Source organism: Coffea eugenioides, chromosome 7 (assembly GCF_003713205.1).
Source record: "Coffea eugenioides isolate CCC68of chromosome 7, Ceug_1.0, whole genome shotgun sequence".
In the NCBI taxonomy this organism is placed as follows: domain Eukaryota; kingdom Viridiplantae; phylum Streptophyta; class Magnoliopsida; order Gentianales; family Rubiaceae; genus Coffea; species Coffea eugenioides.
The window spans coordinates 19192028-19264116 of NC_040041.1; the positions used below are offsets into that span (position 1 = coordinate 19192028).

A 72089-nucleotide genomic window follows, 5' to 3' on the forward strand; every position below is an offset into this window, starting at 1 on the left:
TTTTTTTTTTTTTTTACAATATTCTAAGTAATTAGCCTCATTTTTGAATCTTATATCCACTTTATGAACTTTTGAAAAGTTGCACACCATTTCTGAGTATTGATTCTTCCGACTTCCATATCCGAAATTCTCCCAAATATTTAAGATGATGGGCAATATTTTTTTAAGGGGTTTTTTTATTTCTTCAGTTTTTATGTTTTCAGCTGGAAAATCTATGTTGGGATAACATTTTATATTTAGTCACGTTGTTTTTTCATAATTTTTTTATAATAATTATTAGTTTACTAAGCAAGCTCTTGCTGCAAAGATGATTTTAGCAATTCAGCCTTGATGATGGCTTTTATGCTATCTAATTGCCATAGTTTTTTCCACCCTCCACTAGTAGTCTAAAAGGATAATCAATTCCTTTTGACAAGAGAATTAAAATTAAAAGTTTATTTTATTGCTATGTTGGCAGGATTTGTCTGCTGAGTTTGTGTTTGAATTTTTTAAGAAGTGTTACGTAAATAATTATAGTTGCAATGGGTATAGTTTATCGGAGTTAAATGTCTTGATTTTTAGGTGTTCTTAAACTCCTAATTAAGCCGGTGTTCGCAAGGATAATGATGGTATTCATGAAAAATACTTTAAGATATTAGTGTGAGCAATTTTGAATATGGTATTTACGTGTTAAATTTTATGGACCATTGAGGCCTTAATAATGAATCCCATGAAGACGGATGCAAGGTAAATATGCTATGTGTCTATATTAAAAAAGAAAGTTCAGAAATAGATATGAAACTATCCACAATAGAGTTGCGGTCTTGTAGTTAGAGAAATCTTTAAGGGTAATGTTTTTATACATTGTAAATATATACTGGTGCGATATTTTTTATGTACTGTCAGTGTTCAACATGGACAGATGTACAAACTTTTTGTTTCTGTGAGTACTATAATAAGTAGTGCCTCTTCAAACAAAATAATAATAATAATAATAATAAAAGGAAAAGGCTTCAAATTCTTTTTTAATTTAAGTGTTCTTCGAATTTAAAAAACAAAAAACGCAAAACGTCCAACCATACATCTATGTACCTTGGACTCGTCCTTTTGTACCTAAATTAATTCCATCCTATTGTCCTCAAAAGGAAATTCAAAGGCAATACGTGGTTAGAATTTCATTTGGGTAAGTTGCAAAACAAATAATCCATTTTCCTAATGGGTTATTACTTTATATCTACTAGTAGTATCTTATCATTTTTGCATTATTTTAATAATCTTATAGTCTTTCTTTTAATAAACTGATCCTCTACGCTGTCCTCTTTGTTATTGCTTTGTAAGCTAGTTGCACTCTTATTTAGAGAAGACATTTTAATACCGCACAAGTATACATTAACAATGTATAAACAAAAATTTCCTCTTTTTTATTTCCCACTTTTTCTCTACTTCATTTATCTAATAAATCTCATGCTCCTAATTTTTCATAAAAAAATCTCGTCATGCAAAGCAAACACCAGACTATCTCTTTCCTATCGCATCCACCACAGTCACAAAATCATTTAAGTATGCTAATTTAGCATACTTGGCAATCATAGTACTGGTTTTATAATTGACCTCCTATAAATTATATCTTGGATTAGTTCTATTGTTTCTTTTTTTTAGTATGGATTAAAAATGTAAATTAATGTATACTCAATCTTTTTTGCTAAATAATTTCCTCATGTGTCATTTCGTTAATACTAGCTTTAGTGATGTATTTGTTACTCTTAGAATGATTAATAATATATTTATTGATAAAGATGTACATTAAATGTGGGCATGGTAGTAGATTGGTAAACTAATTACACGTTAAATTGTAATCCACTTTCTAATTGAAAAATATAATTAACTTTTAACTTCTTTAGAATACCTTTATTTAATGTACTTTGTTATCAGTGAGTCTAAGCTATCTTATTCAATAATTACTTTAATTCATGCCTTAAATGGTACAGCTTCCATCAATATTATTATTGTAATTAATATAAAGATATAATAATTGATCATACTCCTAATATTAATGTAAGGATATTAATAAAATTACTCTTTCAATAATTACTTTAGTATTATAACTATTTTACAATCTTTGTAGATATTATTGAAAATGAACAGTACGTATTATAAATCATTTACTGCTTTAGTATCTTCATTTGCCTCCAATCGGCATCGTTTCTATGCGGTGTAAAAATGTCCATTACCTGGAAATGCAACTTGGCCGACAGTTGGCAAAAGTTCCCTCGTTTAGGCCCCAGGGTAGGGACCTGAGGTCACCACCAGAATCCTGCAGGTTGCAACAAGAAAAGAACGAGTCTGGTCCCAGAGTGAATGGAAGATGCAATCATGAAGATAAAATATTTCTGGATACATTTTTTAATTAATTATATATATATACATATATATATATATATTAAATCAGGGAAGTTGTCCAACTGGAGCCAGAATATGATAGAAGCAAACACCAGAATATGTCTTTCCTGTTGCATCCGTCTCGCTAGCATAGGCTAACTTCTATATAGACTAAAAAAATGTAAGCTACCGTATACTTAGTGCAATAATTTTTTCTTACTAATTTCCTCATATTTCCTTTGGCTAATACACTAGTTTTGGTGTTGTATTGATTACTCCCCTACCGGCTACCGCCTAAAGTCTCCAACAAGGAAAGAAGAAAGAGTCCCGCCCACAATATTTGACTAAGTTTAGTCAAGGTACAAATCCGAAGGGATAAAATACAGTAACGGAGTGGTTGGATAGCAAATTATTTTCAGCAGTGAGACCTATTTATGCAGTTTTTTTTTTTGGTTACTGCGATCTTGAGAATATTCGTCTAAATATAGAATCCTCATGGTTGACAACAAACAGACAATAATTAGAGTATAAACACCTGTATTCTTACTTGTTGAAGTATAGACAGGGCAAAATTGGTTTCAAAATAAGATTCTCCAATTTTGTAGCCTAAGACCACAAAATAAGCGTTAGACATTGTGTGTTATCTGATTGTTATGACTTTTTCCGCCCTCCTCTATAGTAGTCAAAGAGCAATCAATACCTTTTTACAAGAGAATCACACTTAAAATACATCATATTGATGAAAAATGTTACCTTAATATGTCTAGAGTTTTAGGTGCCCTCAAACTTCTAATTGAGTTGGCATTGGCAAGGATAATGATGGTATTGATGAAAAAATAGTTCACGATATTAATAATATAATATGAGAAGTTTTGACAAAAGCTTATATTAGGCGTTTTCATTCAGGTAAAATTATAACTATTTACAGTTTTTCTAGGTATCGAAAATGAACAGCAAGTATTATGAAACAGTTACTGCTTTATTATCTGGATTTGCCTCGAATTGGTATCGTTTACTTGGAAACGCATTCCGGCCGAAAGTAGACAAAAGCTGAACCCTTTAGGCCCCAGGAAAGGGCCCCGATTGTGGCCACAGGCCAGGCCAGGAAAATTAAGAGTCTAGCCGACGACATTTGACTATTTTCATATCATGAGAAAGTTGTAAACCTTGAACTAATGTTTATTCAACATACAAATTTGATCTCAGAGTGAATAGAAGATACAATAATGGAGATATCCTGCAGCAGTAGCCGTAGTTGCTTTGAGCTCGCTCTAGAATATATTCGCTGCTTGCATGGTACCACCACAGGGTGCGGTTATCTTATCTGGAAGCTGCAGAGGGGGGTAAGACTATTACAAGGCTTTGATCTGTATCTGACAAAGTGTAGGAGGAGGAACCATGAAACCTGTTTGGAACAAGATGAGAAGGAGAAGGATGTTACGTCTTCAAGAATTCAAGATCTGATTACCAGGAGAATGCAAGATCTTGAATTTGCTTGCAGCGGATGCTTGGATCATTCAAGATCGCTTCATTCGACTCGTGTTAAAAGTGAGCTCACCATATTCCTGGAAGCAATCAAGTTGTTTTTCGAAACAGATATCAAAGATCTGCTGCACTGTTACTGGCTGCGAGATCCAGAGCTAGTTATTGATTTCATTGATTCTGTTTCCGAGATTCTGGAGGAAATTTTCTTATCCCATTTCAAACGCCTTGACGAGGAGCTAATGTTCTTGAAGAGTTTCATTTGCTTTGCTATACTTCGCGGTGTCAAGGGTCAGCAACTGACAGATCTCTTGATTCACGCTGAAGTGATGGCTATCAATGCATTACACTTGGTTTCTAGATGGTGCTTTCACACAGATAATGAACTACAGAATGAAACAGAACTTCAAATATCTCGACTAATACGTGAGAAGATTAATCCCGGTGATCCCAAGGTCCTAGAAACTTACATCCATGTCTTGACTGCTTCAAAGTTATCAAGATCGTCAGACACTTCAGCTCTGGAGAAGAGTAAGCAAACAGTAGCTGACTTTATGGATTATCTCGTTCAGAATACTGCGGAGCTATTACAACCTTGTACCGGCACTCCAGTCCCGATTATGAATCAAATGCTCAAAATTGTTGAGGGGTTAAGATTCCTGACAATCCTTCTTAGGCATCAGGAGAAGTTCAAAGAGCTATGCCATGAAATGAAGAATCTTATTGGAATTGTGGCCTGTGATGCAGCGATTGTAATCTTCTCCCTTTTTGTGAATCAAATCGATGAAGGCTTGGCCAAGGAAACCGATCTTGTTCTTTTTCATTTGCTCAAAGTGCTCAAGCTTATAAGGGCAGAATTTACACAGGTCTATCCACTAACATCAGTATCGAGATTTGGTTTTCCTAGGATCAGAGAGTTGGGCTCTATGGATTTTCTTCTAAGAAATCTACAGGAACTAGCAAGGTCTGATGAAATTAATGGTTCAAATGCTTTTCCAGTGGATAAAATCCAGACGATCCAAGAGGATTTTGAATTTTTAAGATCTTTCCTGAAGAAAATCAAGGAGCAACGCAACCAGAACGAAAAACTTCAAGCTTTCTGGAGTCGTGTTATGGAGGTTGCATATAAAGCAGAGGTAGTGATCGATTGGACACTTGTTGGTGATGGATGTGAATATTTTTGGATGATGTTGCTCGAGATATCAATGTTATGAAGATTGAGGCTCAAGCGATCTATGATAGCATAAGCTATGTTGGTGAAACCACCAAGGGAGTTACCAAGACTTTCACTCACGTGCCATCACAAGTTACTGCCGCCACGTGCAATAAAGATCTGGTGCCTCTCGACGACGAGGTGGAAAATATCACTAAAAGTCTTACAAGAGGAGGATCAAGGCAGTTGGATGTTGTTTGCATCGTGGGTATGCCTGGGCTTGGTAAGACCATGGTTCAAAGTCGCGGTCGCGGTCGCGGCTTGGAACGTTCCACATCGGTTTCGGCATATCGGTCACGGTCTCGGTGAGACGCAAATTTTAAAGAATTTAATATTCTAAAAATTGTTAATAATATAAAAAAAGTATGCTAAACAAAAATAATAAAAAATAGCCAAAGAAATGGCCAAATCAATCCGTCGCGGTGTAACTCGGCTGATTTCTCGTCTTGACTCGGGATAACTCGAAGTGACTCAGTGTGACTCGGCCGAATCAATCCGTCGCGGTGACGTCTCGGCCGATTTCTCGGCGAGATGACTATCTCGGTCTCGATTCGTCGCGGTCTCGTCTCGGACTAGTCCGAGACGGTGACGACTCGGCCGAGTCGTCTCGGTCTCGGCCGAGTCTTCGAACCATGGGTAAGACCACATTAGCTAATAGAGTTTACAATTCTCCATCAGTAATGTCGCATTTCCACATTCGTGCTTGGTGCATTGTTTCTCAAGCATATAGCATGCACAACATGTTAGTTCAGATATTGGGTAGTATTGAATCAGGGAAACTTGAGCAATATCAAAAGGTGGATGAAGATGATTTGGCTGTAAAGCTAAAACAAGTTTTGTTGAGAAATAAGTATCTCTTGGTTTTGGATGATTTGTGGGACGCTAAGGCTTGGAATTTGTTGGAGAGATCATTGCCCGATGACGACAATGGAAGCAGGATTCTCATCACGAGCAGATTGCAGAATTTGTCTCTACAATTCAAACCTGATAGCAAGATTCAACATCTCCGCCACCTTACCGACGAAGAGAGTTGGAATTTGCTGCAGAAAAAGCTATTTGGCAAAGAAGGTTGTCCACCAAGACTAAGTCGAGTTGCATCTCAAATAGCAAAATCTTGTAGGGGCTTACCTCTCACGATTGTCCTTGTTGCTGGAATTCTTGCTAATACTGCAGAAGACTACTGGGAAGAAGTTACAAAGAGTCTAACTTCCAGTATTGTCCTTGATGACAAATACTGCATGAAGACACTTGAGCTGAGTTACAGTCATTTACCAGATGATTTGAAGCCATGCCTTCTTTACTTTGGTGCATTTAAAGAAGACGAAGATGTTCCTGTCCAAAGGTTGTTATGGCTCTGGATCTCTGAAGGATTCATGCGAAAGACTGAAGGAAAGAGATTAGAGAATGTGGCAGATGACTACTTGAGGAACCTGGTTGATAGAAGTTTAGTTATGGTTTCCAAACAAAGAAGTACGGGTGGTGCCAAAGCCTGCCGAGTTCATGATTTGGTACACGAGTTTTGTGTGAAAAAAGCCAAAGAAGAAAACTTTCTGCATGTTTTGCATAGTTGGAATGATCTTACTGGCCCAAGCAGCCTCCTCCGAGTTTGTGATCAAAATGCCATGAATTTGATGATTTGGGAGGTAGCTCTAAAATTTCCCAATGTACGCAGTTTGTTATTGTTTAAGGAGGATGATTTGGGGTTTTGGTTTCCTAAACTTCTAAGAGTGTTGGATTTGGGGGAATTGGAGTTTGTTGCATTTTTTCCTATGGAAGTACTTCTGCTTGCTCATTTGAGATACTTGGCTCTTTGTACTAGAGGAGTAAATTTCATCCCAGCTGCAATAGCAAACCTCTCGAGGTTACAAACTTTTCTGCTACGAGGAAACACCTCTGATTGTTTGTTACCGAAGACTATCTGGAATATTAAGACATTGAGACATTTATGGACTACAAATGCCGCTGTTGGTTTCATTTTTCCTGTTGAAAATCTTGAAGTATCCCCAGGCTTAATTCATTTAGACACTTTAAGCCTTGCCATTGATCCCTCCTCTCAAAGCTTGCAAAAGATACTGAAAAAGTTACCAAACATCCGCAGGCTAAGATGTAAGATGACGGAATCAAGAGAAGAACCTACCAGAATTGGCGACGGGATTCTCGTGTTTGATTGGTTGAGTAAACTAGAATCACTTAATCTGCTTTTCTTTGACGGATATGGATTTCAATTTCCATTGAATTTGAAGAAGTTGACTCTCTTTTGCAATCAGCAACTGTGGAGTGAAATCTCAACAATTGGAAAGTTGCCCAAACTTGAAGTGCTTAAATTACTCGAAGACTCCGTCTCTGGGGAAGAATGGGAAATGAAAGAAGAGGGGTTCCCTAAGCTCCGAGTCTTGAAATTGTCACACTTGTGGAACTTTCGCAGCTGGACTGCATCTTCTGATAATTTTCCCCGTCTTGAGAAATTGGTTGTGCGCGATTGTCCGATGTTGGAAGAGGTGCCTTCTTGTTTAGGGGAATGTCCGACTCTTGAAATGATTGAGGTGAGAGAGTGTCGCAAGTCTGTTGCAAGTTCAGTGAAGCAAATTCAACAAGAACAGAGAGATATGGGAAATGAGTCTCTAAAGATCTCAATTGAAGATTGGGGTGATGAATGGAGTTCCAGCGAAGAAGAAGAAGAATCAGAGTCCAGATCCTTAGAAACAGAGTCAATCTCCTCACAAGGAGTCTAATTCAAGTTTCTTGAAAGCAATTTCTGGAGCTTCCCCCATTTTTGTTGTTGACTAGATGCTTATCGTCACTTTTCCTTCTTTGTATCTCGGTCAGAGTAGTACAGAAACTTTTTAATTGCTTCTCTTTTTCCTCGACAAAGAACCATACACTCAATTAATTAATATGTTAAAACATCTATTTTTTTTTGCAACAAATGAAGATGCAAGTTCATTTCTTTTCTCGCTGAGTAATTTGGATTTGATTATGTGGGATAACTAAGATGGGAAAGGAAAAAAAATTCACCTATGTGAAGTTCTGTGCAGTATTTAGTAAATGATGCTTTCGAAATTATGCTCGAGGAAATTGGTTTTTTTTCTTCTATAGGTTTGATTTTTTTTTGATATCTTTATGCTGACTTTGTCCACAACCCAACCGATAACCCATCCTATTGCTGCTTTAAATACATACATACATACATATATATATATATATATATATATATATATACCCACAGACAATATCATAATACTCCATTTGGGAAAGTTTGTGCTTTTCCGTTTCTATTTATTGCTATGAACAAAATAGTAGATTTGTTTTACATTAAGGAAAAAATATAACATAAACCTGTTTGGTGCATGATGCCATTTTAAACATAAAAAGGTAATTATATTTAGTTGGGCAGTACCATTTGTTGCCTAAAAGAATGATTGGGCTATTAAGCTCGACCCAAATAGTAATATCAAATCAAATGGTTAATATGTTTAATACTTATACATGTTCAAAACAAATAATTTTTTTTTGTTAAATAACATTTTTTAATATGTTTTAAAATTTTTTTTGTTAAATAACATATTTACCTTAAATCACTATTCTTTTAATTAAACAATATCTAATCAAAAAGTTAGTAAATATATATATGCTAAATTCATAAATTTGGTTTTTTTTTGCTCATATATTATGTAGAAAATTTTTAAATATTAAAAATATGTATAATTCAAGTCAACCTGTTCTTGGTCCGAAAGCATATTTCAACAACAAAAAAAAAAAGGTAGAGATGAGACAGGGGCGGAGCTACGTGTAATTAACTTTTAAAAATATCCTTCAAGTAGTATGGAATTTCATCTAAGCTCCAAGACTTGCCCCCCTTCCCTGCGGGAAATAATAGAAATGGGGGCAAACAGATAAACCAAATCTAAGTTGAAAATCAAGTGTTTTATTCTTTATATAACATTAACAAAGTCAAATTTATTGTATTTGATTTTCCAAACGTCAGAAGAGAGCGATTATCTTTCCTAATTTTTAGAATTATCTTTCTAAAATCTAGGAGAAAAACAAGGAATAACTAAAATGTGAGAAGGAAAAAAAAGGAATCTTTTAGAATTATCTTTCCAATATTTCGGAGAAAACAAGGAATAAATAAAAAGTGGGGAGTAAAAAAAAGGAACCTATTAAACTTCTGACTCTGGTTAAAGCTATCGATAAATAGAAAACTTTATAATTAGTCAATCATCTAAAAATATTTACTGAACATCTCATTAGAACAACAGAACTTCTTCGAGAATATCTCCATCAAACAATCTATGTGGTGGATTCTGAAGCAACAAGTGCAATATTCTATGTATCAATTTCTTTCACAATCAAACAGGTTAGTAATATCTCACACTCGGTTTTTGTGTAATATTTCCATATTTTTTGAGACAATACAGGTGCTATTGTCGTTAGTTTTATTGTATTTCGTGAGGCTTTAAATTTTTGTGTTGACCTACTATTTATCTTTGAAAAAGAAAACATATTTTAATTATGTGTAACTTTTAATATTCAATCAAACAGTACATGAATTATATTTTTATGATTTGTATGAATCATATTATTTATGGGTACTCATCGACGACAATGATGAGTTTTTATGTATTAATCCTAAAGTAGTAGTTCTATTGTTATTGCAAGAATTGGATAAAATATTGTACTTAGTGTTATTATTTTTTTAAGTTCATAACTTTGCCAATTATCTTTAATATATTGCATGCTCTATTATTTAATTTTATTGTTAATAATTATTTTAAAAACAATTAATGTACAAAATTTGCTCCCTAACCCAAATCCAAACTCCGCTACTCAGATGAGAATCGTACAAATGTAAGCCTTTGATGAGTCGAGTTTGGAACATAAAGTAAGATTCTTTCCTAGTATTAGCTTTAGGCCCGCCTAAGCCCAACTAGGACCAAATTAATGGTAAATGAGCCGGGCTAGGCCACAATAAGTGGCAACTGACTGACTAGGATTACGTGTGGTAAGATGAGATTATAAATGATGGTTGAGTAAAGATGGCTCGGGCTGTCCTGTTAGGGCTTCAGCTAGGGCGCTACTTAGGGATTTCTTAGTTGTTTGTTGAATCCGATTGCTTGGTCTTAATCAATTGTTTAAAGGGGGTTTGGAGGGCCCCCGCGGTGATTCGGCCAGTTGTTCGTGCTGTTTGGCTGGTTACCTTTGCTGGCCATCAGTTTGGTCATTGCTACCGAGAGGGGAACATGGTGGCGGATTCGCTCACAACGTTTGGGGTGGAGTGTGGCTTTCGTTCTATTTTCACTTCAGCGTCTCAGTTGCCCCTGCGCTCCAGGGGGCTCTTATCTTTGGATGTGCAGAATTTCTATAGTTTTCGTTTTTCTCTTAGGATGTAGGGATCTGGTTGGTTCCTTGGCGTTGTGCTCTGGTTTTGATGAATAAAAAGGTTTGTTTTCTTTAAAATATATATATATATATATTTATTTATTGATAAAAATGTACATTAAATGTGGGCATGGTAGTAGATTGGTAAACTAACTACCCTCTTGCAAAGGGAACAAGTTCATAATCTAGGACGATCACAAAAAAAAAAAAGACCTTATCTTATAGAATAGAGGGAATAACTATTTATTGCTTTAGTATTATAATAACTCCCTGCGTTCCACTTTAATAGTTATACTTTCTATTTTTATGCGTTTTAAATTGTAATCCACTTTCTAACTGATGAATATAATTAACTTTTAACTTCTTTAGAATACCTTTATATAATGTACTTTGTTATCAGTGAGTCTAATCTATCTTATTCAATAATTACTCTAATTCATGCCTTAAATAGTACAACTTTCATTAATATTATTGTTGTAATTAATATAAAAATATAATGATTGATCATACTCCTAATATTAACGTAAGGACATTAATAAAGTTACTCTTTCAATAATTGTTTTAGTATTATAACTATTTTGCAATCTTTGTAGATATTATTGAAAATGAACAGCACGTATTATAAATCATTTACTGCTTTAGTGTCTGGATTTGCCTCGAATTCGTTTCTATGCGGTGTAAAAATGTCCATTACCTGGGAATGCAACTTGGCCGACAGTTGGCAAAAGTTCCCTCCCCAGGGTAGGGACCTGAGGTTGCAACAAGAAAAGAACAAGTCTGGTCCCAGAGTGAATGGAAGATACAATCATGAAGATAAAATATTTCTTGATACATTTTCAATATTTTTTAATTATATATATATTTTATATATTAAATCAGGCAAGTTGCCCAACTGGAGCCAGCACGGGTACCTCCTTGGAATAATGATAAAATATGATAGAAGCAAACACCAGAATATGTCTTTCGTGTTGCATCCGTCTCGCTTGTATAGGCTAACTTCTAGTTTTCTATATGGACTAAAAAATGTAAGCTAACTTATAATTAGTGCAATCATTTTTGCTTACTAATTTCCTCATATTTCCTTTGGCTAATACTAGTTTTGGTGTTGTATTGAATCTATTGATTACTCCCCTACCGCCTAAAGTCTCCACCATTAGAAGAAGAAGCTGCAACAAGGAAAGAAGAAAGAGTCTCGCCCACAATATTTGACTAAGTTTAGTCAAGGTGCAAATCCGAAGGGGTAAAATATATTAAGGGAGTGTTTTTTTATGGTAAATTATTTTAAATAATATTTTACTTGTATTATAAATATATTTTTTAATTTATATTTTTATATTTTTAATTATTTTTTATTTCGTATAGATCAAATCACAAAAATTACTATAGTAATTATTTCAAATAATATTTCAAATAATACTTTATAATCATAAAACTTTCTCATTATTTGAAAATCCCTATAGAACCCCATTGTATTTTGGACTAATTTAAAAAATATTTTATCTTCGTTTTTCAATCACTTCCTTGATGCATTTTTCAATCACTTTTTTATTTTACATATATTAAATCATAATAGTGTACGGTGTATGTTTTATAAAAAAAAAATTCAAAAAACTTAGACCAAAACCTGGCAATCAACCAATGGGTTTATGCAGTCACGAAGAAATAATCGTGCAAGGAAAAAGAATAACAGAAAATGCACCTCTTTAGATTCTTGTTAGTCTCCCAAATTTTGGACGTATGAAAAATTTTGGCTATAGACTTTTTTTCTGTGGGATTTGTTAAAGAAGGACATTCCAAAATATTCGTTTTAAACTGATCCAAAATTATTGAATTTCTGAAACGTCTGATCGATTTAGTGAAGTAAATAGATTCCGAAGGGTAGGAACTAGGATCTGTCAGGTGAGTTTTGCGAGGAGTTTTAAGAATTGTTACCTTAATATGTCTAGAGTTTTAGGTGCTCTCAAACGTCTAGTTGAGTTGGCATTGGCAAGGATAATGATATAGTATTGATGGAAAAATAGTTCAAGATATTAATATAATATGAGCAGTTTTGACTGTTGTGTTTGCATTCTGGTAAAAATTATTTACAGTTTTTGCAGGTATCGAAAATGAACAGCAAGTATTATGAAACATTTACTGCTTTAGCATCTAGACTTGGAAACGCACTTCGGCCGAAATTAGACAAAAGCTAACCCCTTTAGGCCCCAGGAAAGGGCCCCTATTGTATCCACAGGCCAGGCCAGAAAATTAGGAGTCTTGCCGACAACATTTGACAATTTTCATATCATGAGAAAGTTGTAAACCTTGAACTAATGTTTTATTCAAGATACAAATTTGATCTCAGAGTGAATAGAAGATACAATAATGGAGATATCCTGCAGCAGTAGCCGTAGTTGCTTCGAGCTCGCTCTAGACTATCTTCGCTGCTTGCATGATACCACCAAAGGGTGCGGGTATCGTATCTCGAAGCTGGAGATGGGGGTGAGACTATTACAAAGCTTTGATCTGTATCTGACAAAGTGTAGGAGGCGGAGGAGGAACCATGAAACCTGTTTGGACCAAGATGAGGAGGAGAAGGATGTTACGTCTTCCAGAATTCAAGATCTGATTATCAGGAGAATGCAAAATCTTGAATTTGCTTGCAGCGGATCGCCTGATTCGACTCGCATTGCAAGTGAGCTCACCATGTTTCTGAAAGCAATCAAGTTGTTTTTCGAAACAGATATCAACGAATCATGCATCAACTATCTGCTGGACTGTTATTGGCTGCGAGATCCAGAGCTAGTTATTGATTTCATCGATTCTGTTTCCGAGAATCTGAAGGAAATTAACAATTTCAATTTCAAACGCCTTGACGAGCAGCTAATGTTCTTGAAGAGTTTCATTCGCTTTGCTATGCTTCGCGGTGTCGAGGGTCAGCAATTGATAGATCTCTTGATTCATACTGAAGTGGCGTCTATCAACGCATTACGCCTGGCTTCTATATGGTTGTCTGAGGGTATCAGATATAATGATCCTGAAGCAAAAGTTCAAATTTCACGGCTAATAAGTGAGAAGATTAATCCCACTGAGCCCCAAGTCCTAGAAACTTACATCCATGTCTTGACTGCTTCAAAGTTATCAATATCATCAGACACTTCAGCTCTGGAGAAGAGTAAGCAAACAGTAGCTGACTTTATGGATCGTCTCGTTCAGAATACTGCGGAGCTACTACAACCTTGTACCAGTACTCCAGTCCCGATTATGAATCAAATGCTCAAAATTGTTCAGGGGCTAAGATTCCTGACAATCCTTCTTGGTGATCAGGAGAAGTTCAAAGAGCTATGGCATGAAATGAAGAATATTATTGGAGTTGTGGCCTGTGATGCAGCGGTTGTAATTTTCTCTCTTTCTGTGAATCAAATCGAAGAAGGCTTGGCCAAGGAAACCGATCTTGCTCTTTTTCATTTGCTCAAAGTGCTCAAGCTTATCAGGGCAGAATTTACACAGGTCTATCCACTAACATCAGTATCGGGATTTGGTTTTCCTAGGACCAATGAATTGGGCTCTATTGATTTTTTCCTAACAAATCTGAAGGAACTGGCAAGGCATGATGAAATTAATGATTCAATCGCTTCCCCAGTGGATAAAATCCAGACAATCCAGAAAGATTTTGAATTTTTAAGATCTTTCTTGGAGAAAATCAAGGAGCAGCGCAATCAGAACGAAAAACTTCAAGTTTTCTGGAGTCATGTTATGGAGATTGCATATAAAGCAGAGTTTGTGATTGACTCGACACTTGTTGGTGATAGACGTGAATATTGTTTGGATGATGTTGCCAGAGACATCAATGTTCTGAAGATTGAGGCTCAAGAGATCTATGATAGCATAAGCTATGTTGGTGAAACCACCAAGGGAGTTACCAAGACTTTCACTCGCGTGCCGTCACAAGTTACTGTCGCCACGTACAATGAAGATCTGGTGCCTCTCGACGACGAGGTGAAAACTATCACTGATAGTCTTACAAGAGGAGGATCAAGGCAGTTGGATGTTGTTTCCATCGTGGGTATGCCTGGGATTGGTAAGACCACATTAGCCAATATAGTTTACAATTCTCCATCAGTAATGTTGCATTTCAATCTTCGTGCTTGGTGCACTGTTTCTCAAGCATATGGTATGCACAACATGTTAGTTCAGCTATTGGGTAGTATTGATTCTGAGAAACTTGAACAATATGAAAAGATGGATGAAAATGATTTGGCTGTAAAGCTAAAACAAGTTTTGTTGAGAAATAAGTATCTCTTGGTTTTGGATGATTTGTGGGACACTAAGGCTTGGTATTTGTTGGAGAGATCATTGCTCAATGATGCCAATGGAAGCAGGATTCTCATCACGAGCAGATTGCAGAATTTGTCTCTGCAATTCGAACCTCATAGCAGGGTTCACCATCTCCGCCGGCTTACCGACGAAGAGAGTTGGAATTTGCTGCAAAAAAAGCTATTTGGCAAAGAAGGTTGTCCTCCAAGACTAAGTGGAGTTGCATCTCAAATAGCAAAATCTTGTAGGGGCTTACCTCTCACAATTGTCCTTGTTGCTGGAATTCTTGCTAGTACTGCAAAGGACTGCTGGGAAGAAGTTGCAAAGAGTCTAACTTCCAGTATTGTCCTTGATGAAGAATACTGCATGAAGACGCTTGAGTTGAGTTACAATCATTTACCGGATGATTTGAAGCCATGCCTTCTTTACTTTGGTGCATTTCAAGAAGATAAAAATGTTCCTGTCCGAAAGTTGTTATGGCTCTGGATCTCTGAAGGCTTCATGCGGAAGACTGAAGAAAAGAGCTTAAAGGATGTGGCAGATGACTATTTGAAGGATCTGGTTGATAGAAGTTTAGTCATGGTTTCCGAACAAAGAACTATGGGTGGTGTCAAAGCCTGCCGACTTCACGATTTGGTACATGAGTTTTGTGTGAAAAAAGCCAAAGAAGAAAACTTTCTACATGTTTTGCATAGTCAGAATGGTCCTTTTGTTCTTACTAGCCCAAGCAACCTCCACCGAGTTTGTAATCCAATGAATGGGGAGTTAATGCTAGAATTTTCCAATGTACGCAGTTTGTTATTGTTTAAGGGGGATGATTTGGGGTTTTGGTTACCTGAACTTCTAAGAGTGTTGGATTTGGGGGAATTGGAGTTTGTTGCACATTTTCCAATGGAAGTATTTTCGCTTGCTCACTTGAGATACTTGGCTCTTCGTACTAGAAAAGTAAATTTCATCCCAGCTGCAATAGCTAACCTCTCAAGGTTACAAACTTTTCTGCTACGAGGAAACAAAGCTGATTGTTTGTTACCCAATACTATCTGGAACATTAAGACATTGAGGCATCTATGGACTCCAGATTCCACTTTGGGTTTTATTTTTCCTGTTGAAAATCTTGAAGTATCCCCAGGTTTAGATCATTTAGACAGTTTAAGCCTTGCCATTGATCCCTCCTCTCAAAGCTTGCAAAAGATACTGACAAAGTTACCAAACATCCGCAGGCTAAGATGTACGATGACGGAATCAAGAGAAGAACCTACGGGAACTGGCGATGGGATTTTCGTGTTTGACTGTTTGAGTCAACTAGAATCACTTACTCTGTGTTTCTGTCATGGATATAGATTTAAATTCCCATTGAATTTGAAGAAGTTGACACTCCTAGCGACTGATCCGCCATGGAGTGAAATCTCAACAATTGGAAAGTTGCCCAAGCTTGAAGTGCTTAAATTACTCTCTTATTATTACAGCTCCCCTGGCGAAGAATGGGAAATGAAAGAAGAGGAGTTCCCTAAGCTCCGAGTCTTGAAATTGTCACACTTGCGGGACTTTCGCAGCTGGACTGCATCTTCTGATAATTTTCCCCGTCTTGAGAAATTGGTTGTGCACGATTGTGAGAATTTGGAAGAGGTGCCTTCCTGTTTAGGGGAATGTCTGACTCTTGAAATGATTGAGGTGAAACGATGTCGCCAGTCTGTTGTAAGTTCAGTGAAGCAAATTCAACAAGAACAGATAGATATGGGAAATGAAGTGCTAAAGATCTTAATCGAAAAGTGTGTTGATACTTGATGCACGGAATTCCGGAAAAGAAGAAGAAGCCTTTTTTTTTTTTTTTTTTTTTTTGCATTTACCTTTTCTAAAGCTAACATCTTTACTAATCAAAGTATATTTTTAGGCAAAACGACTTTGTACATTCCAACTTATCTTTTTTCTTTCATGATTTTTTTCAACCATGTTTTGGTGAAAATAATTACATTTTTATATTCCATTTTATGTTTTGGTGAATATTACGGAAGCAACTTTTAGAAGATTACATAAAATAGGGACACTCACTAGTGTGATTATTGTTGTTTCTCAGATATAATTGTCTATGTTGATATTTGAAAAAGGGTAAAAAGAACGAGTGATATTAAAGAAAAAAACAGGCGCAACTTTTTCAAAATTCATATAAAGTGCAAATTCCAATACGCTGATTGAATACAGGTCGACATAATGCAAAGAAGAAATAAAAAAAAAATCACTTTACATCCTGAATGCATCATTACCACTTAAAGTTCAGTAGAACCATGAGCATCTTGGCATCCATGTGCATGAACTTTACTTGTGATGAGGCTTTCACATCTGATATTAACTTTGGCAACTTGATCTTCTTTGTGCACTTCCTTTGCTGGAGGGGGTTTCTGGAGAATTAAGCAATTACGGAAATAGGGAGAATCAATAAAACCAATGTAATGGGGATGAAAACTACAACTTAATGCTTGAATCTAATCCCTACTGACTGTTTTTAGGTCTAGTTATACAGATTGATAAAACCATATAATGCAATCAAAATTTTTGGATTAAAGAAAAAATAAAGATAGAAAAGATGAAAAATGGTATTGATTAATTTTTTTAATTTGTCGATGTGTCTTGATTGCTAAACTGAAAGCATTATATGGACAGAAATTGGAAACGAATGGAATTTTAAGGGGGAACGGGTCACTTGGTTAGTAAGATATATTAAGGATAGTAATTAATACAAATTCAATAACTTAAAAAGAGTTAACTACTTGGTTGGTCTAGTAGTCTGGGGAGAACTTTTAAAATCTCTTCAAAAAAATAAAAAGAAATCGAAGTAGTTGTGGTTGTAATCACAGAAAACAAATTGATCCACTAGAGGGCGGGATTGGTTGGGTGGTACAGGGGAAAGTAATGTAAGTCATAGATCTTGAGTTCGAGACCTCTCACTACCAAAAAAAAAAAAAAAAAAACCACTGATGATATATTCAATAAAACATCTTAACAACTTCAAGAGGTTAGCATGATATTCTTAAAAAGCCAACCTTGAATTACGACTATAATTTAAGGTTAATATAGTAAATTCACAATAAAGGTTAAAAAAGTCATTTTACACAAACTCCTACACTACACTACTGTTATACAAGGTGCAAATGAAAACTAAAGAAACAGGCAATGAGGCAAACGTTAGAAGTTAGAACGTGACAACTCGAGGGACCAAATTAGCAATTGTACTTTAACCCCTAAGAAATTAACCCAGAGCGAGAATGTGACATAGTAAAACCATATTTTTACTGTTAACTTTACCATTTACCTTTTTGTTCATATGTTTACATAAACCCTAAACCTTAAACCTCTCTTCTCAAACTCCATTGCCTAATTTCGGGTAAGTTGCCTTTCTATATCTTGATTTACTTACCTTTTATGCAGATTTGTGGCTCACCTTCGTCAATTTTTTTTCTTTTGTCTTTTTGGGGTATTTTTTTAGGCAAAAATTTAAAATCTTATTGTGGGTATAATAGAATTGGAGGGAGAAAAGTTGAATTTTTTTGCTAAAATTGATGACAAAAGTTGGTTTGTCTAGGATTTGCCTTTAGCTGAACAAAACATTAGCTTTGCTTATGGTGGGAAATCTATCGATTTTGTTGGCTCTTTTCTTGGGATGTGCTTTTTTCGATTTTAGGGTTCTTAAGTCTTGGGAAAAATAAAGATGCAAGTTCATTTATTTTCTCGTTAGTTTTATTGTATTTCGTGAGGCTTTAAATTTTTGTATTGACCCACTATTTATCTTTGAAAAAGAAAACATATTTTAATTATGTGTAACTTTTAATATTCAATCAAACAGTACATGAATTATATTTTTATGATTTGTATGAATCATATTATTTATGGGTACTCATCGACGACGATGATGAGTTTTTATGTATTAATCCTAAAGTAGTAATTCTATTGTTATTGCAAGAATTGGATAAAATATTGTACTTAGTGTTATTATTTTTTTAAGTTCATAACTTTGCCAATTACCTTTAATAGATTGCATGCTCTATTATTTAACTTTATCGTTAATAATTCTTTTAAAAACAATTAATGCACAAAATTTGCTCCCCAACCCAAGTCCAAACAAACTAAAAACAATTAATGCACAAAATTTGCTCCCCAACCCAAGTCCAAACAAACTCCGCTACGGATAAGAATCGTACAAATGTTATATCTTTAATGGGTCGAGTTTGGGCCATAAAATAAGATTCTTCCCTTGTATTGGCTGTAGGCCCGTCAAAGCCCAACTAGGACCAAATTAATGGTAAATGAGCCGGGCTAGGCCACAATAAACGGCACCTGACGGACTTAGGATTACATGTGGTAAGGTGAAATTATAAATGGTAGTTGAGTAAAGATATCATGAAACGATTTACAACCTTAATTTTTTTTATTTTTAATTTTTACGGAACAAGAAAAGAAAGGTCATTTTCAATCGAGAATAAGTGAAGTATCACTGTTGATACTCTTAAAAAAAAGAAAAAAAAGAGTCATCTTCAATCAAAGCAATAATAATTACTTCTATCTTGTGCACAATATTATGAAATTGATTATCAAAGAAAAGGGAAGGGATAAGGAAAAATAGAGGTGCTGCAACAGAAATTTGGCATGTTATTTCTTGTATTCTCATATTTTTTTAGTCAAGTATATAAGTACATTATTGAATGGGAAAAAAAAGTTGACATAACAGAAATTTGGTAGGTTGTTTCTTGTTATTCTCATATTGTTTTAGTCAAGTATATAAGTACATTATTAGAAGAAAGGACAAATTGGGCAAGATGTTCGGAAAACTTTAGAGTTTTTTTTTTTTTAAATTGTTGGCAATCCCGTTACAGGGTTGGGATGCAAATCCATTATTTTATTAATAGCAAAATAATTTTACAAAGCTCGAGGGGTGCCAAATCTGACCTCAGAATAACAAATAAAATAATAAATAAGAAGTACTACTCTCTTACAATTTGTGAGCATACATGTGGATCTACCCTTCAGTCTAAATGTAGGGATGACCTAATAATAGAAGCAAGTTGTTGTATAAAATTGAATTGAACATCTGATTGAAGGAAGCTGTTATAAATGATAAACTTTAGAGGCTTGAAGTTGGATTACTAATTCAAGTATTTAAGTACGTTATTGAAAGAAGGTACATTGCGAACGTAATTCAAATGCTACTATGGCATTGCTATTCAAATAGTCCCAAAAAAAAAAAAAGATAATTGCTTAGATGTTGGTATTAACAAAATTATTTTTAGATATTTAGAATCCAGATTTACCCAAAGTTGATGAATACATAATGGTAAGTCACTCGATGCAAACAGATTAAAGTTACTTCCATGATGCTTATCAAATTCACCAAAATTAGTTACTGTTATCAGCATCACTAATTATTTTGTAGTATTAGCAAGTCCAATTCAAACTTTGCGGGACACCCCTAAAAAAAAAATCCAATTCAAACCTTAGAGAATGATTAATTAATGAAAATCCTAATTTAAACCAAAAGATGGGGGTTGTATTGAAAATCTAAAATTATAACAAAGAACAAAAATTTAAGATTAAAAAACTACAACTACCAAAAATTCCGATTCAAGATGAAATCTGTTCTTCAATTCGTCAACTAGTCATAGACACCAAAATCACTATTTTGCATCAACAAATTGGCCAAAAATTACTTACGGATGAAGTAAATCATAATCTTCCTTGTGTTCATTAATTGAAACCCAACGCCTGAATTAAATTCTTGTTATCAATCCTAATCAAATTGATAGTATCACTAAGTCAGGAAGAAGCTGAAGTTGAATGACAATTTGACCAGTTAAATCATTTGATTCATGCTAGTATATTAAAACAAACAAAACTGAAAAGAGCTTAAAAAGCAGGGATGCATGCAGGATTCTAGTTTAAGGGGGACGCACAGTCAAGTAGGGAACCCAAAAAAAATCATGAAAAATGAAAGTTCAATAGACGATGATTAACAAAAAAAAAATTTAATTAAAAGAAATGTGTATAAAGCACTATACTTCTCTCAATATATGTGATCAATGATGGGCAAGAAATTCATCATTGATCTTAATGTTTAATTAGTTATAATTAACTTATAACTGGAGAAAGTGTAAGGGAGAAAAAATTGGACTGGCCTTTAAAAACGGTGGATATTTGAAATGAGTTGAAAAAGTTAAAATTCTTGCCATGATTGAATTTTCATTTATTTGTCATTTTTTGTTTCTATTTGTATAATTTTTTCTAACATTAACTAATAAAAAGAAACTAAGAGTTTGTTTGTTTTAGAAAACTTACATAAAAAGGTAATGTTTCTTAAGGTAAATATTTGATAGGTATCGTGTATTAACAATAAAGTCTTGATAAGGGTATAGTATATGGAAACTAGATTTGGTTTATTACAGGACACTTTAAACATACATAATGAAACTAGAGTTAATCTTTTGTCGGACACTTTTAAAAAAGAAATCAAAGGAAATAACCTGACAAGTCATCATGTCGACACCAATAACAACCCCAAATTTGTGTTTACAGCAATGAAATTCCTGAGCAAGAAGGAAATTCCGTGGTGTCTGCTGATCTTGTCTCTAGCCTTTTTTTTCCTATTTCACTTACACTCTATTCACACACCAATGTATCTTGGCTTTTTGACTCCTTTTTTCCCCTAGGTTTGAAAATGGGAGATTAAAAAGTACTTCTTGTTTCTTTATTTCGTTATTGCATTTACGATTGGTGACTTATTTTAGTATTACGTTTGAATTGGTGACTTATGGCGTTTGCCTCATTTTAAAAAAGGCACATTGAAATTGGTTTCAGGTACACGGTACTATAGTGGAAATAGGAATGTGTGAATATCCAACCTCTGCATTGTATTTTTGCTATAAAAAAGAATCATTTTTCCTTCATTGATTAGCTATATGCACTTTAATAAATAGTAATGTGCAATTCAATGAAAATTAATGTGTACTTCGAGGAACACAAGGATGAAATGAAAAATTGTTAAAAGGTATTGATGTGAGGAAAATGAGACCTCACAGCATTCAAAATTTTAATGCAACACACATCTAATTGGCTTACTCGACTTTACTTTGGAGCCAAATAAACATTTCTTCGCATGCATGCATGTGTGTATGCATGGGTACATTTTGTACAAGTACTCTTCATACAGTTTTTTATTAATTTGTATTAGTTATTAAAAAAATTTTCATAAATGGTGTCATAGAGAAGATAGTATGTGACAAATTGAATTTGTCCAAACTTATTTATTAAAAGAGAATTATATTTCCTTCATTTATTAGTAATCAAGGGTGAAATAAAGAAATTACTAAAAGGTTTTCATGTAAAGACAATGAGATATTGCGATATTACAATTTTTTTAATAGCACAACTAATTGACAAACACGACTTCAATTTGAGGCCAAAAACAATTTTCCTATACAAATGTGGTACTTTACGTACAAGTTAGGGTACTTTTTATCAAAGCATAAATACTTTTTTATAGTTGTTAATTAATTTATATTGGTGATTAAATAATTTGAGGCCAACTAATAGAGAAATAGAGAAATCACTAAAAGCTTTTTATGTAAGGATGATGAAACTTCACATCGTTGCAATTTTTTCTTGTAGCACAACCAATTGAATAACTCAACTTCAATTTGAGGCCAAATAAACACTTTTCCTATACAAAGTGAGGTATTTTACGTACAAGTTAGGGTCCTTTTTTATACAAGTACTTTTCTCTCTATTGTTAATTTTTAACTAATGATCAAATAAAATTCAAGTTCATGGCTGATTATTAGCTCCTAACTATATATTTTTCAAATAATAAATTTGCAAGAAACAAAGCTCATAATGATTAAGCTCATGTAAGTTTGTTGGCATGAAAAATCACGCACAACGGAAGCAATTTTACTACATATGAAATATATAGAAAGAGGAGGAGAATAAATACACAACTACAACTCAATAATTTATTAACCTAATAGTCAACAATAACAATACCAAATCGAAACTTTTTGCTCAAGACAACTCACAAATCTGAGGTTTTTTCTCAAATCTACTCTCAAGACTCAATTCATCTATTTAAAACTATACTTTCTCAACTCTTTTCAAGAAAACAATGCTGCATGCTTCGCAATTTATAGAGGCATCCTACCGACTCAAATTTTCAAAGGAAAAGGAAACTTGCTAAACTAATTACTACCAGGACTAGTATTACTAAGGTTTAACCGACTAGGACATGCAAAAGGAAATCAACTAGGACTCCAACCGACTAAAAACAAATAGAAAAATTCCTTGAAGATATTTAGTCTGCTAACACCAATCAAGATTGGAACTTCGAAGCAATCCTATGCGGGTTAACTTCGAAGTAATTTGGTAATATAATTAAGTTTGGTTTAATTTTCTTCAAAGTTGCTATTATAAATCGGATCATAAGTAGCAGTAAGAGGAATGTTGTCGACATTCCCATGCAAGTTGAAGTAGCTTACTCTATTTTTCATTGAAGTACACATTTATGTTCATTAGAGTGCACATATTGTCCAATTTTGGCCATATTGAAATATGCTTCCCTGCCGCTCAGAATTTGCACATCTTCAACAAAATTCAGCCCTTATCAAAAAATCAAGAAAAAAAAATTGCTATAACTAGAACTTGCTTATGAAAGCAACCCACACCAATTAAAAGATTACAACTACTGATATTTGAATGAGAACAAATTCCTAGGTAAAAGAAACAGAATTTCCTGTGTTTGTCTGGAAAGCAGTCTTGAGTTCTGCTAGAACTTAAGTTTCCATTTAGGAAAGTTCAAAAATTGGATAATTTTGTACAACAATTATTGACCTCTTTAATTCCCTTGTAAGTACTTCTAGTGTATCACCAATTTTTCCAGAAATGGACGACAGGGTTGTGATATCAAACTTGGGCAATAGATAATTGTCAATTTGGTGAGAGATAATAAGTATTGACTGATTTTCTCCCTTATCTAGTTCTTGGGAAAATCAAGGCCTTGTTTGCTTTGTAATTTTTCATAAAAAATATTTTTATTTTTTGTGAATATATTTTCCAATCATTTTTTTATATTACATATATCAAATCGACACAATATATATTTTTTTTATAAAAATTCCAAAAATAGCAATGCAAATGAACCTTAGATTTTTAAGGAATGTAAGATGGAAGAGTTGATGGTGGTGGTAGGTTAAAGGCTGGTCACTGAGGGAAATGGAGATGGAATCCACAATTAGATAGAAGTTCAGCGAGTTTTTGCACCTGGACATTTTGGTAATTTAAGCCAAATCTTATTACATTTAATATTGGTTGAATAGTTGCACTCCATTTTTGAATCTCATACCCACTTTATGAACTTTTGAAAAGCTGAGTATTGATTCTTCCGGCTTCCATATCCGAAATTCTTCCAAATATTTAAGATGATGGGCAACATTTTTTTAAGGGGTGTTTTATTTCTTCAGTTTTTATGTTTTCAGCTGGAAAATTCAATGTTGGGATAGAATCTTATATTTAGTCACGTTGTTTTTTCATAAAATTTTTTTATAATAATTATTAGTTTACTAAGCAAGCTCTTGTTGCAAAGATGATTTTAGCAATTCAGCCTTGATGATCTCTTGTTGCAAAGATGATTTTAGCTAATTCAGCCTTGATGATGGCTTTTATGCTATCTAACTGTCATAGTTTTTTCTGCCCTCCACTGTTAGTTTAAAAGGATAAGCAATTCCTTTTGACAAGAGAATTACACTTAACAGTTTATTTTATTGCTAAGTTGGCAGGATTTGTCTGGTGAGTTCATGTTTAATTTTTTAAGAAATGTTACGTGAATAATCGTAGTCGCAATGGGTACATTTTATCGGAGTTATATGTCTTGATTTTTAGGTGTTCTTAAACTCCTAGTTAAGTTGGTGTTCACAAGGATAACAATGGTATTCATGAAAAAATACTTTAAAATAGTAGTGTAAGCAAGTTTGAATATGGTGTTTACATGTTAAATTTTATGGACCATTGAGGCCTTGATAATGAATCCCTTGAAGACCGATGCAAGGTAATATGCTATGTGTCTTTATTAAAAATGAAAGTTCAAAAATAGACATGAAACAATCCACAATAGAGTTCATGTATTGCAGTTGGAGAAATCTTTAAAAGTAATGTTTTTATATACTGTCAATATATACACGTGCAATATTTTTTTTATGTGCTATCAATGTTCAACATGGACAGATGTACAAACTTTTGTTTCTGTGAGTACGATAATAAGTAGTGCCTCTTCAAACAAAAAATAATAATAAAAGGACAAAGGCTTCAAATTCTTTTCTAGTTTAAGTGTTCTTCGAATTTAAAAAATAAAAAACGCGAAACGTCCAACCATACGTCTATGTACATTGGACTCGTCCTTTTGTACCTAAATTAATTCCATCCTATTGTCCTTAAAAGGAAATTCAAATGAAATAGGTGGTTAGAATTTCATTTGGGTAAGTAGCAAAACAAATTTTTACTTTATATCTACTAGTGGTATCTTATCATTTTTGCATTATTTTAATAATCTTATAGTCTTTATTTTAATAAACTGATCTTCTACATTGTCCTCTTTGTTATTGCCTTGTGAGCTACTTGCACTCTTATTTGGAGAAAATATTTTAATACTGAACATGTATACATTAACAAACGTATAAACAAAAATATTCTCTTTTTCATTTCCCACTTTTTCTCTACTTCATTTATCTAGTAAATCTCATGCTCCTAATTTTTTATTAAAAAAATCTCGTTATGTAAAGCAGACATCAGACTATTCTTTCCTATGGCATCCACCACTGTCACGAAATCATTTGAAGTATGCTAATGTTTGTACTTAACAGCCAGTCCTACATGCACCATGGATCAGTTGGTTATACGGACAGGATGCATTGAACACCAAAAGAAATATATAGGGTTCACATGTGAGCAGTTCTGACAAAAATAAAATAAAAAAATTCAGGCTATTAATGTGAGCAGTTTTGACCATAGGGTTCACATTCTGATAAAATTATAACTATTTACTGCTTTGGTACTATAGTAATATTTTACAATTTTTGTAGACGTAGGTATCTCGAAATGCACTTTGGCCGGAAAAGAAACAAGAAGACAAGATAAGAGTCTTGCAAGTTGTAGCCAAAAAAAAAAAAAGAAAAAAGGTTTCGCTGACAATATTTCACTATCTTCAGATAATCAGAAAGTTGTAAACCTTGAACTTTATTCAAGGTACAAATTTGATCTTAGAGTGAATAGAAGGTACAATAATGGAGATATCCTCCAGTAGTAGCATTAGTTGCTTTGATTCCGCTCTAGAATATCTGGACTGGTTCAGTGCGACATTCCGATGTCTGGACTGTGATGATATCATTGACCTGGTGGAGCTCGGAGTGAGAGTACTACAAAGCTTTGATCTGTATCTGACAAAGTGTAGGAGGAGGAGGAGGAACCTTGAAACCTGTTTGGAACAAGATGAGGAAGAGAAGGATGTTACTTCTTTCAGAATTCAAAACCTGATTATCAGAAGAATGCAAGATCTTGAATTTGCTTGCAGCGAACACTTGATTCATTCTCGTTTAGATGGTTTGACTCAGATCCGAAGTGAGCTCACCAGATTCCAGGTAGCAATCAAATTGTTTTTCGAGACATATATCAAGGAATCGTGCATCAACTTTCTGTTGGAGTATTACTGGCTGAGAGATCCGGAACTAGTTATTGATTTCGTTGATTCGGCCTCAAAGACTCTGGCGGAACTTCCCATATACTGTTTCAAACACCTTGTAAATAAGCTAATGTTCATGAAGAGTTTCATTCGCTTTGCCATGCTTCGCGGCATCAAGGGTCAGCAATTGATAGATCTCTTGATTCACGCTGAAGTGGTGGCTATCAATGCATTACGCCTGGCCTCTATATGGTGCTTTGACAGTGACAGACATAATGGAGATGTACAGAAGGAAATGAGACTTCAAATTTCTCGACTAATACGTGAGAAGATTAATCCTGGTGATCCCCAGGTCCGAGAAACTTACATCCATGTCTTGACTGCTGCAAAGTTATCAAGATCATCAGATATTTCAGATCTGGAGAAGAATAAGCATCCAGTAGCTGACTTTATGGATCGTCTCGTTCACAATATTAAGGAGCTGCTGAAATCCTGTACCAATATTCTTGTTCCGATTATGAATCAAATGCTAAAACTCCTTGAGGGGCTAAGATTCCTGACAATCCTTCTCAAGCATCAGGAGAAGTTCAAAGAGCTATGCCATGAAATGAAGAATCTTATTGGAGTTGTGGCCTGTGATGCAGCGGTTGTAATTTTCTCTCTTTCTGTGAATCAAATCAAAGAAGGTTTGGCCAAGGAAACCGATCTTGCTCTTTTTCATTTGCTTAAAGTGATTAAGTTTTTAAGGGCAGAAGTTACCAATCCAGTAACATCATTCTCGCCATTTGGTTTCCCTAGGACCAATGAGATGGGCTCTGTGGATTTTCTCCTTGAAAATCTGAAAGAACTAGAAATTTGTAATGAGGCTGATGATTCAATTGCATTCCCGAAAGATCAAATCCACACAGTCCTAGAAGATCTCGTATTCTTAAGATCTTTCCTTGTCAAGATAGCAGACCAGCGCAACTGGAATGGAAAACTCCAAGCTCTTTGGAGTCGTGTTATGGAGGTTGCACATAGGGCAGAGTTTGTCATTGACTCTATTGTGGTTGGTGATAAACATGAATATTTGGAAAGAGTTGCCAGAGATATCCAGCTTTTGAGGACTGAGGCCTTTGAAACCTATGATAGCACAAAGCATGACTGTGGAGCTCAGAGAACTAACCAGAAATCTTTCCGCATTGAGTCAAAATGTAGCACCCCAGTGTTGAATGAAGCTCTAGTGGGTCTTGATGATGAGGTAAAGACAATTATTCATAGTCTTACCAGGGGTTCAAAGCTGTTGGATTTTGTTTCAATTGTGGGTATGGCTGGACTTGGTAAGACAACATTGGCCAATAGAGTTTACAATGATCCATTAATTTTGAGTTACTTTCATATCCGTGCTCAGTGTACTGTTGCTCAAGTGTATAACATGCACAGTTTGTTAGTTAAGCTTTTATGTAGTATTTCTTCTAGAAGTCCGGATGAATATCTTGAGATGGGCGAAAATGATTTGGCTCACAAGCTATACAAACTTTTAAAAGGAAATAGGTACCTCATTTTTCTGGATGATATGTGGGAGATTAAGGCATGGAATTTGGTGAAAAGTTCATTGCCCAATGATGCTAATGGAAGTAGGATTCTCGTCACCAGCAGAATTCAATTGCAATTCAAACCTGATAGCAAGGCTTACCATCTCCGCCACCTTACTGACAATGAGAGTTGGAAATTGCTGCAGAAAAAGCTATTTGGCAAAGAAGGTTTTCCTCCAATACTAGGTAAAGTTGGATCTCAAATAGCAAAATTATGTAGGGGCTTACCTCTCACAGTTGTTCTGGTTGCTGGAATTCTTGCTAATACTGCAGAAGACTGCTGGGAAGAAGTTGCAAAGAGTCTAACTTCCAGTATTGTCCTTCATGATGAATACTGTATGAAGACACTTGAGCTGAGTTACAATCATTTACCGGATGATTTGAAGCCATGCCTTCTTTACTTTGGTGCATTTCAAGAAGACGAAAATGTTCCTGTCCGAAGGTTGTTATGGCTCTGGATCTCTGAAGGATTCGTGCGAAAGACTGAAGGAAAGAGATTAGAGGATGTAGCAGATGACTACTTGAGGGATCTGGTTGATAGAAGTTTAGTTATGGTTTCCAAACAAAGAAGTACGGGTGGTGCCAAAGCCTGCCGACTTCATGATCTGGTACACGAGTTTTGTGTGAAAAAGGCCAAAGAAGAAAACCTTCTACATATTGTGCATGGTCAGAGTGGACGTTTTATTCTTACCGGCCCAAGCAACCCCCTCCGAGTTTGTGATCAAAATACCAAGAATTTGATGATTTGGGAGTTAATGCTAGAATTTCCGAATGTACGGAGTTTGTTATTGTTTAAGGAGGATGATTTGGGGTTTTGGTTACTTAAACTTCTAAGAGTGTTGGATTTGAGGAAATTGGTGTTTCGTGTACATTTTCCAATGGAAGTACTTTTGCTTGTTCACTTGAGATACTTGGCTCTTTGTACTAGAGGAGTAAATTTCATCCCAGCAGCAATAGCTAACCTCTCAAGGTTACAAACTTTTCTGCTACGAGGAAACAACGCTGATTGTTTCTTACCCAAGACTATCTGGAACATTAAGACATTGAGGCATCTATGGACTACAAATTCCGCTATTGGTTTTATGTTTCCTGTTGAAAATCTTGAAGTATCCCCTGGTTTAGATCGTTTAGACACTTTAAGCCTTGCCATTGATCCCTCCTCTCAAAACTTGCAAAAGACACTGGCAAAGTTACCAAACATCCGTAGGCTAAGATGTAACATGAGGAAATCAAGAGAAGAAGCTACAAGAATTGGCAATGGGATTCTCGGGTTTGACTGTTTGAATCAACTAGAATCACTTACTCTGCGTCACTTCTGCGGATTTGGATTGAAATTCCCATTAAATTTGAAGAAGTTGACTCTCTCATATCATGAGCAGCCATGGAGTGAAATTTCCACGATTGGAAAGTTGTCCAGTCTTGAAGTGCTTAAATTACTCGATCACTCCTTCTTTGGGGGAGAATGGGAAATGAACGAAGGGGAGTTCCTTAACCTCCGAGTCTTGAAATTGTCAAGGTTGCGGGACTTTCACAGCTGGACTGCATCTTCTGATAATTTTCCCCGTATTGAGAAATTGGTTGTCGACTGGTGTCCAAACTTGGAAGAGGTGCCTTCTTGTTTAGGAGAATGTCTGACTCTTGAAATGATTGACGTGAAATGGTGTGGTGAGTCTGTTGCAAGTTCAGTGAAGCAAATTCAACAAGACCAGATAGATACGGGAAATGAAGTTCTAAAGATCTCAATTGAACCTTGTGGTGATGCACGGAGTTCCAGCGAAGAAGAAGAAGAAGAAGAAGAATCAAGTCCCCCAGAAACAGAGTTAATCCCCTCAAAAGGAGTCTAATTCAAGTTTCTTGAAAGCAATTTCTGGAGCTTCCCATCTTTCTGGTTTGACATGATGCCTCTAGCTATAACTTTGTGACTGCAATGGCAAGCATGCACAATAATGCATTAGTCAATCCAACATTATCTATCACAATCTCTTTCTAAGATGTTCTTTTCTGGTTTGATAATGTTTAACGGAGTTTATCTTTTTATAATCTCAATTCGTGAAATTTTCTTTAATTCTGCTGCAGATTTATATGATGATTATAGCTAGCTAAGCACAAATTTATATGCATGATACACTTTTCTCTTCCTACTTCGTATTTTTAACTTGCTTCTGTTTTTTTTTTTTTGGCTACAAATATTAAGAAGAGACAAGAAAAAGGGAAAAAAAAAAACTTGGTTATTTACTTTTTACCTTTGCAAGTACTGCATATTAAAGAAGTTAAATACAGAGCGGGAAGCAGTGCTTAAATTAGTCGGTGGTCGTGCGCTGTGAATTGGAAAGTTGCTTTATTAGATGGATTGGTTCTTTCCATTTTCTTCTTTTATTCTTCTTGTTGTGTTATATTATATTTGTTGTGGTGCTGGATTTCTTACTGGTTTCGCTCCTTTTTCCTTTTTTTCCCCCAAACGCTGCTGGTATTTAATTGCTTGCCATATTATTATTAATTTTATTATTATTATTATTATTATTATTATTATTATTATTATCATCATCATCATCATCATCATCATCATCATCATCATCATCATCATCATCATCATCATCATTGTTTATAATAGAACATGCAGTTGTACCATTATGTTGTTTTCTCCTTTCTCCTGAATAACAAGTTGCTACAAAAACTACGCTTGCAAAATTCTTTATGAATTGTGGTACTTTTGAGAGGTATTTTATGTATTATTTTTAATAAGAACCTTTTATGTATAAATAAATCATGGAATTTGTGTGTGTTATGAGTTAACGCAGAAATTAAGTATCCTAAGTTTAAATCCCATGTTGATTTTTTTTACCGACAATATTTTTTTCTCAAGGTTACTGTTTTTTATTATAATAATGATATTGCTATAATAGAATATGTAATTGTGCTATTACGTAGTTTCCTCCTTTTTCTTGAATAATAGTTTGCCAAAGAAATTGCGCCTGCCAAAATTCTATATTATTACGTGGTACTTTTCTTTTGTGGATAGAATGCTTTCTTCCGTTTTGCATTTTTGTGTTCTCCTTATATTAAACCATATTTGTGGTGGTGCTGCATCTCTTATCGATCTTGCTCTTTTTTTCTCCTCCTTTTTCTTTTTTTTTTTTCCCAAAACTCTGCTGCTATTAAATTCCTTACCATATTATTACAATTTTATTATTATATTACCATTATTATATTATGATTATTACTGTAATTTACCTTTCATAGGTAGTAATAATAGTTGCACTGCTACTAGAGTTCTTACCCTTTTTGTATAAATGTAAGTCATAAATGATGATATAATTGTGGTACTACTGGAATGCGTATTGGTTTTGAAAATGTTTTCTTTTTTTTTTTTTGGTATGAATTATGATATTCGCCTGTATCTTATAAATTGGATACAGACAGGATCTTGTTTTTCCCCTTGCTGGACGAGGCTGTTATTTTTCCTTTTGTTTTATACCTTTTCCTTTTTTATAACAATTGCTTTTTCTATTTTTTGTAGGGGTGTCAGTCTTTCTTCTTTTTTTTTGTTATTTGAATTCTATTGCTTATGTAATAATAATCATAAAAGATATCCTTTTTTTAGCAAAGAATGTTTTGTTCACGTTTATTGTTTTTTTTTGTGTGATAAAATATGCAATTCTATCACTATATTTTTTTTTACTTTTTTTTTAATAATAGATTAAGAAAAAATTCATCCTGGATTTTTTACTACTTGTTTTACTGCATCTTTGTCATGATTATTTATTTAAATTGTAATTTTATGAGTTTTTTATAATAAAATATATAATTGTATTACTCAGTTGTTTTCTTTCTATTTTTAATAATAAATTAGATAACTACTATCTTGGATCATTGAGTACTATTATTTTAGTTAGTTATGGCGTAATTTCCTCATGCATATGAAACTTACTCTCATAGTGAATCAATTACTCTCATACCTACTCTCGTGGTTATGCAATTAGATACAAATTAATTACCTCTATGAAATTACATGAAATGAATCACTAAAGGCACAAAGATGCATCCTTACTTTTGTGAGTGTACTCCCTAGGTTTAACATCTCTTGAACTAATGTTAAATCCCAATTGCATTTAAGAAACAACACCTTTAGATAATCACAAATAATGATACCAAGTTAATCATGATTTGAGGAGCAAAAGAGCTACATAACTTGCTCAAATTAAAAGCATCAAATAACCAAGAAATTAACAAATACAATCATAGAAAGTTGAACAAAACCTAAGGCATAAACTTTAGAAACACATAATAAATATAAAATCCAGAACTTGCATATTAACTAAACTTAGAATCAATTACAAAAGATAAAGAGTTGGAAAGGTAGAGTAACTCTTGTCACATGAGCTCTCTCCTTGTCTTCTTCTTTCTCCAACTTCTTCTTCATTCAGCTAACACACAAGAAAGGATGAACTAGCTAAAACTATACCATCCTACACTACCTAAACTAAAGGGCTAAAAACTATCTAAGAACTACATTTTGTGGTGTTTCTTCACTCCCTCTCCAAAGCTCTCTTGATTCTTGCAACTCTATGGCTATTTATAGATGAATTTAGTTAAGAAATGAGGCTTCAAACATCACTTTTATAGCTGCAAAATAGTTGTCACATGTCCCTCAATAACTATGAATTATTGGAGGAGAAAATAAGTTGTGCAATTGGAGAGCCGTAATTTCTGACTAGAATCCGGCCAAATATCTATCTAAAATTGGCCGGATTTCTCCCCTGTTTTGCTTCTCAATTTCTATTCAATCTTTAATGTTGTTCCAATTTTGCATCAATTTTAACCGAACTTTTCTTAATGATAGAAGTTGAATTAACTCTTGACCAAAACATAATACTTGTATCCCTTTGAGTTAGCTTTCCAATACATCGAGAATCACCTCATTTGGATTTGTGTAGGCTGCAAATGACTGAAATACCCTTAATTGCTCAATGCCTTGTTTTAGTTTCGACCATAGAAGTTGCCTACTATAATTTGGTTTTTTCACCTAAAAAACCTTTAAATTGGATTTCAATGTCTTCATAGGAATTGTAGATCTATCTCTTATATTCAAAATGGTTCAAAAATCATCTCAATCTGATCATCGTACCTCAAGTTATAGCCAAAATACGAAAATGTGTCAAAGCAGTCAACTTTCCTTTTTCATCCAAATAAAATCTATTTCCAACTCCTATAAAAAAATTATGGACAAACTGTAAGTAAAAAGGGAAATAAACCTCATTTAAACACTTAAGAGCATTTTAAACTAATTATAGCCAAAATAATTCATTTTCTTCTTATAGCATTGCGAAAGTGATTGAAAATATCATAAAATGTCATTTTAATAAAGCTCAAAATAGTCAATTATCATTTATGCATGGTATTTTATGTATTAGTTTGTTTATTTCGTCCACAAACTAAGTGGGGGATTGTTGGAATAGTTTGTGAATGAAATAGAAATGAAACTTGTTACAACAAAGAGTTTGGAAACTTAAGAGTCTTGTTGGAAGTGAAAAGTTTCTGAAACGTTTGGCATTTTCTATCCATTAAAGGGGTTTAATGGTACCTTTCAATGTTCATGAATGTCCATAAACATGTAAAATAATGGTTGAATAACTTGTGATCTTTGAGTTGTTTTTTCACTATAAAATGACAAGTCTCCACCACAGAAACTAACTAGAATCTTGATCATCTCTTTGTAGAGCAAACTTGACATTTGCCACCTAGTTTCTCAAAAATTTTATTGTATCCTAGAGGTAATTTGCCATAATCCTGTAGCAAGTACTTTTTGTAGTGGGGGGCAAATAACACATTAAGGACAGTGTCAAACACATCTCAAGGTCATCATTTTCATCCCCCTTTTTAAGTGAAATTTTACACAAATTTCTGCACTTTTCTTGGTGCTTGAGTATCAGTTACAGCAACAATCCCAAATGGAGGTCTAGATCTCTAGTTACAGTCAATGTTCTAAAGCTGCATCAAATTGCCAATTTTGGTCAAATAGACCCTTTGATACTCCGAAATCTGCCAAATCATAAAACATAACATAAATCTTTTCATTAAGCTTTTAATTTAAACGAAAGACTAAGTGTTGTAGAAATAAAATATATAAACTTGTCACTTTATCATTCTATTTTTTGTATAATATACTTAGCCAAAACGTTGTCTTCCTTATATTCATCAAGGAAAATATATTGGGAGAATTTGGAATATGGACACCAGAAGAATCAATTTTCCTAAGCAGGGTATAACTTTCAACAAATTCCTGAAGAGGGAATAAGTCACTATTCAATAATTATTATTATAATTAAGTTCAAATCAAATTTATCAAAATCTCCAAGTCTGTTAAAACAAACAACACTCAAACAGCTTAACAAGAGGGACGGATGCAGGATTCTAGTTTAAGAAGGCGAACAGTCAAGCAAAAAAAAGTCATGAGAAATGAAGTGCACTAAGTTAAAATGAAAGTTCAATAAAGGATAATTAACAACTAAGTATTTAACAATAAAAAAACAATGTGTAAAGTAAATTATGAATGTTGGACTCTCCACCACTCTCTTGTGAATACAAGGCATTTGAAACTGTGGTCATCGATTTTTTCATTTGGTCAAATGCAACTATTACTCGATGTAGGAGTTAAATCAAAGTTTTATGTTATTTAATAATTTCCTAAATTGTTTGGTAATAGCCTTTGTCGTTAGATGATGATTAGTGGTTTAAATCGAAATTGTATTCGGTTCCTTTACCAACTTGGAACTTGTGTCTGGCTATTTAGGGAACGAGCCAGTTTATAAATACTACTACTAGTTGTACTGATTTGCGTGCGTCAGGAACGGGAAGAAATAAAGAATTGGAGAATTTGCCTCCCGAAACTTTCCCTTGTTTCGTTTCTTTCTTCCTCGTGCCGTTCCAGTTGTTTATATTTTCTGCTGCCAAGATTATTGATTGTTTAATTCGTTCGTACTAGTTATCCTGTGAGTAAATTTTCTACACACGAACTCTACGTCTCTCAGTGTATGTCATCAATGATGGGCAAGAAAATCATCATGAAATCATCATCAATCTTATTGTGTAATTAGTTATGAATTAACTTACAACAGGAGCAATTACAAGGGAGAAAACACTAGATTTGCCTTTAGAAATGGTGGATGTTTGAAATGAGTTCAACGAATTTGGAAAATTTAAAATTCTAACCATGATTGAATTTTCTTGTATTTGTCATTTTTTTTCTATTTGAATAATATTTTTCTAACAATAACTAATATAAAGAAACAAAAAAGTTGTTTTTCTAAGGAAACTTACATAAAAAAAAATTAATGTTTCTTAAGGTAAATATTTAATAGTTTTCGTATATTAACAATATAGTCTTAATAATGGTATATTATATGGAAACTAGAGTTGGTTTACTGTAGGATACTTTTAACATAACGAAGATAGAGTTAATCTTTTGTCGGACGCTTCAAAAAGAGAAATCAAAGGAATTAAACCGACAACCAACATATTTGGCTGCCTCTACCGGCCCCTTGGTCCGTTGTTGTTAACAAGTCTTCATATCAACACCAATAACAACCCCAAATTTGTATTTATGACAATGAAATTCCTCAACAAGAAGGAAAGAAACTTTCATGTCCAAAAACTTCAAGGATATGATTCCTTGGGGCATCCAATTCAACAAGTTTCACTATAACAATTATCCTGATTCCATGGTGTCTGCTGATCTCGTCTCTTGCCATTTTTCCTTATGTCAATCACACTCCAGTCATGCACTAATGTATCTTGGCTTTTTTACTCCTTTTTCCCCTAAGTTTGTTTCTTTATTCCACTATTGCTTTTACGATTAGTGACTTATTTAAGTATTACGTTTGAACTCGTGACTTATGGTGTTTGCCTCAGTTTAGGTTGGCATATTGAATTTGGGTTCAGGTACATGACTACATGGTGCTATAGGGGAGATGGGAGTTGATGAATATATCCAACCTCTGCACTGTATTTGTTATAAAAAAGAATCATTTTTCCTTTATTGATTAGTGATGTGCACTTCAATAAATAGTAATGTGCATTTCAATGAAAATTCATGTCTACACAAGTGTGAAATGAAAAATTGTTAAAAGGTTTTGATGCGAGGAAAATGAGATTTCCCATCATTCAAAATTTTGATGCGGCACATCTAATTGAATAACTAGACTTCAATTTGAAGCCAAACAAACATTTCTTCTACACAAAGCAACCTACTTTACACACACACACACATGGCACTTTATTTACAAGTACTCTTCAGATAGTTTTTAATTAATTTGTACTAGTAATTAAATAAATTTTCATATGTCATAGAGAAGATATTATATGACAAATTGTATTTGTCCTAGGGGTGACAATTTCTGACACGACCCGAAAACATGACACAAACCTAACACGAAATTAATGGGTTTGGATTGAGGTTTCGGAGGTTCGGGTCAGAATCAAGTTGAATCCGATGGACCCAAAAAGAAAACATGTCGATTTCGGGTCAACCCGTGGTGACTTGATATGACCCGATATGACCCGTTTACGAATTAAAAATAATTTAATAAATATAAAAATTATTTTATCTAACTAAACTAAATCATTCTTTTTTTCAAAGGCATTAATTACTTAATTCTAAATGAATTTATTTAACTTGTGTGAAGTTGAAATTATTATATTTGGACAAATAATATATTATATTATTTTTTACTTTTATACTGTTTTAATTTATTTTATATTTGGTTTGAGATAAAACAGCTTTATGGTGTTTAATTTATTTTAGATTTGGTTTGAAATTATTTATTTAAATTTTTATTACTTAATGATGTAATTAATTTTGTGAGAAATTGATTTTATTAAAAATTACAGTGATAAATTAATAAATTAAAATTAAATTTCGGGTCATTTCGGGTCGACCCACCAACCCGAAATTTTCGGGTTCATGTCAGGTATCCTGACCTGTTTCGGGTTGGCGGGTCAAATTCAGGTCAGCAGGTTTTTTGTTATATTTGGACCTCAACCCGACCCGCCAACCCGAACTCAACCCGATTGCCACCCCTAATTTGTTCCACCTTTTTTACATCACGTACATCAAATTACTACATTATATTTTTCTATAAAAAAAATTCAAAAAATAGCAATCCAAATGGACCTGAATTTTGAATGAATGTAAGATGGATCTTTTGTGGAAAAGTTGGTGGTGGTAGGTTAAGGGTGGTGAGTGACTGAGGGAAATGGAGAAGGAATTCATTTTGGTAGAAGTTGAACGAGTTTTTCTTCCTGGACGTTTTGGTAATTTAAACCGAATCTTATTACATTTAATATTGGTTGAATAGTTGCACAGCATTTTGAATCTTATTCCACTTTATGAACTTTTCAAAAGTGCCACACCATTTTTGAATATTGGTTCTTCCGGTTTCCATGTCCTAAATTCTCCCAAGTATTTAAGATGATGGGCAATACTTCTTTTAAGGGGTATTTTATTTCTTCAGTTATATGTTTTCAGCTGGAAAATTCAATGTCAGGATAATATCTCGCATTTATCACGGTGTATTTTCATAATTTTCCGGTAGATAATTGTTAGTTTACTAGGCAAGCTCTTGTCGCAAAGATGACTTTAGCAATTCAGCCTTGATGATGGCTTTTATGCTATCTAATTGCTCTAGTTTTTTTCTGCCTTGATTTTTGGGTGTTCTTCAACTCCTAATTAAGTTGGTGTTCACAAGGACAATGATGTTATTCATGAAAAAAATATTTTAAGATATTAGTGTGAGCAATTTTGAATATGGTCTTTACATGTTACTGTAAATTTTATGGACCATTGAGGACTCAATAATGGATCCGTTGGAGACCTATGCAGGGTAAATATGCTATGTGTCTATTTGAAAAAAAAAAAGAGTGGCTTTGAAACAATCCACAGTAGAGTTGCTGTATTGCAACTAGAGAAATCATTAATTCTATTCTATACAAATAAAGTTTGAATAAATTCACACAAAAAAGTGTGGAATTCTTTAGGGTATTGTTTTTATGTACTGTCAATGTATACTCATACGATAATTTTTACACACTGTCGATATTCAACATGGACACTTGTACAAACTTTTGTTTCTGTAAATATTACAGTAACTAATGCCTCTTTAACAAAAAAAAGGGGGGGAAGGTTGAAATTCTTTTCTAGTTTGTGTGTTCTTTGATTTTATAAATCCAAAAAAAAAAAAAAAAGCAAAACGTCCAACCTAACATCCATGTGCCTTGTACTCTTCCTTTTGTACCTAAGTTAACTCCATCCTGTTGTCCAAGGAAATACATGGTTAGAATTTCATTTGGGTAAATAGCAAAACAAATAATGCATTTTTCTAATCGGTTTTTGCTTAATATCTACTAGTGGACTGGGCAAATGGCCTAAGGCATTATAGTATTAGGGTTGGTATCTTGTCAGTGTTTGCATCATTTTAATACTCTTATAGTCTTTTCTCTTCTTCTTGGAAGCAACTGGATTAATAAACTAATCTTCTACATTGTTCTCCTCTTCGTTATTGCATTGTGAGCTACTTGCACTGTTATTTGGAGAAGATATTTTAATACCGCTTATGTAGACACTCACATTGTATTAAAAAAATTTACTCTTCTTTATTTCCTACTTGTTGTCTACTTCATTTATCTAATAGATCTCATGCTCCTAATTTTTCATTAAAAAAAGGGTAAAAAATAAAAAAACTCCCTGTGATAAGCTTAATATACAGAAAAGTTTCCTATGATTTTAAAATATACATTACGACATCTTATGTTTTAAACTAAATTATAAAAGAGATGGAATCCGTTAAACTTAACGAAAATGACTTATTGGAACTTTAAAAAAACATTTATTTCTAATTTTTAACAAATATACCTGTTTTACCCCTTAATCTCCAATTCTCTCTATTTAGAGAATAAACAAATGATTTTTTTAAGCTATCTTTTGTTTAATTATATTAGGGCATTTCGGTCATTTCGTCCATTTCCGTTAACTTTAATGGATTCCGTCACCTTTATAATTTAGTTCAAAGCATGAGGTGTCGTGTTGTACATTTTGAAACTGTGGAAGATTTTTATATATATTAGCCTTACCACATGGGGCTTTTTTGTTTTTCACCCCAAAGAAATCTAGTTATCTTCAGTTGCGATATTTAGCAATACCATTACAATTGATTGGATGTAAGTCAATCTTCAATTGCAGTTCACTGAATAAGATGTAGAGATTTACCCATTGTAGTTTATAGATGATGAAGACAAATTCCATGATGAAGTGCTATACACACTGTGTGAGAACCCGTAATTTTCTCATTTTCTAGGTTTTATTCTCTTTAATGGCATGTTTTCTGCATTTTCTTTAGGGTTAATTCCACTTTGCCCCCCCAAACTTTGGACGATTATCCACTTAAGTCCCTAAACTTCAAAATGGGACACTTAAGTCCCTAAACTTATAAGTACCTCCCACTTAAGGAAAATTGTTAACAAATCCTGAATGTCGTGGGTGGTCAAAGTGTCCCATTTTATAAGGGTTTAGGGTTTTAAGTGTCCCATTTTATAAGTTCTGGGACTTAAGTGGGAGGTATTTATAAGTTTAGGGACTTAAGTGTCCCATTTTGAAGTTTAGGGACTTAAGTGGATAATCGTCCAAAGTTTGGGGGGACAAAGTGGAATTAACCCTTTTCTTTATTAGGAAAATTTTTCCCGATAATTTTTATGAGTAAATATAGTTTTTAGATGATTTTTCTAGTATCGGTTAGTTTTTGAGAAATTAAGAGCGTATACCGGACGTGGGACCCGCTAGTGCGGAAAGTTCGGCCAATTAGGTTAAGTTTTGGATACTGGGTTTAATTTACCTGGTGTTATGAGATAATTAGAGGTTAGTATATGGATGAGAGTGGAGGAGACAAAGGGATGTGCATGCATTAAATAGGGTGACAAGTGTCACCATATGATTAAATCTTGCATTTTGACTACTATTCACCTTTTTACCAATTGACCAAATAAACCAAAAAATTACCAAAATCATCTTCATTTCAAGCTCCTTGTAGCCGGCTCTCTCCAAGGAAGAAAGAAAGGAAAACTCTCCAAATTCCAAACTCTACTCTTGCTCAAATCCACCAAAACAACCATTTAATCTTGCATTTGTTCCATAAAACCCCTTCACTTAGTGATTGTGAGATGATTGGTGGAGTTGTTTGGAAGGCTAAGGTGGTTAGTTGCTCCTTCTCTTGCATTACAAGGTGAGAAGCTAAGGGACTTCTCTTTTCTTTCCAATAATGCTTAATTAGTGACCTTTGTGAGTTGTAGTGATGATATTAGGTGTTGTTTTGTGATTTTTGGTTGAAATTGGTGAAGTTTTATATTTATTTGTGATTTTTCTGTTTTCATATGATTATTATTTTGTGGCCATGTATGATGATTGGAAATGATATTGATGGAAGCTAGAAGGTAGAAAGTGTGGTTAATTGCAGAAAATTTCTCTTTTGGAAGGAAATTGTGGAAACTAGGGTTTCATTTCCCCTCATTCTGCCTGGCACTGTTCATCATAGTTAAAGGCCGAATTAGCCTTGGATTAAAACATGAAAGTTGTAGGGAATGATATTTTAGAGATGCCTACAAAATTTCAGGCCAATCGGAGTAGCGTAACTTATGAAAAGACCGAAATACCCCTGCTGCCCTATTTCTACCCGAACTTGATAATTGCTTCTGTAATTGGTTAATTTGGTTGGGAATACTTCTGATTTTGTTGTTGACGTCTTCTTAAGAAATGTAGCCTGGTGTCTTAGCTTTCGGATGGCTTTGGAATCACTTGATTTGGACTTAGGTAGCCTAAATTACGGTTCGTAACCAGAATGTGGTTTGTTAACCTGTTTTTGCGGTTCTGGTTTAGTATATTGAATTTTTGACGTAGTTGCACTATGAACTGGACTGAGTGACCTTCTGCACCATTGTATCCCTATCTCTTAGCTTCGAAACGGTGTATCTTGCACCTCCATCCGATAATCGTAGTGCCAATGGTGCCAAAACCGCAAAATGATATAAAAACTGTTTTTAGGGTTTAAAGTTTAATTCCATTTCCGGATTTCCCTGGTTTACTCTAGTGCTTATACATTCTTATGGAGCCCTATTTTGGTAATATGCGGAACTGGTTTATGACTTGTAATCGAGTCTTATTGTGCTTGTTTGAATATTTTAGGGCGTGACGGTGATTAAAGACGCTCTTTGGGCGAAAGTTTATGAAATTTCACTTGCTTGCCTGGTGAGTGTACTACTCACTTGTTTGTTTACAATGTGGCTTTGCTATATTTGAACTTGATGCCTTGAGGGCCTATGTGCCATTGAAACTGATTAAAGTGAGGGTGTACTTGATCGCCCTCACCCCTTTTGGTACTATATACAACTGTCTACTGTTTTACTGTGGTATTTAAATGATACCTGATATACTAGATTTGGTGTCGTTTGGATGAGTATCCAACGGCCATTACTGTTACTACTAAGCTCAACCCCATTGTTAGTCGATTGAATCGAGCCGGCGAGGGCTTGGTCGTGAAAATTGACGAGCCATGGGGACTGTTATATGGAATCTTGTAGTAGTGAGACTCTTGATTCCGGTATACTCGAGTATTACCAAATTTCTACTGTTTGGAGTTCGGGCCCGGTAGGGATATGTTGGGTGGAAGGAATGGAAGTAAAGTGGAGCCTACAGTTGGTTACTCTTAAACATTGACGGAGGGTCAATGAGGTCCGATCAAGAATGTAAGCGAGGAAAGGGGCTCTTGAGAACCGTCCGTATCCTTTTATCAACTCTATTAATGTGTGCTCTTGGTTTACTTTTGATGATTTGAAATGAAAAGCTTTATGCTTATATGAACTTGGTTGCTTGAGTGATAGTATCTCACTGGGCGTAAGCTCACTCTATTCCGTTTGTTTTCCTTACAGGAAATTGAATACTTTTGGAAAGGCGATGAATATGGATTGCTGAGTTGAGCTTATGTATATATATATTTTGAATAGCTCCTTTTGGGCAAAACCCTAAACTCATTTTGACCCAACCCATCGTTGAAGTGTAATTTGCAACCGTACATGTATAAACTTATGGGATAATTTGGTATGCCATTTTGGTATGTAAATGTTGAATTTCAAGATGTGTATGTTTGCGTGATGTGTGGCCGGATTCTGACGTGGCCGGTACTATTCATGGCCGGCTCCGATTTTCATTTTTTTTATTTTTTTTTATTTTGTGCTTTTGACTTGTTTAAGCGCGCTTATATTTCCTGGAACGTTTTAGATCGCTTTAAACTGTCCCGTTAGTCCCGGCGAGAATTGGGCAGGCAATCCGCTAACCCCTTCGGTTCGCCTTAGGGGAAGGTGGGGCTGTCACACACTGAGGCAACCGAAGGCATATTTATTGGGAGTGCATATACTTCTCGTTGTAGAGCCTATACACTGATTTTGTACATAGAGAGCTATTCTTCCTTGTGTGTATTTGTATGTTATACTTGAAAGAGAATCAATTTTGTGGGAATGCATTTTTTCACAAGGATTGCATTTTCAAGGCAGGCTGGGGATTTTTTTCCTTTTTTTTTAATGTAAAGTTCTTAAAGGACACAGGTTCGGGTTGAATACATTAAGCAAGACTTTGTTTGAACGTGTATGGAACTGCTAATTGGTAATGCGCCACAAATTGGCCATGGAAACTCTTTCTTGCGTGCAATCATAAGTCAGGTAAGTTGCCCAACTGGAGCCATCATGGGTACATCCTTGGAATAATGATAAAATGCGATAAAAACATACACCAGTCTATCTCTTTCCTATTTCTCATTCAAATATGCTAGTGTTTGTACTTGAGCATCCACTCCTACATGTCCCTTCCCAAAACAAGTTGGATCAGTTAGTAAGATAGTGTCACCTCTTTATAAAAAATCATGTGTTTGAATTTTACTGTTGATATGATGACCGTATTGGTGAGTAATGTGTAAGAACTCCTATAAATAACTTATAGCCTCGAGGACATACTCTTATCCATGGTCACGATCAGAGTTGAATCCATTCAAACTTTTTATTATTAAAAAAAAAAAAACTTTTACATGCCCCATGTTCCTGTGGGTTATACAGGCAGGATGCATTGAACATCCATATATATGTACACGAAAAAAAATATATCTCTCGTAAGTGTAGGCTAACTTCTACTTTTATATATAGATTAAAATATGTAAATTAATGTCCACTTAGTGCAATCATTTTTGCTGAGTAATTTCCTCATACGTCCTTTCCCTAATACTAGTTTTAGTAATGTTTTTATTACTCTGAAAATAATTAGTAGTACATTTATTGACAAAGATGTACATTAAATGTGAGCTTGGCAATGTACGACAATCACAGAAGAAAAATGAACATGATTTTAGGATACAAGGAAAAACTATTTACTGCTTTAGTATTATAATAATTCCCTCCGTCCCATTTTAATAATCTTGTTTTTCATTTTCATCTATCCCAAATTATAATCTTCTTTCTAATTGAAAAATATAATTAACTTTTAACTTCTTTAAAATACTCTTATTTAATATATTTTGTTATCAGTGAGTCCAACCTACCCTATTCAATAATTGCTCTAGTTCATGCCTTAAATGGTATAACTTCTATCAATATTATTGTTATAATTAATATAAAGGTATAATGATTGATTATACTTTTAATATTAATGTAAGAGTATTAATAAAGTTACTCTTCCATTTCCTGCTTTAGTATCTAGATTTGCCTGGAATTGGTATTGTTTCTATGCGGTTTAAAAATGCCCATTATTTGTAGATGCACTGGCCGAAAGTAGGCAAAAGCTCCCTCGTTTAGGCCTCGAAGCAAGGTCCCTGAAGTCTCCACCGAGACAAGAAGACAAGAGTCTTGCAGGTTGCAAGTCTTGCCCACTATATTTGACTAAGTTTATTCAAGATACAAATCCGGTCTCAGGGGGAATGGAAGATACAACAATCATGAAGATAAAATATTTCTTGATACATTTTTTAATGTTTTTCAATTATATATATACATACATATATATATATATATTAAATCGTAACAGGATACCGTATATATTTTATAAAAAAATAGTTTCTACTGAGAACCATATATGTTTCTACTGAACGATATTATATATTCTTTTAAATACAGAATCCTCATAGTGGTTGACATGAAAATGATACAAACAAAGTAAACCTTGAACAAGGTACAAATTTGATTATTTTCTGATCATGAGAAAATTGTACAAGGTACAAACAAAGTACAAATTTGATTTCAGAGTGAATAGAAGATACAATAATGGAGATATCCTACAGTAGTTGCTTCGAGTTCGCTCTAGACTATCTTCGCTGGTTGGGTTCTACCACCACAGGGCACAGTGATCTAATCTCGAATCTGAAGATGGGGGTGAGACTATTACAAAGCTTTGATCTGTATCTGACAAAGTGTAGGAGGAGGAGGAACCATGAAACCTGTTTGGGACAAGATGAGGAGGAGAAGGATGTTACGTCTTCCAGAATTCAAGATCTGATTATCAAGAGAATGCAAGATCTTGAATTTGTTTGCAGCGAATGCTTGATTCATTCTCGATCGCTTCATTCGACTCATGTTGAAAGTGAGCTAACCATATTCCTGGAAGCAATCAAGTTGTTTTTCGAAACAGATATCAACGAATCGTGCATCAACTATCTGCTGGACTGTTACTGGCTGCACGATCCAGAGCTAGTTCTTGATTTCATCGATTCTTTTTCCGAGTCTCTGGTGGAATTTTACATGTTCCATTCCAAAGGCCTTGACGAGAAGCTAATGTTCTTGAAGAGTTTCATTCGCTTTGCCATGCTTCGTGGTGTCGAGGATCAGCAATTGATACATCTCTTGATTCATACTGAAGTGGTGGTTATCAATGCATTACACCTGTTTTCTATATGGTGGTTTAACAAAGTCATAGATAATGATGAAGTATGGAAGGAAATGGAACTTCAAATTTCTCAACTAATGCATGAGAAGATTAATCCCGGTGATCCCCAGGTCCGAGAAACTTACATCCATGTCTTGACTGCTGCAAAGTTATCAAGATCCTTAAACATTTCAGATCTGGAGAAGAATAAGCATCTAGTAGCTGACTTTATGGATCGTCTAGTTCACAATATTAAGGAGTTGCTGAAATCTTGTACCAATATTCTTGTTCCAATTATGAATCAAATGCTAAAGCTCCTTGATGAGCTAAGATTCCTGACAATCCTTCTCAGGCATCAGGAGAAGTTCAAAGAGCTATGCCGTGAAATGAAGAATCTTATTGGAGTTGTGGCCTGTGATGCAGCAGTTGTAATTTTCTCTCTTTCTGCGGATCTTGGTCTTTTTCATTTGCTTAAAGTGATTAAGTTTATTAGGGCAGAAGTTACCGATCCAGTAACATCGTTCTCGCCATTTGGTTTTCCTAAGACCAATGAGTTGGGCTCTATGGATTTTCTCCTTGAAAATCTGAAGGAACTAGAAAGTTGTAATGATGCTGATGATTCAATTGCATTCCCAAAAGATCAAATCCGTACAGTCCTAGAAGATCTCGTATTCTTAAGATCTTTCCTTGTCAAGATAGCAGACCAGCGCAACCAGAATGGAAAACTCCAAGCTCTTTGGAGTCGTGTTATGGAGGTTGCGTACAGGGCAGAGTTTGTCATCGACTCTATTGTGGTTGGTGATAAACATGAACATTTGGAAAGAGTTGCCAGAGATATCCAGCTTTTGAGGACTGAGGCCCTTGAAATCTATGATAGCACGGGGCATGACCGTGGAACTCAGAGAACTAACCAGAAATCTTTCCGCATTGACTCAAAACGTAGCATCCCAGTGTTGAATGAAGTTTTGGTGGGTCTTGATGATGAGGTAAAAACAATTATTCATAGTCTTACCAGGGGTTCAAAGCTGTTGGATTTTGTTTCAATTGTGGGTATGGCTGGACTTGGTAAGACAACATTGGCCAATAGAGTTTGCAACGATCCATTAATTTTGAGCCACTTTCATATCCTTGCTCGTTGTACTGTTTCTCAAGTGTATAGCATGCATAGTTTGTTAGTTCAGCTTTTATGTAGTATTTCTTCTAGGAGTCCTGATGAATATCTTGAGATGGGTGAAAATGATTTGGCTCACATGCTATACAAACTTTTAAAGAGAAATAGGTATCTCATTTTTTTGGATGATGTGTGGGAGATTAGGGCATGGAATTTGTTGGAGAGATCATTGCCCAATGATGCTAACGGAAGTAGGATTCTCTTCACTAGCAGAATTCAACTGCAATTCAAACTTGATAGCAAGGCTCACAATCTCCGTCAGCTTACTGATGAAGAGAGTTGGAAATTGCTGCAGAAAAAGCTATTTGGCAAAGAAGGTTTTCCTCCAACACTAGGTAAAGTTGGATCTCAAATAGCAAAATTATGTAGGGGCTTACCTCTCACAGTTGTCCTCATTGCTGGAATTCTTGCTAATACTGCAGAAGATTGCTGGGAAGAAGTTGCAAAGAGTCTAACTTCCAGTATTGTCCTTGATGACGAATACTGCATGAAGACACTTGAGCTGAGTTACAGTCATTTACCGGATGATTTGAAGGCATGCCTTCTTTACTTTGGTGCATTTCAAGAAGACCAAAATGTTCCTGTCCGAATGTTGTTTTGGCTTTGGATCTCTGAAGGCTTCGTACGAAAGACTGAAGGAAAGAGCTTAGAGGATGTGGCAGATGACTATTTGAAGGATCTGGTTGATAGAAGTTTAGTTATGGTTTCCAAACAAAAAACCATGGGTGGTGCCAAAGCCTGCCGACTTCATGATTTGGTACATGAGTTTTGTCTGAAAAAAGCCAAAGAAGAAAACTTTCTACATGTTTTGCATAGTCGGAATGATCATTTTATTCTTACTGGCCCAAGCAACCCCCTCCGAGTTTGTGATCAAAATGCCAAGAATTTGATGGTTTGGGAGTTAATGCTAGAATTTCCGAATGTACGCAGTTTGTTATTGTTCAAGGAGGAAGATTTGGGATTTTGGTTACCTAAACTTCTTAGAGTGTTGGGTTTGAGGAGATTGGTGTTCCGTGTACATTTTCCAATGGAAGTACTTTTGCTTGCTCATTTGAGATACTTGGCTCTTTGTACTAGAGGAGTAAATTGCATCCCAGCTGCAATAGCAAACCTCTCGAGGTTACAAACTTTTCTGCTACGAGGAAACACCTCTGATTGTTTGTTACCCAAGACTATCTGGAACATTAAGACATTGAGACATTTATGGACTACAAATGCCGCTGTTGGTTTTATTTTTCCTGTTGAAAGTCTTGAAGTAACCCCAGGCTTAATTCATTTAGACACTTTAAGCCTTGCCATTGATCCCTCCTCTCAAAGCTTGCAAAAGATACTGACAAAGTTACCAAACATCCGCAGGCTAAGATGTAAGATGACGGAATCAAGAGAAGAACCTACCAGAATTGGCGACGGGATTCTCGTGTTCGATTGGTTGAGTAAACTAGAATCACTTACTCTGCTTTTCTTTGACGGATATGGATTTAAATTTCCATTGAATTTGAAGAAGTTGACTCTTGCATTTCATGTGCAGCCGTGGAGTGAAATCTCAACAATTGGAAAGTTGCCCAAACTTGAAGCGCTTAAATTACTCGATCACTCCTTCTTTGGGGAAGAATGGGAAATGAAAGAAGGGGAGTTCCCTAGCCTCCGAGTCTTGAAATTGAGAACCTTCTTGGACTTTCGCAGGTGGACTGCATCTTCTGATAATTTTCCCCGTCTTGAGAAATTGGTTGTGCACGATTGTATAAATTTGGAAGAGGTGCCTTCTTGTTTAGGAGAATGTCCGACTCTTGAAATGATTGAGGTGAGAGGGTGTCGTGAGGCTGTTGCAAGTTCAGTAAAGCAAATTCAACAAGAACAGATAGATATGGGAAATGAGGTTCTAAAGATCTTAATTGAAGATCCGTGGAGTTCCAGTGAAGAAGAAGAAGAATAGTCAAGTCCCTCAGAAACAGAGTCAATCTCCTCACAAGGAGTCCAATTTAAGTTTCTTGAAAGCAATTTCCGGAGCTTCTTTTTTTTTTTTTTTTGTTTGACTTGATACAGTCACCTGTAACTTTGTGACTGCAATGGCAAGCACCATAAAATCTCAATTCCTGAAATCTTCTTTAATTCTACTACAGATTGATATGATGCTTAAAGGCAACTGCAACAGTTGTTAGCTTTATATGCGTCTTTCTTCGTTACACTATTTTCATGTACAAACTTTCTCTAATTAGCGGCACTTTTGGAAGTCTAAAGAAAGTAAGTATTCTAAAACTTTTTCTTTACAGTTTCATGTTTTAGTTTTCATTCTAAGTGATTAGCTATTCAAACTGATCAGAATGAAAATTCAAAGAAACTAGCTAGATGACAATTTTGTTGAGCAATTTTTGTACTTTTTTTTTTTATCAATTGTTCTCACTCTGCAACTATTCCTTCCTCTAGCGAAATTAATGACAATCAAATTAAAATCTTTTGAGATGGAAACAAATTGACTGCATTAATAATCGCTAGTTTTTGCAAAAAGGATTTTGTTAAAATTTATAATGCACTTTGCTTCACATATCAAAATTCTCTCTTCCAGAAAATACTTTTTTTAATGAAAGAGCTCATATTTTTGTTAATATAATTTTTTTAATTTTATTACACAAATCTCTGGGTTTGTTTGGATAGTGCTTTTATCCCAAATAATATTTCGTTTGCATCACAAACACATTTCCCAACCCACCTTTTTATATTCCCAATCATCTTTTTATCTCACATACATCACATCACAAAAAGTGCTACAGTAATTATTCCAAATAATATTCTAAATAATATACTATCCAAAAATTTGTATAGAAAAATTGTATCAATTTTTTTTAGGGTTGGACGTAATCTATTCCTTTTCACTACATATACAATTTGAAAATGGGCACGGTTGCGATGACGAGGAGTGACTGCTATAACTCATAAATGAGTTGTTGATATGATGCCACAGGTAGGTTTTAACCTACTATTACACGTTTCACTGGCGACAAAATTGTAGTAGTGAATTTGGTGTAAATAATTGTAAGTTTTTTGCAGAAAACAAGTAACTTTCATAATTTATGTAACTTGCTATTTAAATACCTAATCTTACTAGATTTTTAACAAAAAAGATTCACTTTTTATGTCAAAGTTTATCATTTTTTTTATATACAACTTACTACCTTTTTAGAATTATCAGTTTTCTTAAAAACTAAATTTGATTAATTGCTGCTTAATTCTTAATTCAAGTCCTGATTCCTCCATTATCAATTTTCCCAGCAAAAACTACAGGCCCATGCTTTCAAGTTTGATCTTGCCAAATATTATGCATTTGTTTGTCCAAAACATCTGCTAACTCGACAACTCCCATTCATTGTTTACATTTCTTCTTGGCATAATCTCGTACAACTTATTCTTATTCTGTGTACTAACTATGATTGTTTTCGTTAAACTAGTTAATTTGGTATCCTAATTGACTTGCTTTTATGTTTGTTCTCTTCTTTGAAGCAGGCTAAGTATCCCGGTTTGTTTATAATAACTAGTGGCAAAGTCAAGACCTTAGGTTGGGGGGATTAAGATTATTCAAAATCTACATACTATGACTAGCAATGCCGTAAAAGAAATTCCCAGCATCTCGTAGAAAAAGTATAAACAAGCAACCGCAAGTCTAGAAATTCATTTCGGCCAATTGAACCTTCTCGAACTATTTCTTTTTAAGAACCAAAAGGATTTGTGCCAAAATAACAGATGCCAAGAAGAACAAAAGGCCTTGGACATGTAATGGATCTTGAAGTACTATTTCTGCATCTCCCTGACCAAATCCACCCACATTGGAGTTACTCGTGAATGGTTGATCCAATTTGATGTATTCACCTCTGAAACAAGAAGTTCTGGTCCTGGGTGGATAATATCAACCACTTGACGTCCATCTGTATCTGTTATGGTTATTTCATACATGAAATGAAGTAATAATATAATTAAAACCAATGAATATTTATGTGAAATATAACTTCTTTTTTCTAAGTTTAATACGCTTTGAAGTTTATATTGTATTATTTTTCTAAGTTTAATATGTTTTAAAGTCATATTGCACTTAAATTTAGAAATGAAAATCATTCTATCTATTTACATTTAGAAACTCTGAAAGAAATTATTCTCGAAATAACCTCCATAATTAACTTTAAGTAGATTTAAAGTTCTTGTAAATGGTAACCATTATGAATTTTTAATCTTTTGAGGGTCAATGTCGATAGAACAGGCACAATGTCAATGTTTACTCTAATTACACTATCTATAGCAATGAACGCCAGTTTTCACTAATTTCATGCTTATGCTTGTGGCTAAAGCTGGATGACTTGTATTAGATGAAAAGCTAGACTTGAGAAGATAGGTTTTGTACTAAACCTACCAAAAAAGGAAAAAAAAAATTCTGGTACTGTGAATAGCAAATAAGGAGTTTATGTTGAAATTTGTGTAGCCTTAAATTTATTGCTATATGAAGTTTCTCAGAAGATACTATTATCCTATGCTACAAAGAGCAAAGAGTTTGGATGTTATCTTCAGTCAACAGCTTACTTAGAGGTATTCTTATTAAGTGATGGATTGTACATTATGTTATAGGATAAATTGAAAGAGACGAAGACGATTATTCAATTGGTTCTAAAAAAGAATGAAATAGATGAAGACCAATTGAAGCAAAAATAACTTTTTTCTTTCTTCTGCCTTTGACTTTTTTTTATTAGGAATTTCCTGTATGATGAAAAGACAAATCAAATTTAGAAGAAGATAGGACTTTAGACTTGTGCTTTTTTTTTAAAATCCATCGCTCAAATTAAATACTTGAAATTTGCCAAACCTGGAACAATTGAACCAATCATTTTGCAAGCCCTCGATTATTTTAGTGATTGTTTTATTGATATCCTTCTTTTAAGATCCCTCAAAACACATTTTCCACTAGAATTGGAATAATCAAACCATTTTCTTATATGTATCTCGCATATCCCAACCTCCTCATTGCAGATTACTTTTTGGGGATTGCGATTCCAATCTCTTCCATCTCTTTTCTCCAATCAAACTAATTTATATCGAGTTGATTCTGGAAGTTTGCAATTCTTCATTATCAATTTGACTAGCACGACCTTGCCTTATGTTAGCCATGCCAATGCCATGGATTGGTTAAAAGAAACCAATCTTAGAATTTTTCATTTCTACATGTTGAGGTTCCCAGAGTTAAAGATCTAGGATTTTAGTCTCATAAATTGTAGATTGAGTGCGAATTTATATTAGTGTTTCCTCTACTAAAAATAAAAAAATAAAAAATTGTTTCTTCCGTCATTCGTGAATTAGTGAAAATTTTACTAAATTGCAACCTATTAATGTGAATTCAGCAACAGTGGGTTAGTTATAATCCTATATAGTCCTCTGTCTCCAAAGTTATCTTTTTTTTTTTTTCCCTTCCTTCTCACTAACTTTTTGTCTCTAACTTCCCTCGCTTCGCAACAGAACATCTTCCTCCCCGGTCGTGTTTCCTCCCCCTCCCTATGGCTTATATATATATATATAACGTTTGCAATAAAATCTTTTTTAAAAATCTTTTAGTGCGAGTTTTCTCCTCTTTTCTAGCAATTTCTAGCAGGATTTTATGTTGTTTTTCAATTTATTTTACTAGATCTTTTTTTTTTCAAATTTAGTTGTTAGATTTGATATTCCTTAAATCTGTTTGATAGATCTCACTATAATATTTGGAGTTGAAGCAATTAATCAGGAGAATTGACAATCAAATGTGTGCATAGATTTTTAGGGCTATAATTTTTTAATCTTATTTTTTGGAATATTTTTGAAACTTTACATTATAATTTTTATCAATTATTCAGATGCATAGTTTCTATTTTTCAGATCTTTAGTTTCTGTACATGTTCAATGATGTAATTTCATTATTAGTGCAAAATTTCTTTATTAGTTTTTCCCCTTTTCGACAAATATTAAGAGGAGGCGAGAAAAAAAAATGTGATACTTTTTAATAGGGAAAGCGCATAGGAAAAGAATTAAAAAAATTTGCCTCAAATGGTAGCCTTCATTTTGCGTATTGTTGTCATATGCAGCCCATTTTCATTGGCATTAGATCTAGAAATAGCTTAGGATATCAAGCCAAAAGAAAAAAAAAATCTAAAAACTTGTGAAACAAACTTTCTCCATCATTAAATTAGCGGTACTTTTGCGAAGGGAACCTTGGCTTTGCGGCTAAAATTGAGACATCAAGAATTAAAGATCCTAGGTTATAATTCCCTACCCTTTTTTGCTTCTTAGATCTCACCCTTACCTACTAGAAAAACTTTTCAAATTAGCGGTAACTTTAAATATCAAGCCCCGAGCCCGCACGCATCTATCATGTGACATTTGCTGTATGCTCAAGTCCCGCTCAGGAATACAAGACAACATTTAATTAGACTAAACCTTAAAAGTACTAAATAATATAACTAAATAAAGTGCAGTACACATATCATATAAAAGGTAGTCTACGAATATCCAATAAATTCGTATTTATTCTCTGGTTGAGACAACAGAAACAAAATAAATAAAACTAACAACTAGAAGTAGCTAGCCTGCAAACTACTGTTCACTTAAAAACTAATAAAAGTCATCCTCAGGGTTTTCTACGTAAATCAACTCATACTCTTCAAAATCTGCAAAGATGGTAAAAAAGTGAATTGAGCTATAAATCGCTCAGTAGGTAATATCTACCCCTCTGTTGGACCATGCACTCATAACTTTATAGATACATATATAGATATAAATCAAATCATTTGCACATCGTTCACATCCATAATCATGAAAGTAACGTTGTTTATAAAACAATCAGTAGTAACGAGTGACAAGCAATTTAAAAGCATCTTATTGACAACTATACATGAAAAATCATAAAGTCATAAATCATTTCATATCAATTCATAAGTTTCTTCATATCATTTCATATCAGTTCATAAGTCGTTTCATATCAGCTCATAACAAGTACATGTAATGACCGATTACTAAGTACTCAGACTAGAGATTAAACCCTCTCTAAGTGGGCAATCAATAGGTTTCATGACTGTCGATTGGTCTCATTACATATATAGGTCAATCGGCCGGACTCTATACCAGGCTACCATGACCTTGTCAATTGGCCGGACTCTATACCAGGCTACCATGACCATTAGACAAGACTATAGCCCCTACCGTCTATTCCATGACTGTTTTGAGCTTTTCTTAACATAAATTCAATTCACACGTCACATGCATAGTTCTTGATTTCATAAAAGATACAACTCATTTGGTATATAATAAAATATCAAGAAATTTCAAATAAGTTATATGGTCCATTTTTGTATGACCAAAATAGAACTTGCGTAAACAATCAACTAAATCATTCAATCAAAATAATTCAGATTAACATGTAAAAAAATATAATCAATGACATAAATTTCACTTTAAACTTTTGAAATTTCAGAAAGGTAAGTGCCACCTACTTTTGTTTGGCTGCTCGAGTGGAACTACGTTAGATCTTTTAAACTTGTATCGTACCTATCAAATGTATAGGTATCCTAATTAGTTGATATTTCTTATAGATGCATAAATATACTAACTCTGAGTAAGTTTAAGATTCATGTCTAAACCATTATATGAACCCTAGTAGTGTTTTTTTCCTAAATTGAGAAGTTTCTATTTTTCAAAAGTTTTCATTTTTGGAAAGTTTCTTAATTTGGAAGGTTTTCCTTTTTTGTAAAGTTTCCTAATTTAGAAATAATTATTCGTAATCACATTTATTATCTTGACCATTGTACGTATTTATCTATACATATATATATATATTATTGTTTTATTATTATTCATTGTTATTGTTATTGTCCTTGTCATCACTATTTTATTTTATTATCATATATATATTTGTTAATTAGTTACTATTATCTTTTGCTTTACTTCCTTTTTTTTGTGCATATGTAGGTGTTATTATTATTTATATGTATATATCTATTAGCTTATTATTATAATTATTGTCTTAGTTTACTTCACTTGTATTTATATTTTCATTTTTATATTTAATTTACTTCATCTATATCTATATTGTTATTATTATTGTTATTATTTTAAGCATTTAAAAGAAATCTAAAACCTATCTTATATTGTATAACTTAATCTAATAGTGATAGATTAAAATGTCTTAGATTTCTATTTAAATACCTTAGGCCTAATTAAATAAGCCAGACTGGCGAAATCTTTTAAAATATTCTCTTAATTTAGGTTGGGTCTTGAAATTTAGTTCCTATGTTAGTCCGAAAAGGTGGGTTGATTATACCAAAAATTTAATTATTGGACATTCACTAAACCCATATTATATATATATATTTCAGAATCTATTATGATTTTTTTTTTAGTTGCCCAAAACCTTTCGGCCAACCTTTCTAATGGAGCCTTAACTGCTAGCGGCTCTTTTTTCTTTTTTTTTTAACAACCTTCCTACTTGGTCCATGTCGCCAAATGTGACGGCCCCACTTCTCCCAAGGGCGAACCCAAGGGTATCGGCGGGCCGCCTGTCTAACTCGCGCCAGGACTCAAAACTTAAAGCAATAAAACTAGATAAATCGAAAGAGCACTATATACAATATATACAACCCCAAAAGTTATATTTACATCTTCAAAAGTCTCGAGTCCAACCACTCTAATACACTATAACCCCAACCAGCAGAAGATAGACCCTAAGAAGGGTCCTTATACAAACCACCAAAACAAAAACAAACATCCTAACTGGGGTAAGCCAATCTAACTATACTAGTATACGAGCCAAAAGTCCCCGCGTCGGCCCCTGCTAAGGAAAACAAAAGAAAATGGGTAAGCTATATGCTTAGTAAGTAAACAGGGGCGAAAGCATAAATTTCACGTAACAACAGTTACACAGTAAGAGTAAAGCAAAAGCAGAAAAGTAACATCACATAATAAGGATACAGGTGGCTCCAAAGCCAATTCATATGCCATGCGTGATCTCCTGCCGACACTCCGTCGACCACACTCAATGGTCCGTAGAACTTCACTTGTACACCCACCGACTCCTTATCACCCTCACTGGCCAGTCACCTCACAAACTTGCCCGGGCGAACGAAATCACAAACTTGAGCTTGAGTCACAAGCTCGGGTCACAAACTTGGTCACCTTCTCGGTGAACCGGATTCACAAAATTGGTTCATAACATGAACCTACAAACTTGGTGACCTCAGACTAAGTTGGACTGACTTCGACCAAGCCCTAACCGGCTCGAATAGTCCATACAGGTCTTAGATCGGGCCCACGAACTCACAAACTTTGCAAACTTCACAAACTTTACTCGAAAGTCGCCCCGAGCCACAAGCTCAAGGGTTTTGGTTCCAAAAGGTTTATATACATATGTCAAGTACAATTATACATTCAAATTAGGGTTTAGGTCGAGTGCGATAAAGTATACCCTCGCCTAAGTACCCTTTTCACATATCTCAAACACATAGCAAAGAAAACACACCAAACTGGCCTGAATACTTACTCAGAAACTGAAATAGCAAAGTACGAAATCGGATCGAAATGAACAGCTAGTAGTGGGCCCCACCAGTTCCGCCCAGCTCACCACCGTCTAGTATACAAGAGAAGAGGAGTTGTAGACCACCTTAGCTCTTCCAAAAACTTCACCAAACTCACCACTAACACCAAATGGAAAGGTTGTATGGAGTAGAAACTAGTTTAGGCAATTGGTTTGGATGATTTGAGCTAGTTGAAAGCTTGAAGTTTGAAGAAGTTTTCTTCCTTCTTGGCAAGAGAGAGGGCCGGCTATGGAGGAGGTAAGAAATGGTAATTTTTGTGCAATTTTTAAGATATTTAACCATTTTGGTCAAAAGTCAAAAACATGAATAGTAAATCATAAAGTATAACCAATAAGAGAGTGACACTTGTCACCTCTTAAATGCATTCCTATCCCTTTCTTTTCCTCTCACATCAATCAAATTTCACTCTCTACTTATCTCTTAACACCCGATAAATTTCACACAGTATCCGGAATTTAACCTAATTGGCCGAATTTTTTCAAACTTTCCGCACTAGTGGGTCCCACGCCCGATATACGTTCTTAATTTCTCAAAACCTAACCAATACTTGAAAACTCATCTAAAACCTATATTTATTCAGAAAAATTATCTGGGGAAATTTCCAATAAAGAAAAATGTAGAAAAGGCGGGCGATAAAAACCCGAAACCACCCCACCGATTAACGAATAACCCTCATCTCAGCTTACGAACGGACTGGGGCCTCACACCAAACCACTTGCCGGCGACTTTCCTTTTTTTTTTCCTTTTTTTTTTTTTTGCGTTGCTAAAGCTTTCAGCAATGGCGCACAATAGCAGCGGCAACCAGTCGCTGCTCTTCCCCTTAAAGGCAATGTTTTTAAACTCGGACCGGTGAGCGAACCGGAGAGGATCCGGTTCTCGGTCCGACCGGCCGGTTCACCGGTTTTTTTTTTTTTTTTTTTTTTCAACTTGAGTGTTAAGTATTTCACAGGTTTTCATTCTACACTTGAACTTGACACCTAATGTACAATTTAACATGGTTAGTGATAACTTAAGTTTTTAAAATGCATTTACCAACATAACTAAATTTAAGTTGAGATAATAACAAATTTCCTAAAAGTTATACATAAAACCTGGAATGATAAACATAATTAAAATATCATAATTCACCACAAGTTTTCATAAATTCACTAATTATCACAAATAAAAACACAAAAATAAATAAAATAAATATTGAAATTCTTTTACAATTCTTAAAAAAGTCCATAAAAGAGTCTAACTCATATTCAAGACAAACCATTTGAATAACAAACTTCCATCAATGGCATGATAAGCAGCAACACCACCTTCACAATTTCATCAACTTAACCTGAAAAAATTAAAATTTTATTATAAAAATATAAATCTAATTGGTCAAACTAAAAAAAAAAATCAAAAAATTTTAAAAAACAAAGATACAACTAAACACATAAAAAATTAATTGCTACTAAACATGTGGTCCTGAGGTTACCATTTAGGAATTTACCAAGACATACAAACATGTGGTCCAATTTGGCACTTTTTTGTTTTAAGCTTTTGTTTGACAACTTTCACAAATCAACTTAACATGTCTTTAATTTTGTTGCTTTAGTGAAACCTATAAAATTCAAGATGAATGAGCATTCAGTAGACTAATTACTTCAGCATAGAAAAAGCAATAAAAACACAATAAATAGCATAGAAAAAACAAAACAATCATTGATACAAAATTTATTAATTTGATACTTCATCCATGTCTAATTTATTTAATTTGATACTTCATCCAAAAAAATAGCTTCTCCAAATATGATTGCAAATTAATTAATGATTCATAATTTCATCCTTAATTAATCAAATAAAAATAAAACAAAAATTAGGGGAAACAGATGAAAATTGGGGAAAAAAAGAAGAAAATGCAAAAAAAAATCGGCTAAAGATAATAATATAGAAAACAAAAACCTTGAAAAAAGAAAAAGTAAACTTACCAAGATGATGGAAAACAGGAAAAGCTCTTGAGTCTCAAATATCTTGTGAAAGTTGAAATTTCCAACTTGTCTGCAATCTGCAAAAGATGATAGTGATAAAGGTGAAGGCTTGAGAAAATTTTGTTGTGGATATTTGGGTTTGAAAGGGTTAAGAAGAAAAAATTGAAAAAAAAATTCAAGAGGAGAACTGGAGCCATTGGCCGCCAGAAGCCGAGAAAGTGATAGATTGAAACTTGAAAGAAAAGTGCGTCGGCTGTTTCTTTTTTTAATGTTAGGATTTGATTTTTTTAATCTATATTTTAGTCAAGTTAAGTAGAACTCTCAACAAAATAAGCTGTGGTCTAGTGGTGAAGAGTGCCGTATGGGAACCTGGAGATCGAGGTTCGAACTTTCGTAGCTACATTTTTGGCATTTTTGTTTGAAAATTAGAAAACCGCCGGGTTACGGTTCGTGCGGTTTTTAACGGTTCATACGGTTCAACCGATTTCTAGCGGTTTTTCATTAACTTTCGGGTTTAATACTGGACCGGACCGGTGGTATGTCCGGTTCGCGATCCAACCGGTCGAACCGACCGGTCCGGTCCGATTTTGAAAACATTGCTTAAAGGTCTAAAGAAAGTAAAATATTCTAAACTTGTTCTTTTCTATTTTATCTTTTATTTCAATTCTAAGTATTTAACTATTCAAACTGATCAGAATGAAAAATCAAAGAAACTAGAAGACAATTTTGTTGAGCAACTTTTATACTTCTTTATCCAACTGGTCTCACTTTGCAACTGCTCCTTCCTCTGGAGAAATTAATGACAATCAAATTAAGATCTTCTGAGCTCGAAATGGGTTGTTCAGTTTTTGCATAAAGGATTTCATTAGAAGTTATGATGCATTTTGACCAGTGACCTCACATATCAAGACTCTTCTTCAAGAAAACACATTTTCTTTTTCTTTTTTTTTCTATTATAAAGAGTTTATATTTTTGTCAACTTAATCTTTTTTTTCTTTTTATTACAAATATATCCGTTCTCTACAATTTAAATAGACAAATTGCATCTGTTTTTAAAATTGGATGTAATCCATCTCTTTCCACTATACAAATACAATTTGAAAATACACCTTCATGTTTTGAAGTATTTTATCACAATCTCTACTGCTACAATTGAATGCCCTTAATTTTTTTTGAAAATTATTAAATAACGTATAAAAATTTTATGTTTTTAATATTGCCTTACTATTGCTTCTCATTTTTCAAAAATACTCTATCTAGCCCCTCCATTGTCCTCCAAAAGTATTGAAATTTTTTACATTTGCCCTCACTATTTCTAAAAGAGAACCTTGAAATATAACATAATGCTATTTTTAATTGCTTTCTAATAAATCTCGTTTACTTAACATTGAATTTCATTTATATATCTAAGCATATGAATTACAAGTGAACCAAAAATGCTTTGATAGTTTAACCGTGTGCAGGTAGTCTGCCTACCGGATAAGTTAAAATGAATATTTTTAATTTCATAAGTAATATTAACAATTCTGCAATCATACCATTAAATGACCTGGTAACTACTACACATAATAAATCAAAAACTATATAATTTTTTTATGTGATTTTTGTAATGTTCAATAAATTTGCTCATATGTATTAAATTTATTATGACAAACACTTCTACCAAAAAAGTCACAAACCACAGATTATGAGTTGAATCTAAAATAATTCATCCTCCTGTTGCTATATCTTTTGTTGAGTTACGTTATTGACGAGGTTCTACCATGCACCAAATTTTAATAAAATCTAAATACATTGTTTTCTACAAGTATACAGATTATATATCATGTACAGATATTATTAGGTGTGGATCCCATAGAGAAGAATGTTAATTACCAATAGTTTTCAAACTCTTTTATTTTTTAGGTTATCACAAATCCTTATACTATATAAGATTGAGTTTTGGTCAAAGAATAGGTTGAATTTCAACCGCATATGTGGGGGCTTTCTCGGAATATGAAATGTTGTGTATTAGTTTAAAAGGTTTAGGTACAAATTAAGAAAGCATGTATTTGGGTATGTTTACTGAAATGACCTCATTTTAATACATTTAAAGTTGTCATTGATGAGCCATCTGGGTATTGATGCAATGTGTAATTAGTGTGTAACTGTTTTTGCATTTTGTACAATCCATATATGCTTGTATGTTGGTGTAATTACCGGAATAGCCCTTAACTACCAATAATTCCCTTTTTCAGCCGCAGATAACCGTTTGAGATGTTGTTTTGTCTGAAACGTTTGAATGGTAATCGAATTCAGGAAATGAGCAAACGATTTCTCTATCAATGATAGGAACCCATTTCCCTATTATTTATAATCTGCATTTATGAGTCACAAACGTTAGTCAGTTTATCCCCTTTCAGTTTCAGGAGTTAAGTTTTCCCTTTTTGCCTTTGTCTACAACGATTTTCCTTATCGTTTTCTCTTCCATCTGAGTTCAACTCTGAAATTACCTATTATTTCGTCATTAATTACACCCAATTCAATTGCCGAACCGTTGGTATGTTAATGCCTAAACGGTTGACTATCAGTTTCTTCCTATTCACATTCTAGGATTGAGATAATTCTATCTGGCTTCATACTAATCAGCTTAGAATACTCTTCAGTCCCAGCTACTCCTGGTGGTTCAGCGTGAGGTTAGATTTCACCTTTTCTTCAAATTTTTCGGTTCCTCCCTTAATTTTGTCGGTGTGTTCTTAGTACTTACAATTAGTGACTCTTATTGCGTTGTCTGGCTGCAAGATAGCATTTTTTGGGTTGCCTAACCCCAATTGGTTTGGGTTGGTTATAATCTTATAGGTCTAGAGAGTAAGAAATAGCTCTTAGTGGGGATTCTGGAATAAGGTTAGCTCTCTGTGTTGCTCTGCCTTTCTGCATTATCAACGATCATCAATTTGACACAGTTTTATTGTAACACTGTGTGAATTGATTGATTATATTGTTTATCTTTTCATACTAAGTTTTATTTTTTTTTCACAATGTACTATTGTTTGTTCAACCAAAAAACCTCCTTCCCCACAAGCACCAAACACCCGCACGATGCGCGGGCACTCCCCCTAGTGTAAGAGATTAAATCTACACTACAAACATGAAAAATTAACAATAGAAAGTTCCTAAGATTATGAAATTCTTTACTACTCTTACAAGTGAAATAACTGATTAATTGAATGTTATTATCTTGACTAGTAATGGCGTAATTTCCTAATGTATGTAAAACTACTTTCGTAGTGAATCAATTATACTTGTAACTAAGCCATACCTTCTCTTATGGTTATAAAATTAACTACAAGCTCATTTTTTCTATAAAATTACATGCAACAAGTCGCTAAAACTACAAAGGTCTCCTCTACTCTTGTGAGTGTACTCCCTAGATTTAATATTTCTTTGAACTAATGTCAAATTTCAATTCTCATTATAAACTTAACACCTTAAGATTATCATAATTAATAGCCAGTTAATCATGATTAGATAAGTAAAAGTGCTAAATAATTTGCTCAAAAATATAATTCAAACAACCATGAAAAGTTCACATAACAATCATAGAAGTTTATCCATACCCTAGATATAAAAACTAGCGAAAAATAAAAGACATGAAAATAAGATCCAAATTTATATTATAATCAAACATTAAAATCAATATAAGAAATAAAGTGATGGGAGAAATGTAACCCTTGTCACATGAGCTCCAATCTCTCCATCTTCATCCTCAATTTCACGTATGCTTAGTTGCATACAAGATTTAGATGAAACAAACTATACTAATCTACCCTAACTAATGAACTAAGAAAATTTTGTGAAAGACTATATTTTTATGTAGTTTCTCTAGGCTCCAAAGTTATGAAAATATGTCTTCATACCCCCTAATTATAGATGAATTCAAGTTCTAAATGAGTTGTTAAATTTTTAATGTAAAATGATTTTTGAGATTTCCAAAATATTCTTCTACAAGTATCCATGCTTTCGTTTTCACAACTGCAGCCAAAATTCTTGATGGAACTGATTTGTAAAAATTTGTAAAAAAAAAAAAATTTTAAAGCAAGTGACTATGTCAGTTGCACAATTTCTTAAGAATATGCAAGGTCAATACACAGGTGTAAGGTTGCGTATTGCCTCCCCTGTAGGTTTGCACTTTTCTAATTAGTTTTCAACATTGCTCTATTTTTACACCAAATTTAACTGACATTTTCTCGGTCATGGATGATGAACTAACTCTCGTACAAATAGAAGTTATAACCCTTTGAACTAATTTGAAGGTTTATAGACTGATAAATGATCAAAATACCTTTCAATGGTCAAAACTTGTTTCAATTTTCGATAACAAAAATGGCTGACTATATTTCAATTTGCTGATAGAAAAACTCGTGAACTAAATTTTGATGTCTTCATAAGAAATGTAAAGTTATATCTTAGCTTCAAAGTGGCTATAGAATCAACTCAATCCAATACTTTTACCTCAAGATATAGTCGAAATACCAAAAGATATCAAAGCTGTCAAACATTTCTTCTTTTATACATGATTGCATTTCATCTTTGAACATTTTGCACTTCATATTCTCTTTAAATCACTTCAAATTATCAACAATAATCCAAATATCTTCTTCACTTCATTTGATGATTAAATCATTAAAGCCTACAAAACATAAAATTTTCACCATTTGAACACAGAAATGCAATTTTTCACACTTTGAACCACAAAATGCATAATCCACTAGAAATTTGGTTAATTAGTTATAAAAATAAATAAAATACACCAAAACTAAATAAAAACATACTTAAAACACACAAAATACACACTTATCAAATTTTTCACATTTGAATTATTGCTTGTCCTTAAACAACTAAGAATTACAAACTATCATAATAGTTCAAATATATCCCTTTTTGCTTATGTGTCTTTCAAATTCATTTCCTCAATAATAAGGTAAACTACCATTATATAACCTACGTAAATTTTAACCATTAATATATAATGGTAGTCTTTGTGATGGCTCAAAATTAATAGAAAATTTATATAAATCAAATAGAAAACTTCCTTGAAGATATTTAGTCTGCTAACACCAATCAAGATTGGAACTTGCGTTGTGACAGCCCCACCTTCCCCTAAGGCGAACCAAAGGATTCGGCAGACCGCCTGTCCAGTTCTCGCCGGGACTCAGTCGCTCACTACAGTTCTCAAATAAAACCGGAATAAAATCACAAGAATTTGTATAACAAAATCCAAAACTTAAAGCGAAACTTATATACATTGTTATCTCAGAAGAGAGTACAAATAGGGATGGCAATGGGGACGGTTGCCCGCGGGGCAGGGGGAATTTTTCCCCCCGTTTAGAAACGGGCCGGGGGAGTATACCGCCGCCCCGCCACCCGGAAAAAAAAAAAAATAGATATAATTATATATAATATGTAATTTAATTAGTTATAAACTTATGATAATGATATTATTAGTTAGATGTATTATATAATGTATATTAGTGTATGTAATATAATTGATATTATCAATTATACGAATAATTAGACATGTCTACTAATAGAATTTATTAATTAGTTATACTAAATTTACTAATACATTTATACTAAATTTTTAATTACACTTAATAGAATAACATTTTTTCTCAAAAAAAAAGCACAAACACAATGATGAATTAGTGATTGTATTTGTACCAAAAGTGAAAACTTAACTATTTTAATTATATTTATTTCATCATGTTGGATTGTATTAAAATAACTTTTGTTTGATTATTTTTATGAGTTTCAATTGTAAAATTACAATGAATAATAACTTGATGATGTGTTGATATTTTAATACTTGATTATTTATTAAAATTTAACTATAATAAAATTTTATTAACCCCGAAGAAAAAATTTTATTAACCCCGCAGGGGAAGCGGGGCGGGGGTAGTGGGAGGCGGGGGACGGGGGGAATTAATAGGCAACGGGGCGGGGGGCGGGGGAGGGGTCCCCCACCCCAACCCCGTCCCGTTGCGATCCCTAAGTACAAATATCGAATAGATAAAGGTTCTCAATTCCTCATACAACCAGCCCATGCCAAACGCTTGGGCGAGAACCATTACAAAATGCAGAAACTAGTCTAGGCTAGTCTATACCGAGCTTTCGTCCTTACTCGCCTTCCCCTGTTAAGGAAAATAAAACTAAAGAGATGAGCTAAAGGTTTAGTGAGGCTCCGAACACATAATCAACAATAAAGCCAATGCATTGACCATAAATAACCAATCATTCAAGAAACATTTATAATGGAAAGCGATAATAACACATTCATTAAAAAGGATACGTGCTCACAAGGAGCCATTCATTCATTTGTTCAATCATTCTCCTTTCATTCCCTTATTCCTCCAATCATTTGAAAATGCATTGTTTTGTAAGTAAAACCCCTCATTTGTATTGACATTCGTTCATTCATTTCATTCACCCCCTCCTGGACGTTGGCCAGGCTCCATCAGACTTCAAGGTAATACTCGAGTATACCAGATAGTTACCTAGGGTCACCATATCGCCCGACCGAGTTCGGTTCTGACTCGAGTCGATCGGTAACGAAGAGCAGGGCCCAATTCAGCCAAAAGGGCTTACATTCATGCACAAGTAACGTTTCAATTATTAAATCATTGAAAGTTTCACATTCATTTAAGTCGAGTGCGATAAAGTGCACACTCGCTTAGAAAACTCGTTTTGGCAATCATTGAACACATTTAACATGTCATCAATCATTCATACAAGCCATGAAGTCAAGGAAAATATAACAAACAAGGAACACTCACCTATTTACGCAAAATAATATCCAAAATATCCTTCCGGATATTCTCTTTAGTCACCGATGAAACCTAAGAATAAACGAGAAATAATATTACAGTTTATCTCGCAAAACAATTAAGTGAAATCGAAGAAACCCGACTAATTACGAATAAAACGTATAAAGATGAGTTTAAAGTGAAAAGAGGCATATGGATCGGAAGATGGGAATAACTAAGGGTTCCATAAACCAAACATAAAACGAAACTATAAAGGTTATAAAATTTCAATGGAAAACACTTGGACCAAAGAGAATCAGTATCCAAGTAAATAGGCTAAGGAAATATTGTTTTCGGAATCATTTATGTGGTTCAAAATCAACTCATTTGCAAGTAGATAGTATAGACTAAATGTCTGGATAAAAATCATGTGAAAAGGAGGACAACGCTACCTTACTTTCACCCTTAAAACCTCACTTAAAAGTGGTTCACTTGTGGCCAAGAAAACCCTATGTCATACTTCTTTATTTTGGTAAGGAGTAAGTAACCATTTGGAATTTGAAACTAAAGAGGTATCATGTTTTTAAATGGTAGAACGGTCATGATATTCACCAAGCGGAAATATAAGAGTTCAAATAGAAAGTAGCTTCTCGAACACCCTTCGAGAGCACCAAATGTAGTTTTCAATAAAATACGCCCAACTCAACACAAAATACATTTTCAAACCACTTTAACTCACTCAATTCACAAGAAAAGAAACGGACAACATTTCCCCTTATTTTCTTTACTTTCACTCTACAAACAAAAACCCATTCTCTTTGCAATTTAACCACAAACACATATACGATTAACAAGCAATAAAACACGTCTAATTAGGCCACAATATCCTTCAATCAAAGCCAATTAGAGGCTTAGAAGCCATCCATATGAAAATCCCCAAATTAAACCCTAAATCCGGAATTCACACCCATAAGCAGAAATTTTCCGCAATTGACAGGGTGTCGAAACCTGTATAATAATAAAATTAAACCTAATTGCCAGTTAAAATGACCAAAAATCCAATTCCAAGTACTGGAGCAGATACTCTAGGTGTGCAATGGGTTACTTGATTCACCCTGTTCCCGAATAGTTTGCGTGATCCGATATACCGGAATGGGATGGTTATTTTTTTTCACAAATAATTATGAATTTGTAGACAGGGCAAGTAGGGTCGTATCCTCAGGGATTGGGGATATTTGTCTCTTAAAAAATCCAAAGTAACAAAGGGGGGTGCTTTTGTAGAAACGATAACAATCAAAGAAATTCAAATAAGAAAATAAAAATAATTAACTAACTAGAAATTAAATGGCAATTCACTAAACTTAACGTAACAATAATTAAAGATCCAAAACAATTAAAACAAGAAGACAATTAAAAATAAAATAAAATAGGCAACTAAAAATCAAACGGCAATTCACTAAAATCAAGGTAATATTAATTAACGATCTAGCCAAGAAATAACTTCAGCAATGGTTCACCTAATTGATCATCGATGCAAAGGCAATTCCAATTATTTATCAATAAATAGGTTATAACTACCAAACAAGCGATGGCAGTCAACCCCTCTTTACTGTGTCGGTGATTAAGGTACGCCCGTTAATCACTGCTCTAATTAGGAAATAATCCTAGGTACGCCCACAAGATTTAATTCCCCAATTGCCTTACGTATTAGAGGAGCTCTATTCTAACCAAATAACGCACTACCAGGGTTATTTCAGATTAGCTCGCATATCCCCCTGACACAAACCTAATCATACCAGTTGTCACTATTTCAAGGCAATTAAATAATTACGGATTTAATGCCCTAATTGATAATAGATTACCAAATTAACTAATTATCCGGATCCGAGACAACCAATTAATTAAATAATCATAAGCACTATAATCAAGGAATATGCGAATACCAATAAATAAAAGAAAAAGATGAAATTAAATCGATTTCACAATTTCAGGCGAACCAAAACCTCCGTTGTTCCTTGACTAGAGTGAGAAGATTAGTTCATATTTGATGAACAAAATCCCCAAGGAATTGAAGCATGAGCTGCGGCCATCGATTGGAAAATTGGGCTAATCAATTTGTTCTATTCAATCGGAAAAACAAGCTACAGGAGGCAACTGATTGTCTTTGCTTTTGTCCGACATCCGAAGAAGAGAAAGTGGCTAAGAATGAAAGGAATTAAAGTCAAAAGCTTTTCCAATTTGCTCATCACATTCACGGGAGAAGAAAGGAGCAGGAAACCAAAAAGTTACATAAGAAAAGTCAAAGCAAAAGCTAAGCTCCTAAGCAATCCTCCATGCGTAAGAAAAAAACTAGCTAAAAGACAAAGGAAGAAGTCAACAAAAATGCTAAGCTCTTCTCGCCATGCGTAAGAAAAGCAAAAAAAAGAAATCCTCCAGGAAAAAAATCAACCAGCCCCCTAAACTTCCTCCTTTCTTTCTTTTAATTGCGGCAGCACATCAGTAGAACGAATGACAGGTGCCGAACCTGTGCAATAATAATTACTAAAAAGTCCTAATTACCACCTCAATTAAATAATTATAAAACAAATCCAAGTACTGGAGCAGGGACCCTAGGTGTGCAATGGGTTACTTGATTCACCCTGTTCCCGAAGAGTTTGCTTGATCCGATATACCGGATTTGTCTATAAAAATATTAATTTTACATACAATGGCAAGTAGGGTCGATTCCACAGGGAGCGGGTAGGAAATTATTTCTTTCCAAATTAGTAGAACAAAATTGGGGGATTTTCAATGGGAGATAAATAAATAGAATAAAAGTAAAATAAAAATAAAGCGAACTAAATTCAGAACTAACTCACAAAGCACAATTCAATAAAAATAGCACTTGATAAAAGTTCTACCCAAAGGATCAACTGCTCAGGCACGGTCCAAATAAATGCTCATCGATGCAAAGATATTTCATCCATTTATCACTAGGTTGGTTATAGCCATCAATAAGCTCTGACAACCAGCTCTTCCTTACTTTTTCGACAGTCAAGGTACGACCATTGACTGCTTCTCTAACCAGATAACAACCCTAGGTACGACAGTAGGAATTTAATTACCCAATTGCATTAAAGCTAGAAAAACCCAACCCTAACTAATCAACACGCTAAGAGGGTTTATTTAAATTAGATCTTGCGTTTTCCCAACATAAAACCAATTATGGTGGTTGCCACGAGGTGTTAACTAAATGAACAATTATGGATTCTATTTAATTAACGTGGCAGTAGGCTATTAAATTAAATCAAATACCCGGCCGTTGATATTCAATTAATAAAATACCCATGAACAATTAATTCAGGAAACACACGAATAGCAATTAATTGGAGGAAATAATGAAGATTCGGTTAGATCTCACAGATATTATGGACCGCGCCCTCGCGTCGACCTTTGGGTAGAGGAGAAAATTAGCCGCTCCTCATCATGTTAATCCCGCGTGATTTAATTGAATTCATTCAATTAATTGCTGAAGAGATTGGAGGGAATAAAGTGGCAGAGCCAAAGCCGCAAATCAGATTATCAAGAGCTCTCACGATGAAGCTCGCGTGGTTCTGGCTTCGTGTTGAAGCCGCAATTACAAGCGAAAGCCAACGGAGAATTGTCAAAGGCGAAAAGAACGAATTCAGGAGTCAGAGTCGCATAAAAGCAAAAACTACAGAAAAAAGAGAAAGTCTCCAATGTCTGACCCAAAGCCGCAGAAGAAAACAAAAGAAAAACAAAAGCGTCTGACAAGTCTTGCAAAAAGGTAAAACTAAGGCTAAAGTAGTGATGCTTGAATCTTGCTTTTTCCTTTCTTTATAGCCGCCGCAGGAACTCTCAGACGTCTGGCCCAATTCAAAAGCTAGCCTTTTGGAGTTTTTATCCCATGCTTCTTGCGGTTCACGTGGACCGCAGTCCGGCTTTCGGTTTCGTCCACCTTCTAAGGCGTGGCCACGCCCTGAGACGAGAAATCTTCTGGAAATTTACCCCGCGAGATCATTTTTCATGCCTACCACCTACAATTCACACAAATATCGAATATGAGTGAAATTCCAATTCTTAGTACTGTGAATAGCCAAAATTAGGATAAAATAACAGTGCAAAATACGCCAAATAACCGTTCTATCAACGAAGCCCTCCAACCGTCCTTCCCTCGCGAAATTTACCAAAATGGGCGTAATATCTTCTTTTCCAAAAATACCCCTGGGACAAGGTCTATCATCTGGACTCCTTTTCTGTCAAATTGGCACCTGTTATCATATTTTCGTTCTACTCCCTGAAATAAATGCAAATTCCGAAAAGTGAGTAAAATCCAACAATTAATCCACATCAAGTCAGGTAATAGGGGAAATTAATAATAAAATAAATAGTAAAATTGCAACCTATCAATTCCCCCTACACCTAAACCATGCTTGCCCTCAAATATAAGAAAAGTACACAGACACCAGAATTCGATAATGGTCATTGCTCTATCTACCAAATTGCCAAGATATCACGAAAAATCATATATCGAGTACTAGTGATTAAAATCTGAGAAGCATCCCCCCAGTTAGCCTCTAAACCACAAAACTCCATCAATTTCTAAATTAGCTAATCTAAGAAAAAGGAATGGAGCATAACATTTATTAGCAAACAATCCAAATAGTAACCAAAGTCTCCATATTAGATCCATAAATCGGCAAGTTGACCTCAAACACACTAACATAACCCGCACTATTATTTCTCTTTTTTTTTCTAGTAATAATAATAACACAAAAAGACTTAGTCTCTAGCCATTGAAACCTTTTGACGCGAACTTCAATATTTTTAGATGAAGGAGTCCGGTTACTCAGGTCCTACCGCTATACGACCACGTACTCATAGAAAGTACTACCTTTTGACGCGAGAATCGACACTGTTAGGTGTAGATCCCCGGTTATTCAGTAGTAACTAATAGCGGAGTACAGTCAAGCTTATTCACAGCCAAACAACGCAAGAATGCAAAATAACAACACTAACAACCAAGCATAGGAGCAGCTCGCCTCATTATTGGCAAACATGGAGAACTGGAGTCAATATTGGACCAGTTCACATTAAAACGCCAACAGTCATTTCCTATGCCTAGAAAAGTTAATCAAAGAAATCAAAAAAAATCAAGCAGTCCGATATTCACCAAGGAGATGTCTTGGACTCAACCACATTAACTCGATACACGTTTATTTAAAAAAAACACTTGGCAAAAGTAGCATTAGAGGCAATAATCCAGCAAATTTTGGCATTCACATGACAGCTCATCACTAGAAAGAAAGAAAATGACTAAATGGAAATAAATAAAGAACACACTAAAAGTTAAGGAAGCACCTAAAAACTAAAAATTACTAAAAACGAGAATCACAATACCCAATCCCCCTCCCACCTAAACGATACATTACCCTCAATGTAACAAATAAACATCAAAAGTAGAAGAGAGGGCAATAAACTCCCCTGGAATCAGGTTAAAGTGGAGGGTGAGGTGGTCCTGGGGGTGGGAAACCCGAGTGCTGCATGAAAGCCGCCAAATTTTGTGCCATAGCTGCCACATTGTTATCGATGTTAATCATCCGGGCCTCCAAATTCTGAACCTGCGTCCTGAGTTGGTGCCAGTCTTCAGCCCTGCTGGTGGAGCTCGAGGTAGGTGGCGGCTCACGGTGGAAAACGGAGCTGATGGCGCGGTGGAGGAAGTGACGGACGAAAGGGAGCCACGCACTGGCGGCGCGCTGGGGTCGCAGAATGCGCGCAGCGTCGGCGTGCGCGTGGATCTTGGGGCTGCGGGGAGGAGCTGCTGTTGGGGTGGAGGCTGCACGCGCGATCAGAATGGAGGTGGGCAGCGAACAGCGCAAGAGAGAGAGGGAAAGATGCGGCAACGAGCGACGCAGAGAAAAACAGAGGAGAAGAAAGAAAGAAAAGAGAAAGAAAGAAGAAGAAAGAAAGAAAGAAAAAGAAAGAAAAGAAAGAAAAGAAAAGAAGAAAAAAAAAGAAAGATTTTTTTTTTCTGTTCTGTTTTTTTTTTTTTTGCGTATCATAAGATTTTTCTTCTTTTCCTCTTTTTTTAATTTAATTTAAAAATTCTTTTCTTTAATCAGTTTTTTTTAGTTCCTTCATTTTTTTTTATTTTTTAAATTTTTTATTATTTGTTTTTTTTTTAATTGAAGTGCTTTTGAATTCTTACCTTTCCCGCGAACGTGACGCGGGCACGTCAAGAAGGCACGGGATGAGGAGCTCTTTAGGTCGCTTGACGTGGGCACGTCATGAGAGCAAGAGAGCTCTCTGACCATGAGCTCTCCATTCGTCATCACGCGGGCTCGTCATGACAGAAGGACACCTACAAATTATCAAAAACGAAAATTGAAACCCAAAATCAGTCAAATTCAAGAAAAACATATTTAAACTATCACACGAAATCAAATAAACAATTAAAAGAAACAATTGGGTTGCCTCCCAATAAGCGCCTTTCTTTAATGTCTTTGGCTAGACATGGTAAAGTGTCACTGATTAGAACACGGTGGTGCGTCTAGACGTATCGTCTCCACTTCTCCACTTGGAAAACCTTCGTAATAATGCTTGAGACGGTGTCCATTCACCACAAACTTATTATCTGTCTTCGCACTCTGGACTTCAACTGCACCATAGGGAAAAACATGAGTAACAATAAAAGGTCCAATCCAACAGGAAAGTAACTTACCGGAGAATAGCTTGAGTCTGGATTGGTACAAGAGGACCTTCTGACCGACTTCAAAGGTTTTTCTAGAGATCTGTTTGTCATGAAATGCCCGGCTCCTCTCCTTGTAAATTAATGCATTTTCGTAGGTTTCGTTCCGGATCTCCTCCAATTCTTACAAATCCAACTTTCGTTGGGCACCGGCCTCCTCTAAGCTCATGTTGCATTGCTTTATCGCCCAAAAAACTTTGTGCTCGAACTCCACTGGAAGGTGACACAACTTCCCAAATACCAACCTGTACGGTGACATCCCTATAGGAGTCTTGTACGCCGTCCGATAGGCCCAGAGTGCATCTTCCAACCGTTGACTCCAATCTTTCCTATCGGGGCGCACCATTTTCTCCAAGATGGATTTGATTTCCCGGTTCGATACCTCCGCTTGACCATTGGTCTGAGGGTGGTACGACGTTGAGACCCTGTGGAGTACACCATACTTGCGAAACAACGCAGCTATGGTTTTGTTGCAGAAGTGCGTTCCCCTATCACTAACAATAGCTCTTGGCATTCCAAATCGCACAAAAATATTAGATTTGATAAAATCTGCAATTACTTTCCAGTCATTAGTCCGAGTGGCCTTAACCTCTACCCATTTAGACACATAATCGACTGCCAACAAAATATATATATAATCGAATGAAGTAGGAAAAGGCCCCATGAAATCTATACCCCATATATCAAAAATTTTGACAAAAATCAACTGGACCTGGGGCATATGATCTCTACGGCCTATATTACCTACCTTTTGACAGCGATCACATGACTTACAAAACACATAAGCATCCTTAAACAATGAAAGCCAATATAATCCACTTTCTAATACCTTATGAGCAGTTCTCTTGGGTCCAAAATGACCTCCACAGGCAAAAGTATGACAAAAAGCTAA

At 34.5% G+C, this 72089-nt stretch overlaps 4 protein-coding genes across 4 annotated transcripts; all 4 read left to right on the forward strand.

Moving 5' to 3' along the window:
• The first annotated feature begins 5685 nt into the window (after positions 1 to 5685).
• Positions 5686 to 7785, forward strand: LOC113777076 (putative late blight resistance protein homolog R1A-10). Its single transcript, XM_027322121.1, has one exon. The coding sequence runs from the start codon at positions 5686 to 5688 to the stop codon at positions 7783 to 7785; it is 2100 nt and encodes a 699-aa protein (XP_027177922.1).
• A 5011-nt stretch (positions 7786 to 12796) lies between these two features.
• LOC113777078 (putative late blight resistance protein homolog R1A-3) lies at positions 12797 to 16513 on the forward strand. Its single transcript, XM_027322122.1, has one exon. The coding sequence runs from the start codon at positions 12797 to 12799 to the stop codon at positions 16511 to 16513; it is 3717 nt and encodes a 1238-aa protein (XP_027177923.1).
• Positions 16514 to 26037: 9524 nt separating this feature from the next.
• LOC113777079 (putative late blight resistance protein homolog R1A-3) lies at positions 26038 to 29850 on the forward strand. The gene has a single exon (XM_027322123.1). The coding sequence runs from the start codon at positions 26038 to 26040 to the stop codon at positions 29848 to 29850; it is 3813 nt and encodes a 1270-aa protein (XP_027177924.1).
• A 14497-nt stretch (positions 29851 to 44347) lies between these two features.
• Positions 44348 to 48049, forward strand: LOC113777080 (putative late blight resistance protein homolog R1A-3). Its single transcript, XM_027322124.1, has one exon. It carries the CDS (start codon positions 44348 to 44350, stop codon positions 48047 to 48049), a length of 3702 nt encoding a protein of 1233 aa, XP_027177925.1.
• Positions 48050 to 72089: the final 24040 nt, after the last annotated feature.

Bases quoted from the DNA above. Each gene is read 5' to 3' on its own strand.
- LOC113777076 (XM_027322121.1), top strand. From the start codon at position 5,686: ATGGGTAAGACCACATTAGCTAATAGAGTTTACAATTCTCCATCAGTA.
- LOC113777078 (XM_027322122.1), top strand. From the start codon at position 12,797: ATGGAGATATCCTGCAGCAGTAGCCGTAGTTGCTTCGAGCTCGCTCTA.
- LOC113777079 (XM_027322123.1), top strand. From the start codon at position 26,038: ATGGAGATATCCTCCAGTAGTAGCATTAGTTGCTTTGATTCCGCTCTA.
- LOC113777080 (XM_027322124.1), top strand. From the start codon at position 44,348: ATGGAGATATCCTACAGTAGTTGCTTCGAGTTCGCTCTAGACTATCTT.